Here is a 72,089-nt window from a genome sequence, read left to right as displayed (position 1 = left end):
CTTCATATGAGTGAAAAGGACAGTCAGGGGGTATGGTGTGAAGAATACTTATTATTTGTCCCATTTTCATACTATAAAAGATAGAGGTGGTGAAGTATTATGAGCCAATGCTTAGATACAGTTTAACTATGTGATCTGGAAAGCATTCAAAAATTTTAGCAACTATCAACACATAAGTAATAAGCTCCCAGTTCTAAATTAACATTGTACTAAATTCTTAACAACTAGAATTGTTAGAAAAAACTAAGTTGAACTGATGCAAACAATAAGCCAGTTATAAACACAAACTAATGAATACAGTGTTGCCACACAGAGGTATGCCTGGTAATTGTTACACTTTAGGGAAAAGTCTGTTAAGAGCTGAATCAATCAGAGTCAAATCTTGTTCCCTACGTACCTCTTCTTGGCTTCAATGACCAAGGCATTGTGTGTATGCTGCTTGAAAGTTCTTTTGCCTAAGCAGGTTAAAATTTCATGCCAATAGTCATATTTATGTTAATAATAAGTCATTTTTTCCCCTGAAGACAGTACAAACTTAAAACAGCTCATATCAAATGATAATGAATCATTAATTATATGTACAAGTTTATAATATTCTATTGATATTATAATAGTTGTAATTTTGTAATGAGATACCTAGAAATTTTACTGTTTTAAAACTAGGTCTAATAAAAATGTAAATGTATATCAGAGGCCTTTAGAGTCATGCACTTTAAGATTCTCTCTCTAAAGTGTACTGTGTTTATGTGGTCTGTTTAGCAGAGTTTACCAAATAGAGTAGCATTTTTGGCTTATCAGTATAGTCCCAGGTACTAATGTATACACAGTAAAATGATGCTCTCCCTTCATGGCAGTTTGAGGTTTTTCAAGCTGTTTGCTGACCCAGAATGGGGAGCTGTTTGAGTTCTTGTTTCTACTTGTTATTGTCAGATTCTAGGCTATATATACATTCCCACTTTTAATCATGTACTTGCCTATAGTATCTCCTCCAGGTAAAAAAAAAATTGTTAAAACTCTTACGTAAATTAAAAAAAAAAGTAGATAGATATTTTTATTTTTTTGGCCACATCCAGTGGCATGTGGCATCTTAGTTCCCCAACCAGGGATCGAACCCGTGCCCCCTGCAGTGGAAGCGCAGAGTCCTAACCACTGGACCACCAGGGAATTCCCAATAGATAGATCTTTTTAAGCAGTTTAATTGAGATGTAACTCACATACCATACAATTAATTCACCCATTTAAAGTATACAATTTAGTGGTTTTTAGTATATTTGCAGATATGTGCAACCATCACGTCAATTTTATTTTTGTTTATTTTAAACTTTTTTGGCCATGCCACGTGGCTTGCAGAATCTCAGTTCCCCCAACAGGGATTGAATCTGGGCCGAAGCAGTGAAAGCCTGGAATCCTAACCACTAGGCCACAAGGGAACTCCCACCACAGTCAATTTTAGAACATTTCATAATCTCAAAAAAACAAAAAATGAGTTGAAATAAGGTAGTTTTTTGGTTACAGTTTTATTGAGGTATGATTGACTCTCAATAAACTACATATATTTAAACTGTACGACTTGGTACATTTTGACCTATGTATGTACCATGAAACCATCACCACAATCAAAATAGTAGACATACTCATCACTCTTCAAACTGTCCTTGTAATCCCTCCAATTCTTCCTTAGTTGGCATTTTCTAGATTTTTATATGAATGGAATAATATAATACATACTATTTTTTTGGTCTGGATTCTTCAGTCATGTTGTTGTGGTATCAATATTTCATTCCTTTTTATTGCCAAATAATATTCCATTGTGTGGATATACCACAGTTTGTTTACCTATTCACTTTTTAATGGGCATTCCAGTTTTTGGCTATTACAAATAAAGCTGCTGTGAACATTTGTGTCTTTTTTTTTAGATAAATTTTAATTTAATTTTAATTAATTTTTTTATACAGCAGGTTCTTATTAGTCACCGATTTTATACACATCAGTGTATACATGTCAATCTTTGTATGGACATATACTTTCCTTTCTCTTGGGTAAACCCCTAGGAGTAGAATGGCTGAACTGCATGGTAGGTATATGTTTAACTTTTAAAGACACTGCCAAACTGTTTTCCAAAGTGGTTGTACCATTTTACATTCTTCCCAATCATATATAAGTTTTCCAGTTCCTCCACATTCTCATCAATATTATATCAGGCTTTTTAGTTTTGGCTATACTAGTAGGTGTGTAGCAGTATCTTATTGTGGTTTTGATTTGCATTTTCCTAATGACTGCTAATGATGTTGAGCATCTTTTAATGTGCTTATTTGCCACCCATATATCTTTTTTGTGAATTACTTGTTTAAATCTTTATTTTTTAATTGAATTGTATATTGTTGAATTGTAAGAGTACTATATTCAATATATTATGTATTCTCAGTAAAGGTGCTTTGTTGGATATATGTTCAGCAAAAAAAAAAAAAAAGTAAATGTATAACAAAATTATTTTAGTAATTTGGTGGCTTCTGTATGACAATATTGTTTCAACACCTTTTTAAAGTGATAATTCAGTTTCAAAAATTCACAAAAATGGTTTATACTTTTGCACATATCAATGTTGAAGCAAAATAAGAGACAACTACTATCTTGAACCCACCCTAGATATTACAAATTGAAATCTTACCTTGGCAAAACGTAGCACCAGTTGCTCAAAATCGAATGTCCCGCAATAACATCATTCTTGTTAGCTTCAAAATCCTTTACAATACTTTGAGAAATATCAAATTCTCTTAGCTTTTAATAGAAATAAGATTTTAATGCATAAGTCCTCAAAAGAATTTGGCAAACAAAAGGAAACATTAAACAACACAGATTTATTACACAGTCAGTTATGCATTATATAGTTTCAAAGGCTATTACACTGAATCATACATAACCACTTTACATAATATAATCAGTGTTACCGCTCACCCTGTTTCTCCTCTATACAGTATATCAAATATTTCATGCTTTCCCTCTTATCTTCCAAACCCAAACTCCTATTTTGTACTTATTTGAACTGGTTTTCAGTTTCTTTAATTATGTTAATTTATAAGAAGTTGAATCTCTGTCCAAAGGAAGGTATTTACATTTTGTCAGAATAGCATCTTAACTAAAGTAAAAAAAAATTTTTTTAACTGGAGGATGTGTTAGGGAGTTACACCTCTATCTGGTCTTTTGGAGGGGAGAGAACAGAGCCAATACTCTCACTCTCCTTTTGTATCCCTTTTTCATGTCTTGGAATGCTTTTTTCTCTGGTCCTCAGGTGCCCTGTCTGTAGGGTATTTAAGCCTGTAGGCAGCCAACAACTTGCCACTTACAGTTTTCTCACCCTAGGAAGTGTGGGGCATTTTCTTACAGTGAGACAGAGATTAGACAGACCTCAAGTGAGGTGGAAAATAAAATATTAATGGGTGAGAGGACACTGTATTAAGATTAGAGAGAACGGTTCACAATCATTTGCCCTTATCATCCATCTTTTGGGAAACAACATTCTAACTTTATTGCCTACTGCTTTTCAATGAACTCCAGCTAACCTGGTCAATTTCTTATTGCCTGGACAAGTCATAAGCATTTTAACAATGCACTGGCTTAAAGCATTGCCCCCACTCTGATTTATCTGAGTTCTACCAATACAAACCTTACAGGCCTAAATCTAGACCCTTCTCCTCCACATTCAGTGACTTATCCTTCTCTGAATTTCCATTGCATTTATTAGATTAATAGAAATGGGGAGCAGGGCAGAGCAAAAAACCATGGATGTAGGAAGAGGAAGATGATAAGCACTGGTCATGTTGAAAGGACACCAAGAATGAAAAGATACCTATTGTGCTGTACACTGGAAATAAATCTTGTGCTGTGATATTCTGTGCTTAAGAGATTAGTTGCCTGAGCTGTGTGTTAAGAAAAAAGATGGTCAGTGCAGGACTGGCTATGATTGTTAGAAAAGACTGGCTGCAGGTGGATGAATAAATTGTTTAAGGGAAAACAGAACCTGAAATCGAATTCAGAGAAGGTGGGTATCAGTTCCAAATGTTTGCAGTTTATGAGTTCTCACATACATCTACTTACACAGCTTGAGTTTATATCCTTCTGAGTATTTTCTACACTATTCAGGGACTCAAGGCAATTGCTGCAGGGATCTCCATGATACTAGCACTATGTTTATATTGGTCTTTCTCAACTTAAGAGTTTTCTGAAGTTATTTACTTAACAAATATTTGTGTCCTTATGTGAGCAAACCCACATAAGAAGGTACTCAATAAATATCACTTCCTCCTTATAATGCCAACCTAAAGAATTTGGACTTTATCTTCCCTAGGCAACACTGAGATACTAGAGATATTTAGGTTGGGGACCTCTGTTTTAGAAAGAGAACTCTGCTGACACTGTGAGGAAAAATTAGAGAACAAGAAGGAAAAATGCTGGAAACAGGAAGGCCAAAATGGAGACCATTTTAATAGTTCAAGCAAAGGAAAGGAGTCTAAATTAGAGCACTGGAAATGAAGACAGAGAGGAAGAGAGTTCAGAGACAAAGGTAGACTATTGAAGAGCGACTGGATATAGCAAGCAAGAACCAAAGATGACCCTGAAGCCTCTGGCTGGGGGACTTACTGGCTGTTGATGCCAGTGACCAAAAGAGTAAATTCAAAGGAGGAGCAGAGTTGGGGCTGGGGAGGGTGACAAGTAAATAATTCAGTTTTAGACACAACTGAGTCTGAGTACCATTAGTACATTCATGTGAAAGTATCAGAGAAAGGACAGACAAGCTGAAATTACACAAGGATGTCTGGGAGGTATCACTGTATAGGTTCACACCTGGAATGGGTGAGCCTGTGAAGGAGAAGAAAAGAGGGCTGAAAATGGAACCCAAAGGTTCCATTTACAGTGTGATAAGCAACATTTACACTGTGATAAGAGAAAGATGAGCCATGAATGAATGGAGGAGATTCTGGGGAAAAAATACCAAAACAGTTTCAGAGAAATCAAAAAAGGAGCTGATTCAAGAGAGGAAAATTTTGTCAAAGTTCCAAAGGTTTCAAATATGAATTCCCTCAGATATCTCCTTTTTCTCTGAATTCCTAAAGAAACATAGTTCCTATAACAATTATTTTGATACTCTATTGCCAAAAAAACTGCGATTCAGTTGTTGTGTTTTTTACTCAATACTTATTAGGTATGTACTTCTGTAAGGCTCTTTGGGACATAAAAATTTGAGCCAAGGAACCCAAGGCTAGGTGAAGGAAGTATGTAGTGTAGTAGAAAGAAGAGAGTGGAAGGACAAAATCTAAATCCTGAATCTATTCACCTTTATGACCTACAGCAAATTACTTAAACTCTGTGTCTCAATTTACTTATGAAGTAATAACAATAGCCATCCTTTATGAACCTCTACTATGTACACTTAATGTACTTTATCCCATTAACCTCCTAACATTGTATGAGGTAAACATCATTACCTTCAATTTACAAGAGATCCAGGGCAATTAAGTAACATGCCCAAAGAGGCACTGCTAATAAGTGCAGAACTGGGGACTTTAATGTAGTTCTAAGCCTACAGTGAATTTTTTCGGTGTGTGAATTTAACCGGTGCTGAGGAAATGTTCCTTTCTTCTGGTAAGTTGTGTGTGCATGCCTTTTCTTCTGACCAAGATAAAAACTTCTGGAAGGAAAAGATGTCTTCCATCAGCACCGTGCACATATACATAATGACAACCAATAAATAGTTGTCTATGGAATAAATACAAATTTGTTTCCAGGTGCCCACTTCTCAAATTTTCCATATAATTAAATGATCAAGGCAAATAGCTTAAGATTACATAATGCTATTCTGGAATCTATTCCTCATGTAACTGTGGATTCAATTATAATCGCAAAGCATCCACCAGTAAAACAGCAGTTTATGCATATAAATTTCTTTTTAAACACTTAACTGTCAGGAATGCATTATTTTAAAGTTTAAAATAGTCTAAAATTCAATAAATGAGTAAATTATTGTTTCAAATACTTCTTGAATCCGTTTAAACTCTAAAGATAAAGGCTAAAATCCCATTTCTCATAATGAATTATGATAAACTGTCTTAAAATTTGCCTAGATAGGATCAAAGATCAGAATTTAGAAAACTACAATTTGTAGCCCACAGGAGTTAAAGAGGATATAGAAACAAATGTCACTTAGTTCAACATATAAATTAGTCTTCCACTCCACTCAACCTTCCACTCATTCCACAAATATTTACTGGAGTGACAGGTACTATGGTAGGCTCTGATGATAGAAAAATCCATTAAGACACAGGCCCTTCCTTCTAAGACTTCTAAGTTTAATGAGATAGTTACATGGACAAGAATATGTGATACACGTGGCCAGGGGAGCACAGAGAGAGGTGAGTCTTGGGAGTTGTGTAAGTCTTCACAGAGGGGTGATATCTGAAATAAGCCTTGAAAGACGAGTGGGAAGATGAGCCAGAGAATGGACATGACAAGCTTGGAGAACAGTATGAGCAAACACGTATAAATATGAAAGACCATGTTATCTTTGAGAAACAATTAGTAGTTTGGCTACTTGGAGAGCAATGATGGGGGAGATGAATTTGGGTCAACTGGTATATTATACTAAAGAGTTGAGATTTTATCTTATTGATAATAGAAGCCATGGTAGATTTTTAATAAGGAGAGTGAAAGTGTAGAAGATGAACTAGAAAGGAGAGAGATGGTTAATATCCTCCTCCTCACCTTTATTCCCCCCTCCGGACCTATAACCAATACTAGATTTTGATAAAATGAAAATTCAATCCAATTATCTTTTAGTATACTGGGAACAAAGGTAAATAAGGCAGGACCCAGACTCTCAAAGAAATTACAACTTAGTAGGAACATAGACATGTATGAAACTAATTTTTATAGCAGTCTGGGGGTGAAAAATGACATATCAAAAGTATAAGCAAAGTAAGATTTAGAGGAACTGATGAGCAATTATAATTTAGGGAATCAATTTAAATAAACTGAACAAGCATCTGTTGAGTGTAAATGTTGAACAGAAGAGAGGAGCGTATCGCCCCCATTTCTGGTGTTTGCTTCCATGTCGAGAACGATCTAGTAACACATATTCATGATGTAACTCTCCTTCACTCACCCCTCCCAGGGCAGATGGGATGGCTTATCTGGTTGGTAAAATTGGGACAACTCCTACCTCGTCCTCTTGGGAGCTGGCCTGCTGGCAAAGAGTGGTGTTCTGTATTCTCTCAGTCATACTGGGAATGGTGCCTGATCTCCCAAGTGAATCTGTGGGTTTCTGTTACTGCCATAAGTTTGTGGGTCAATCTACCTAATTCTAGGGTTCAGACAGGTCACATTCTCCAGTAGCTGTTTTTCTTTCTGAGTAATAAACAGTGTGACCGTATATCTGTTAAAATAATTAAAATGAAGACCAAACTTGAAAATTCCTTAGGCAGACAATACCAGTTAAGCTACAAAGGCAAAACCTAATTTAGCTTATTCTGCAACACAAGCAAAATTTAACTTAGATTATTTCTTGTAAATGCCTCCAAAAATCATAAATGAACCACACTGTTTTCCAAAGTGGTATGCTACAATAACTTTTAACCAATCCCCTGTCATTTGGAAACCCCACTGCTATAACCAATCATTATAAAGATTAAACAGCTTCCACATTTTTGCTATATAAGCTGTCCTATAACAACACACCTCTAAGCTTCATTCCACTGTTGGTTTGAAGACTCCCAGTTCACAAACTATAGCTTTATGCACAATAAACTCTTAATAAATACAATTTTGATTGATCTGCTTTTAATTTTTAACATATCCCAGTTCATACACATTGGGCCCGTATCCCATTGGGTTAGCTAGTGTCCCTTTCACTCTCAAAAGTGTTCATTTTGGATGATAAATTATATTCTCATCCTAGTAATAAAGGTGGTGTTCTGATCTCTATACGTCATACTCTTCTTTGTCATTCTCTAATTGGTTCAAATCTCAGATATATAAAACAGAAGTATCATCTGTAGAAAATTCAAAGGGCAGTAAAACAAAATACTGGTCACTAAGAAGCTAATTATAAGGCAACTTGGAGATACAGAAATGAGTATAACTCTAAAAATACAAATAGGGGGACCTCCCTGGTGGTCCAGTGGCTAAGACTCCGTGCTCCCAATGCAGGGGGCCCGGGTTCAATCCCTGGTCAGGGAACAAGATCCTACATGCCGCAACTAAGAGTTTGCATGCCGCAACTAAACATCCCGCATGCCCCAACAAAGATCCTACGTGTCGCAACTAAGACCAGGTACAGCCAAATAAATAAATAATATTAAAGTAAATAAATAAACAAAAGTACAAATAAGTATGTGAGCATGGTGAAGAGTAGTGTGAAGGTTTAAAAGAGAGTGAGAGATCACAGTGGGTTTGGAGCCTTGGGAAGGTTCCTCATCAGTACCAGATATTCATGTTATGCCACCCATTCTGTAACAGAGAAGAACAAACCTGAAATATACACGATGGCCCATTCTCAAGGCTCTGCCTCCCAGGTTTGACCTTTAAAGGTGTAACACTTTTCCTTCATATAGAGATAGAAAGTTGTGGAACAGAGAATAACATTTGTCTTGTTGGAGGTTTACAGGAACATCGTGACCTGACCTACATGGACAGCCGCAAGAACAAAGGATTCGGCACGGAGAAGTTTACAACAACTAGCCACACCCCTCCCTTTTTAGTATAAAAGAAGCCTGTGGCTTACCCGGTGGCGCAGTGGTTGAGAGTCCGCCTGCCAATGCAGGGGACACGGGTTCGTGCCCTGGGCCGGGAAGATCCCACATGCCGCGGAGCGGCTGGGCCCGTGAGCCATGGCCGCTGAGCCTGCGCGTCCAGAGCCTGCGCTCCGCAACGGGGAGAGGCCACAACAGTGAGAGGCCCGCATACCGCAAAAAAAAAAAAAAAAAAAAAAAAAAAAAAGCCTGAACTCTAACTCGGGTAAGATGGGTCTCTGGGACACTAGCCCACCAGTCTCGGTCTGCTGGCAAGTGACTACTCCTTGTCCCAACACCTCATCTTTCAATTTACTGGACTGTCGTGCAGCGGGCAGTACGGGCTTTGACTCAGTAACAGTTCCAATTATTCATATTCAGGTCAGCTTTCCTACTGGCTTACATAACTCTTGAAGGCCAGAAAGTAGATCCTATTCATTTTTGACTTGTCTATTGCCTCAACATAACAGGTAATCAAAAAATTATAGAGAAATGAATAAAGTAGCATTTGAGCTGGCCCTTAAAGAATAAGCATAATGTACAGCCAATCAGAGGGGCACTCTAAGCAAAGGAAGAGTCATCTGTGCTATAAGTGGGGTATCTCAATCTGGACGCTACTTACAGTTTGGGCTGGAAAACTCTTTGTGGGGATGGGAATGGGGTTGCTGTCCTGTGTACTGTAGAATATTTAGCAGCATCCTGGCCTCTAACCACTAAATGCCAGTAGCAACACACCCCTCCCACTTTGTGACAGCCAAGTTTTCTCCAGACATTACAAATGTCTCATGGGGAACAAAATCACTAATTTTGCCCTCCACCCTTCTCTGTTGAGAACTACTGTCATAGAAAAAGGAAAATAACATTTACTGAGTTACCATTAATGTGTAAGATTCTATGCTGGGTGATATGAGAATCAGCAAAATAAAAGACATATCCTTCCACTAAGAAGGAAAAAACTGTTATGTGTAAAAAATAGATGAGAAAAAAAAGCTTTAATAATGCCAATGGGGGGTTATTACATTTAGTATGAGCTGAAATAGCATTTTTAACATTTGGAGATGAAAGAAGAGGCACGAAGTGGTTGCCGAGCCAGGGCAGGGTTGTGGAGTCTTGAATGCCACCTAAAAAGATTTTTGAGCAAGGGAGTAATATAATTAGATCTGTGTTATACTGACAGAATCGTGTTTTCTTTGGTAAACAGATTTAGGACAATATCAATATACCAAGCATTTAATAATATGGATTTTGATAATAAAAACTTTCTTATCACTCTTCTTGTTAAAAATTAAAACCTCCTAGCATATCAGTAATAATAATAAATATATTAATTATATAGTAAGTATAGTAAGGTTAATTATAGAAATAAAATATGTGGTACCTGAGGTGGTGGCAGTCTGATTGTGTACGCTTCTATGCTTAGACAAACTTGAGTTTCTGTTACATTGATGTCTAATACTGAAAATAAAATTATTAACTGTGAACTTTCCGGAATTATTACTCTATCCTATCAAATTAAGTATTTTAGTAACAAAAGAAATTAATTTAACTCAATTTATTCAAGTTGGAAACTCAGTTGAGAACGGATTTTTTTCACACATGGTAAAATTCAAATAATCACCATATAATATTTGATGGTCTATAGATACGACATCTAAAAGAAGACAAAAGCATATGTGGGTACGTAATTGTAGGGTAGGGTTACAATAAGAAAAATGAGACATCCCACAATTGAGAGGAAAACTCAACAAAATACTTTTTAGAAATCTGACATCTATTATATGTGAAAGATGAAGGCTCTTCTTAAATTAGAAGAGGAACCAGGCCATGCTTTTTTTTGACTTCACTAGTCTTACTAACAAATGTCCTCAAATATACTGGCAGATATATTCCAGATCTTTCAGAGCCCCAAGGCTTCTATCTTGCTTTCTTGTGATTAAAATTACTCATACAAGTCAGATAGTGGTACCTGGAATAAAGCACGAGGGGGCTTCGGGTGTACTGGTAGTGTTATACATCTACAATTTGTCAGTTTTGCCATAGAATATTACATTCAGTAAAACTAGAAGAAAAAATTCTAACACATGATTGAGGAATTTTGCTCTCCTAAACTGTTATCTTTAACCTCTGACAGCTGTAGTCTCCTGACAGTGTTTGGGGATGGAACTAAATTTAGGTAATGAACCCGTTCATCCAGACCTAATGCACAGTGACTGCCACTGTCCCACTTAAACATAAAACCAGAGCAAGGAGGGCAAATAGGCTTCAGCTTGAAAGTCAACTCAGAGCAAATACTCTGTGGATTATAGGTGCTAGTCTGAGATTTAAGGCTATGGCCAAATGGTAGTACAAGCTACCATGACTGACAATAATGTCTCCTTGGCTCAGCATTTCCCCCATCTGCTATCTCTGGACTACTATTTAGGAACATGTCTACCTGCAATACAACCATGCACATCAATGAAAGAATCAGATTAAACCATATTGTCAACTGTGTGTTTTAAATCATCTGTGTCTCTTTAGACAATCTTTTTTTTTAAGAAGAAAAAGAATCATGTACTCAAAAGAAATAAAGTTTTTACTTACAACACTACTAAAGAATTCTTATGATATGGCTATGGAAACTATACTTTATAAATGCCTGCAGAATTAAACTCCTTTTTGGTCACAGTGTTCTTTAAGTAGAGAAATTTAAAATATAGCTTTTATTCCAATTAAGAGAAGTGAATTTTTTTCTTATGTAAGTAGAATGTATATTTTGAACCAGAGGTGATTTCCTGAGTAAAACTGTGATTGTAACAATATATGATTAAATTCTGATATAATCTAATCAAGATTTTAACAACCTAACCATCTGTACCATTCTTTAAACAACTGTTATTATATTAATGTTTTAACTATTAACTTACGTATTTTTACTTACCAACAGCACTTTGCTTTCCCATCTGAGAAAGAAATTCTCTTCCTTAAAAAATTCATAGGATATGCCATATCATTAAAACTTATAAATCATGCTTAATATAACCTTTTTATGTAAAATTATCAAAGCTATGGAAAATGCTTTAAAATACAGTTTTAGGGACTTCCCTGGTGGTGCAGTGGTTAAGAATCCTCCTGCCAATGCAGGGGACACGGGTTCGATCCCTGGTCTGGGAAGATCCCACATGCTGCGGAGCAACTAAGTCCATGGGCCACAACTGCTGAGCCTGCTCTCTAGAGCCCAGGAGCCACAACTACTGAGCCTGCGTGCCACAACTACTGAAGCCCATGTGCCTAGAGCCCGTGCTCCACAACGAAGAGTAGCCCCCGCTCTCTGCAACTAGAGAAAGCCCGTGGAGCAATGAAGACCCAACACAGCCAAAATAAATAAATGAATAAATAAATTAAATGAAGTTTTATATGAATATCTAATGACAATTCAGAGAAAAAATATAATCAGTCAAAAAGTATCTCTTCAATTTAAAGGACAGAAATACCCAGTTCTTCCCTGAAATATTTATTCCTGGTATAAAATATTTAGAAAACAGTTAGATCTCAACAAAAAATTCGAACAGACTTTTGGTTCCAACAATACTGGTAATTTGTGTTCATTTTATTATAATGCTCCATAACTTATATTTATTCCTCTTTAAACGTCAAGTATTCTATAATAAAAACATTTTTTTCAAAGAAACACCAGGAGCCCTCTGGATATAATCCCAAAGTAAGGAGATGACACTTATGTTGAGGTGGGCTTGCTTGAGAATGCCTGGTTGGGGCTGTGCTTTAACAACCATTCCCTAAAAATAATATATCTTAAAATTAAAAACACATGTACACAGTAGCAGTAAGCTAGTTCAGAAAGCTCCAATGACTGAAAGAGATAAAGTCACCTTGCACCAAGAGGTGGCCAGCTTTATTCCAGGCTGGAGCAAGTCTAGCTGTGAGTGAATATGAAAGGCAGCTCTGAAGAATTACAGGAATTACTTGTTGTGGAGCCTCCACCTAAAATATTAAAGCACAAAATATGGGCAAGTTCACAGCAATTGTTATGTCCCTATAAACTCAGAGAAAAATGTCTGTGTGTTTAGATCACCACCTAACAAACTGGGCTATCCTGGATATAAGGTACAGTCATCACTACAGCTAATCCTATCTGGTTCTAAAGTTAAAGAAGTGTTAAAATATATTCACTTTGAAATTATGACTATAATGGGCAAATTCTACCTGCTTATCCTGGCTCAATCAGCCTAAATTTTTGGAGCTCCGGTGCTAGGACCTTAAACTTTACTTTGTATTTTGCTGTACACAAAGGAAACAAGTCCAGAACTATATTGTAGTATTTCTCATTATGGTTCACTCTAGTTCAATAACACAAAACAATTAAATATTTACATGGGCACACATGCAAGCAGCAGAGTATCTCTACTTGTACAGAACTTTTAATGATCAGATGGGAAACTCATGAGTACCCCTAGCATATTGATTAAAGAGGGTTTCCAGGCTGCAGTGCAGGGAGGAGGAATCCTGGAAGAGGCAGTGGGCTCCGTGGGTTGAGCAGACAGAACTCAGAGTCCAGGGAGGCCAAAGAAGCTAGAGTTTGGGGGTTAAGTACTGAGAGAAGAGAGCTGCATAGAGAGAAAGCTCTGAGATCAGCGGAGTCCCTCCTTGAGTATTCAGTTACATATGGAAGAGCACATGCATATGAGGAAACTTCTCAGGGCTGTTTGCTATACAAACGTCCTTACAAATGTAGCCCAAAAGAAAACATTGCCATTGCCTTTGCTAGCATGTAGAAAAGTGAGCGGGCCAAAGATAACTGTCACCCAATAGGTAAAAAGGAGGGAATTATTTCCTACTTTAAGATTCACGAAGGCAGGAAACCATGAAAGCTGGTTCACAGCTTTATCTCCAGAAACAAGTAAAGTGCTCGGTATATTATAGATGTGCAATAAATCTCTGCTGTGATTATTATCATGTAGAAAATATCTATATAAAGAAAAACTGAGCATAATCATGAAGGCTCCACAAGGGTGGGAAAGAATACTGCCTTCCCACAGATTGTAAATGATGGCTAAAACCAGCTTTCAGGTTATTCAAACATTTCTTAGGGAACTTCAAAGAATCTCCAGGTATTGTTGAGATCTTATCATCCTCCTAGAACTTAAAGAAAGCATCTCATCCTGGAGATGACCGAAAACCTCATTAACCCGAACCCCACTAGGTCTAGGAACAGAAGCCAGCAGCGATGCCTGGATGGGCTGCTAGAATAACCAAGGATACAGTGCCTCAGAGATCAATGCAGACACATGAAGGGAGCCCCAGCAAAGTCTCCACGGCCTGAGGAACTGAGACATGACAGGTGCTCAGCTCCATGCATTCATTTTTGTTTCTTGCTAAGATCCAGACACTCACCACCACGGGAAATACAATCTATACTGTTTCGTTCCTCTACTTATTAGCTATATGATTGTGGACAATACTTTCACCTCTCTGGGTTTCATTTTCTTCATCTGTAAAAATGGGGATATTCACTCCTTGGAAGATAAAGATGATAAGTGAAATTATGCCACATAAAATGCCTGCAAGAAAGTACCCAACAAAATTAAGACTCTTCCCCTCTTTCTCTATTAAATGGGCACAAAATAATTGTTCCGGGGAAAAAAATGTTGGTTCTTTCACATGCATAGCAATAACTTATGACAAAGATACTCCAATTTTTGTTTACTGACAAAAGAAGTTGAATACAAAATCAATATAAACAACATCTGGAATTATTATCCTTTTTAAAACTTACCTTAGCTCCATATTTTTCAATATAGGCATTGAGTTTTCCAGCTTTATAAAATGGTATCTATTAAAAAAATCCACATTGATAAGAAGGACTTAACATAAATATATTATGAAATAATGCACTACATAAAGAATTTAAACATTATACAGCACAGCAAAGCAGAGGGCCATCATCTTAACAGTTTCTATGCCCAGGAGAAAGAAGCAGGTAATAATCATTCCCGTCCTGAAATAGAATCTGTGGGTACATTCCAAAGTGAGGAAAGCCTTTCTGGGAGTGACCTGAATCCAGAAACCATATAAATGAAAAGGCCAATAAATTTCATATAATAAATATTTAATACCTTTCTTAATAAACAATAATTTCTTAAACATGAATAAGGGGGCCTCCCTGGTGGCGCAAGTGGTTGAGAGTCCGCCTGCCGATGCAGGGGATACGGGTTCGTGCCCCGGTCTGGGAGGATCCCATATGCCGCGGAGCGGCTGGGCCCGTGAGCCATGGCCGGCCGCTGAGCCTGCGCGTCCGGAGCCTGCGCGTCCGGAGCCTGTGCTCCGCAACGGGGGAGGCCACAACAGTGAGAGGCCCGCATACCGCAAAAAAAAAAAAAAAAAAAAAAAAAAAAACCATGAATAAGGAAAATGGACACAAGTGGAAGATCAAGAGAAAGTTCAACAGGCCAAGGTGTTCCAACTAACCAATGAAACAGAAATTAAAAGAAGATATTATTGATATTTTTAACCTAACAAATTGGCAGATACGCAAAGACTGCTAATATTTAGTGTTTGTGAGGATGTTGAAATATAGGTTCTCTTATACACTATTTATTAAATGTAATCTAGTACAAGCTTTTCAGAGCACAATTTAGCAGCATGTAGATTATAGTTTAAAATGTACTGCAATCCAACATCTAAGAATTTAACCCACAGAAACTACCAGATAAATAAAAATGATATAATTTCCACTTTCTGAAGCATTGTTTATAATAGCACAAGACTAGAAACTCAGATGAGCATTAGAAGGTAATAATTAAATTATTATACACCCATACAATGAAATATTTCACATCCTTAAAAATGAGTAAAATATATATACTGACACAGAACAGGCTGTTAAAGGGGAAATAAAAGGTAAGTTTCAAAATAGTATGTATAATAATCCCATTTTCTATTTTAAATATTTTTGCAAAAATTTTTACAGCGTGTAATATCTTTGTAAGAAAGTAAAACATATTTTTAGATGGCAATTTTCCTCTTACTATTCTTGCTAAGATTAGGGTACTAGAATTTACTAGAACTCTAAAACAATGTCCTCCTTGTTTCATAAATTTTTCAGGTAGAAAAGAACACAAATAAGAGACTTTACTGTCTACTTGTTCACCAACAGCTTGTCTTTCTTAATAGCTATATTAAGGATGAAAAGATAAAAGATGGACATACAACCATAAAACCTAGAAGAGAAATAAAAGGCCTGAAGAAGATTTTGAATGGCTTATCAGCATTGTTATTAAATATTGATTTCACTGGATTCTGGGGAATTAAAATCTCAGAATAAGAGGATTTTCAGAAAGATTTTTGACAAAAATCTCAGGATAATATAATTTTTATAAAGATTCTTGGTACTTCATTTATCATTCCCAGTTATATACAGCACTGGAAATATATTTCTTGTTCTAATTTTACTAAGAAAAAATTTTAATGAAATTTCCAAATTAAAAAAAAACTATTGAGCATGTGGTGGTATGATGAATTGGGAGATTGGGATTGACATATATACACTACTATGTATAAAATGGATAACTAATAAGAACCTGCTGTATAAAAAAATTAATAAAATAAAATTCAAAAATTCAAAAAAAAAAAAAAACCTATTGACCTAAGTTCTTTAAAAACAATTGGAGATTTGCTGGAACAAGAAACTTCTTCTTTTATATTAAATGTAATTCTAAAGAATAAAATATAAGAAAAGGATTAAGTCTGTGCTACCTTGAAAATTATGCTGTAACGTACTTTATTCATTGATAATCTTTATCTTAACATTAATGACAGGGAAAACTAAATATGAATTTAGAGCCACAAAAATGGATCTTAAACATCAGGTATATCAAAGTTAAAGTCTGTTAATGGTTTGATCAAGCTACAACACAAGATAATTTGTCTTCATAAACCATGTTCAATTTGAGCTTTAATTAATACATGAATTAATGTTTATCAATATTGCTCCCAATAATTAGTAATAATACTTTATAAAATGTTAAAATACTAACCGCCATCACCACCCAAATTTGAGTAAATATTTCAGGTACAGGTGATGTCAGGATATCTTGGTGCAAAAACAGCAATTGCCTGTGGAGATGAAATGTATTAGTTTTAAAGTGGACTGCCCACTCTCTGTTTTTCCTTTTCCAGAACATTTAAAAATTGCTTAGTTCGGGCTTCCCTGGTGGCACAGTGGTTGAGAGTCCGCCTGCCGATGCAGGGGACACGGGTTCGTGCTCTGGTCCGGGAAGATCCCACATGCCATGGAGCGGCTAGGCCCATGAGCCATGGCCGCTGAGCCTGCAAGTCCGGAGCCTGTGCTCCGCGACGGGAGAGGCCACAACAGTGAGAGGCCCGTGTACCACAAAAAAAAAAATTGCTTAGTTCCGATCAAAAGTTTAAGTTTCTTCTAGCCAAGGACTGTATATAGATTTCTGTATCTCTCCCCACACTTAGCATATTACCTTGAACACTGTAAGCAATCAGGCAAGATTTGAATTAAGAGAATTATAAAGTTTTAGATATATTAATATGAAAACTTGTCCATGCATCTGTTTCCTAACTCCTTTCATCTGTGAACCAAAATTTCTCTTTAATTTTATTTATTTATTTTGGCTGCGCCAGGTCGTAGTTGCAGCACGTGGGATCTTCGTTGCGGCATGCGGACTCTTAGTTGCAGCATGCAAACTCCTAGTTGTGTCATGCATGCAGGATCTAGTTCCCCAACCTGGGATCAAACCCAGGCCCCCTGCATTGGGAGTGCAGAGTTTTACCCACTGGACCACCAGGGAAGTCCTCAAAATTTCTCTTTTAAAACTCCAATTCTATCTTAAGTATAGACTTGAAAAAGTCTAACCACTGTGAAGAATACAGCTCTTTTAATTCCTGTTTCTTCCATTTCCCCCCCCCTTTTTTTTTTTAAAGTAGTGGTCAGAAGCACTGGAGGAAAGAGTCTAAGGATTCACCCATCAGTGAAGTTATCAACTACTTTAGTGTGAGAACTATTGACTAGATTCTTTTTCTTCAAAAAGGAATTTTTTTCCAAGCCAGAATGAAGTGGGTAGTGGTTTTAGTACAGTATTCAAAAGCCAAATGAACTTACAACAACAATCATTACAATTCAAATTACCATCAATAATTTTGTTGGAAAAAATGGGAAAAACGTAAAAGGGAATAGAGGTGGAAATGTAAAAATTTTCAAAACTATTAATCATCAAGGAAACAAATTTTAAAAACCAGGAGTGTGTGGGGGATTACATCAAAAAGTGAGATGGGTCAATCTGTTTCTGGTGGCCTCATCTTTTCTGGAACTGTGGTGCAGCAGGTAAGTGCTTTTGCAAGGCCTGCCTTTGTCTGACACAACCACATCTCTGCTCTCTCTGTTCCAGCCTCTTTGTCAGTGATTGGAACGATGAGTCAAAACACCCCTCTCTATGGGCATGACCCATGAGGGTGAACAGCAAAAAATCTCTCTTAAGGTTTTCTACTTATTTGTTTCCCAAAGGGGTCACAAGTGAATGCTCAATGGGTATTAAATTGTACCTTAGCAGGAAGGGTACAGACTCCTGGCTGCACTCGAGTGGGAAAATATACAGTGGGCAGGAGAAAAGTTTTATAAATAAGAGCAAAATGGAGGACACCCCAAGAGTGTCTTATTTCTGGCCCCTAGCAATCTTATACGTGTTTGTTCCTCTCCAAGAAATTCAGTTACAGATATAATATTGTTATGTATTCTAAGAGTTCTTTTGTGAATGTCTCAAACAATTTAAGGGACTAATACATGGTGGGTCCTCAGTAATCACAGTGACTTTAGGCTTCAACTAAGCTGTTTTTCAAAGACTATCTTGGGTCAGATATTTCAAGATAGTTCTTGGAGAAATACTCTTGAGAAATACTCTTATATCAACCTGAAAATTTTAAAATTATATTAATCTAAAATGCTTACAGTATCTCCTAAAGTGTTTCATAAACAGTAGGTACTTCATATATATTTATTAATTACTGTCTCTATGTTTTGGGAGCCTGACTTAATTCATCAATGTCTATAAAATATTTAAATTAAAATATCACACAAGAAGCCGCAAATATAAAATCTCAACAGTGAGATAGTCTATCTCAAGTATTTCAAGTCCTCCCCTAAATGTAATTCAATATACCTGATTAGAACAAAACTGGATTCCTTTATCTCAAAATTATATAAACAAATTGAGTAAATGAGTATTTTGCTTTAAAGGAGATACTACTAAAACAGCTCTTAAAGGTCTCAAAAAGTTATAAGATGTGTTTTTTTACCTGCATATCTTCAACTGTGTACTCCTCATCTCAGTATCTGCCACTCCATTACTCAATATTATCCTGACAGCACAGAGTTTGTGTAAATCTGGAAGTGTGATGAAGAACAGTGACTGCTTCCTAGAGTCATTCATACTTTCTTGTTGACTGAATGTCTCAGTAATCAGGCCTTTAAAAATAAACAACAATAAAAGGGTAGCAAACTATTTTACCAATAGGGTTTCAATACCAATCCATTACAGAATATTTGATATTGTGTTAGTATAAGATGATAAAAACAAGTTAGCAAACATCAGCAGTTAAATATCATTCACATTTTACCTTTGAGGTTTTCTAACGATAATCTAGAATTTGGGGGAGGGTACAAGTTTTATAAGGATGTAATGCATATAACATAAAATTCACCTATTTAAAGTGTACAATTAAATGGTTTTTATTATATGCACAGAGTTGCAACCACCACGATACATTTTAGAACACTTTTGTCACCCCAAAAATATAAGCTAGAATTTTAAACCTGCAGTTCTATACAACAAGTAGAATAATTTGAATACAAATAATATAAAAACCCCACAGCAATGTGTATTAAATGTCTACTCTGTTCTGGGTACTAGATATGTTTCTACTATATTGTTTTTATTTAACAAATTCCTTCTAAAGTTTCTGGCTATTCTTAAGTTTCATTTTGTTTTCAGGAAAATGAAATCTTTCCTATGACAAGAATAATTTAAAAAAATCAAAATGTATAGCAAAGTCTTCTGCTGTTTCACGTTATCTCTATAAAGCACTTCAAAGTTGAAGAATATATTTTCATTATCTTACACGAAAGAAAATGTTTACTGAGATCTCTAAATTTTTATCTAGTTTCCTTTCCCACTAATTATCTGGCTTTCAAACTTCTATGTGGGACACATTTTACAGTTGATAATTCAGAGGGTGTACGTTTGGAGTCGATCTTATGTACGACAGAAAAGAAAGCTGCAGTGTAAAAGTAAAGCATATAATTTAAGCTCAGTTTCTCTAGGGCACACAAATACATCCAGGGAAGGTAACTGGTATTCTAGTACTTCAAACCTTTAAACACCTACATAGTTTCTCTCTTTAAGAAGAAAAGTAGTAACATGTCAGTCCTGGAACCTGGAGTGTGACCAGTCTTAGGTCTGATGTCAGGAACCAAACGTCTCTGTGGTGCCATTCGAGGAGCAGTGGCAATGCCCTTCTGCTGCCCACACATCCTTCTCACTCAAGTACCACAGTGCTTGAAATTTTCATCATTAAAGATCACTTAGGTTCTTTTAAAAGTGGAAGTACTCTTGGAAATGATTAACACAAACGAAGTCACACAAGGTGTTAAATACCTAATCAAGATGATTTCTGATATTAAAAATGGAAACAGTCCTTCCTTCTCTCTGCTTTTCTACTCTCCTATGTAAATGCTTCCTGTTGTGATATTTTTTTAAAAAAATGAAGTACAGGGCTTCCCTGGTGGCACAGTGGTTAAGAATCCGCCTACCAATGCAGGGGACACGGGTTCGAGCCCTGGTCCGGGAAGATCCCACATGCCGCGGAGCAACTAAGCCCGTGCGCCACAACTACTGAGCCTGCGCTCTGAAGCCCACGAGCCACAACTACTGAGCCCACATGCCTAGAGCCCGTGCTCTGCAACAAGAGAAGCCACCGCAATGAGAAGCCCGCGCACCACAACGAAGAGTAGCCCCAGCTCGCCGCAACTAGAGAAAGCCCGCGCGCAGCAATGAAGACCCAGTGCAGCCAAAAATATAAATAAATACAATAAAATAAAAATGAAGTACAAAGTTCCAAGGCCACACAATCTACTTCACAATTCTGCTAAAATTCACTTCCTCTGAAGCGTTTCAGTAAAGGGCATCAATAATAAATAAAGTAAAATATAAAACAAAGAACTGATTATGGCTTGGGCCCAGAGGTACAACTGTGCATATTTTAATGGAAATAGGTCAAAGACATGGGCGAAAGTTAGAGATTTGTTACTTCCATTTCTAAAACACATTTCCCACTAAAAGTACTTTCTGCCTCACTTTTCCTTTAAATATCTTCCAGCAAAGTCACCAGGAAATTCCTGCGAGTGGTCCTCCCTTTCTCTTGTCAATCCTCCAAGAGTGCTCGGACAACTGTATGTAAACAACACTGACCTGTTCAGGAATAGGTGAGAATTTATTTAATTTTACTATTTAGAACTACATTAAAACAATTTTTTTTCAGTTCATAATTGGCAAAATTTACAAATTAAAAGTTTGTTTTCTCTTCCTAGATTGTATACGAACTGTAATGTTAAGGCTCGAAACCCGGATATACTATATATAACATATACGGATGAACTGTTAATTAACATACTGATCAGAGACTAGCATCTTTCACGTCCAAGCTGACAAATGGAAAACTTGCTGATTCCAAAATAAAATTGTGACCACATTTCTGCCCTGGTGGAACAGGTACCTGCAAGATTCTCCGTGTGGTGACTCAAAAACCCCAAGAGAACCAAACTCGCTGTGAACGCCCAGGCTGTGAGGTCTAAGCAACTTTCGGCCCCTCTGGAGCTGCAGTTTCTCCCTCTGTTGGGGCCCTCGGTGGGAAAAAGCCTGCCTGCAGGTCGGACTCCTGCTGGCCCACCGATGCCTTCCAAGGTCAACAGGCCAGTTTCCCCGCCACCCCCACCCCGCACCGCCGGGCCCCATCTTCTTAACGCACAGCATGGAACTGGTGGAAACATCTCCAAGGTCTTTACTTAGCTTAAGCACCTTATTTAAAAGGCAGTTCTATAAGTTACCGATTAAATAAGGTGCCCTACTATTGGAACCTGTGGGCCTTCGTGAAAGAACGACTCTTTGTTCCTTACCTTTTTCCTTTTCACAAGCTGGAACTAGCTCTTCAGCGCGCGCGTCCTGTCAAAGCAACGCCCTCAGAGCGTTCGCCCCCGGACGCGAACGCACGAGCTTCCCGGTGAGGCGGCCCGGCCTGCAGCGACCTCCCCGACTCACCCTCTCAGTCTCTGGCTCAGACAAGAAGTTGGTCTCCCGGGTCACGGCCTCCTCACCTCAGTCTCCCGGGCCGCGAGCCCACGATCCTCAGCGTCCTCCCGGCGACTCTGAAGTACCGCTCCCAGCATGCCCCGCGCGCCCCGCGACCCCAAGCGTAACCCCGCGCGCTCCCAGAATGCCCCGCGCGCCCCAGTTTTTCCCGCCAAAGCTTTCGACTGCCTGCGCTGTTCTGACGGCGCTCGTCGTTCCCCGAGAAAAAAGCCGGCGTTGGCTCTGGTGTGCCCCGTCTCGAGGCCTTTGCTGTCTTGCAGAGAGAGGTAAGATGCATCCGCGCAGTATGGTCGCTGGGGAGCCACAGGTGCCGAGCCCCGCGCTCGCCGCACTGACGGGCTGTCCGGCCTCACGCGCAGGGCGGCCCTTGGATCCGCTTAATGTCAGGCGGTGGAACTTCCTGAGTGGGGCGCCCTGCAGCGTGTGGTGGAGCGGAAGCCCGGCGCAAGGGCTAGTGCCTAGGTATTTATTAAGCGCCTGCTGTGTGCCCGGAGCTTTTCTAGGAGTCACTGATGGAGCATTGAACTAAGCGCATTCCCTGCCCTCCTGGAGCTTACATTTTTCTTGAGGGTTGGGGGATAGATTAATACGATAAGTGCGCAAAATGTCGGTCTGGAAGATGGTGATAGGTGCGCTGGGACAGGGAGACGGAGTGCCGGGAGAGGCCCTTTCGGAGGTCGCGAGGCCTCATGGAGAAGGTGACATGTAGGACAGAAAGGAGATGGGAGTGGGCAGCCACAGGCAGGTCGGGGGAGGACGTTGTAAGGGAGGGAATCGCGAGTACAAGCAGAACGCCTGAGGCAGGCGGGAAGGTGACCAGCTGGCTGCAGTGAGCTGGAAGGAGAGTAGGGACGCGAGGCCGGGAGGTTAAAGCGGGTCAGACAGTGTTAGGCTTGATAAGCCGTATGTATTGTAACGGGCGCACCCCGGCGCTGTACTGAGAATGGACTGAAGGGAACAGAGGGTCAGAAAGGAGAGCAGCTAGGAGGCAATGGCAGTGGTCCAGGAGAGGGAAGATGCGGCTGGGATCAGGGCAGAGGCAGTGGAGGTGATGAGATGGGATTGCACTGTGAAGATCCTTTGAAGTTAGATCTAATAGGCTGTGGATATGGATTGACGTGGAGTCTGAGAGTTAAGCATAGCTGCAGGGTCTCTGTACTGACTTGGAGGATGGGGTTGCCATTAACTTAAGGGGAAGACTGGGAGGAGAAAGTTTGTGGATGAAAATAAGAGGAGGTCAGTTTGGGGACACGTTAACTTTGAGAAGTGAAGAGGAGGAGTTCTGGGGAAAGATCTGTATGTAATAGATGGTATTTAAAATCATGAGACCAGAACCCATCGGGAAGAGAGTGAAAGGGTAGAAAGAAGGAGGTCTTCACACTGAATCCTGGGAGACTCCTGTATAAGTTCAGGGAGATGAGGAGGAGGAAGCTCACGGGTGGAATGTCAGGAGATTTTCATCAAGTAAGAGAAGATTTGCCACTTTTTTTTTTTTTTTTTTTTTTTTTTTTTTTGTGGTATGCGGGCCTCTCACTGCTGTGGCCTCTCCCGTTGCGGAGCATAGGCTCCGGACGCACAGGCTCAGCGGCCATGGCTCACGGGCCCAGCCGCTCCGCGGCATGTGGGATCTTCCCGGACCGGGGCACAAACCCGTGTCCCCTGCCTCTGCAGGCGGACTCTCAACCACTGCGCCACCAGGGAAGCCCAAGATTTGCCACTTTTTAACCTCACATCTTACCAGGTTCGAGAAGTTATACTGTGAAAGAATGAGGTTTTGTATTGTGCTTAATGTTTCATCTATTAGAGTAATTTACTTATTTTATTTGAAAAATGAGTTTTGGCAAAGAGGAATGCTTTTAGATATCCTAACTTGGTAACGAAGTGCTCCATACTTACATATTGCTTGGTTACTTATAACCACAACTGTGAGATTGTAGTAAAGGTTGGTGAGTAAAATCAGCCTCCTATGACAAACAGTTTACATCAAACATCCAAGTACTAAACAGTCCAGTTCTCGTCACATAAAAGGTGAAATGTATGGCTTTTATTTGGATCTTGATTTAAATAAACTATAAAAACTATTTATGAAACAGTCAGAAATTTGCATACTCTGTATATTTAATTGTACTAAGGAATTATTTTCTAGATGGCAAAATAACATCTACAGGTAATACTTATAAGATCCTTATTTCACAGACGTATAGAAGTATTTATGGATGAAATGACATATCTGGGATTTGCTTTAGAATGATCCCGTGGGAGATGAGGGTGGTGACAAAGAGGTAACAGAATTGGCCATGTTTTGATAATTGTTGAAAATGACTGAAGGTTCCTATTATTATCTGTGCTTTGATATATTTTACTATCTTCTCCACTTTTGTGGTGTTTGAACTTTTCTATAATAAAAAGCTTTTAAAAAACTTTCGTTTTTCAAAAGTAAAGTAAAGTGAAGAGACAGGCCACAAGTCGGGAGAAGATATTTTCATAAAAGTAACCCACAAGTGATTAGTTTCCAGATTATATAAAGAACTCTCACAAATCAATTAGAGTAAGACAGTCAGTCACAGAAAAAAAGCACTAAGGTCATGAACAGGTATTTTGCAGAAGGAAGAAAAAGGATGGCTTATAAGCCTATGAAAAGATACTCAACCTCATTAATTATTAAATCTAAATAAGACCACAATGAAATACCACAGTATTGGCAAAATTCTAAGGGTTAGTAAGGATGCAGAATAAGATCTCCATACACTGTTGGAATGTAGGAATGTAAATTTGAAAATAATGTGATGTAATCTTCTGAAGTTGAATATTAACATACCCTTAGACTTAGAAATTCCTTATATACACTTCCCCTAAAGAGACTCTTACATATGTGCACCAAGAAATATGTTTGTAGCAGCATTGTTTGTTGAATAAAATATGTAAATGCAAAAAACAAACAAAATCCCGAATGTTCAGGGACAGGGAAACAGATAAATTGAATTATATTTACATAATTGGATATTATACAGCAAAGAAAAAAAATAATGAACTACATTTATATGCAACAATATGGGTAACACTTTCAAACTTAAAATGTGAACATACCATAAGTACAGCAGGTCCTCTACATACGAACAAGTTCTGTTCCAAGAGCACGTTTGTAAGTCCAATTTGTTTGTAAGTCCAACAAAATTAGCCTAGGTACCCGACTAACACAGTCGGCTATATAGTACTGTACTGTAATAGGTTTATAATACTTTTCACACAAATAATACATAAAAAACAAACACAAAAAATATAGAAAACATTTAAAATCTTACAGTACAGTACCTTGAAAAGTACAGTAGTATAGTATGACAGCTGGCATACAGGGGCTGGCATCGAGTGAACAGGCAAGAAGTTACTGACTGGAGGAGGGAGAGGAGGTGGGAGATGGTAGAGCTGAAGGATCGTCAGCAGTAGGAGACGGAGGGTGAGCTGCCATGTCACTCACGCCTGACGTTGATGGCACAGGTTCTGGTTCCTTGCTGGATTCAATTCTGTCTACCCTCTTGAGAAAACGATCCAGTGATGTCTGGGTAGTAGCTCTTTTTTTCTCGTCATAGGTGACAGTAATACTGGATTGCATTCTGAATGGCTGTTGCAACCTTCATTTACCATTTTACGTTTGGGTCCTGTGCCTCAAAAACTAACATTGCCTCCTCAAATGAAGAAAATCCCCTTGCCTTTTCCTGCGTCGTGAATCTCTTCGGTTCTTCAGTTACTTCTTCTTCCTCTTGTCTCTCTTCGTCCTTTCTCTGAGCCTCCAATTCCATCGGGTCTTCATTAGTAAGCTCCTTGTGTTGCACAGCAGCAGTACTGTACAGTAAAGCACACAAAAGCACAACCACTTGTAGAGGATGCACACCCGTGACAATGTACGCCAGACACGTGAACTAACTTACGTGACTGGACACATGAATGCACGTTCATATCTTTGAAAGTTCGCAACTTGAAGGTTTGTATGTAGGGGACTTACTGTAGACACTTAGACGGTTTTTCGAATTTTTTTCAAAAATGACCACGCTTATGTACCTACCACCCAGATCTAAAGATAGAACATTACCCGTATCCAGGAAGTACTCGCATGCCCTCTCCCAGCCACTTACCCACTTCCTCTAAGGTAACTACTGTCCCAACTGCTAACACCATACATTAATTTTGCCTGCTTTGAAAGTTAATGGAATCATACAACACAAACTCTCTTGTGTATAGCTTCTTTTGTAAATATTATATTCGTAAGATTCATCCATATTGTTGAGGGCAGCAGTATTTTATTCATTTTCATTGCTGGATAGGGTTCCATTGTGTGTATATATTTATCCTTCCTGAGGCTGAAGGACAATTTGAGGGCTTCCAGTTTAGAATTATTATGAAGGATGCTGCTAAGACCATTCTTGTTCTTTTGTTTTGTATTTCCTTCTATTCAATATGGATGAATTTTTAAAACATAATTTTGAATGGAGAAGGAAGTTCCAGAAGACTACATACAGTATAATCCTATTTTTATAAAGCTCAATAGTTCTCCAGGAAAGCTGAATAAATTGTTTGTTGATATATCCATATGTGCACAACTAATTTTTTTAATAGGCAAGGACATCATGAACACAATTCAGGATAATAATGATTTGGGGGAGGCAGAAGAATGGGATATGGGAGGAGCCCACTGTCCCCAAGTCGAGTGAAGGGTTCATTGGTGTTCATTTATAGTACTATGCTTCAAAATATATATGCACATCCATTTATATGTATAAAACATTACATCATAATTTTTAATTAACAAAAAACCACAGAATGTTATAGGGCCAGCAAGAATTTTCATCCAGGGAAAAACTTTCCTCACAGGATACATTTTGATGACAAGCTTGTGGGCAAGCTTATTCAATTTTCCAAGTATATGAGTTACTTAAGTTTCCCTTTATCTCACTCACAGGCATTCAAGATGGGAAGGAATGCTGTTAAGGATTCCACCCACTAGTTACCTGTATGTATCTTTTATAAAGATTAAGGTTCTTGCATTGTGTTAAATCATGTTTAAACCGTTAGGACATGCAAAGATGAGGCCATACTTTGTGGGTAGCCAAGTACCACATGAAAATGAAGGTCATTTCTCAGAAGAACTACCTGGGGAATAGTCAGATCTTTAGACAGGAAACTGGAACTAAGATGACAAGACCTAGATGGGCGTTACGGCTGGTTCAGCATGCACCTTGGCCTGGAATTCGAAGAACTGGGATGTCTGAGATTGTATTTATGGGTAGAGTATAATCATCTGCCCTCAAACATACAGAGGGAGACTGGGACTTAGAAGGAAGGGTCCCTAAAAAGGGTCCTCACTGGGTGTGTGCCTCACAGTCATCTGAGGTTTGACAATCAGACAGACTTTTTTTGCGGTACGCGGGCCTCTCACTGTTGAGGCCTCTCCCGTTGCGGAGCACAGGCTCCAGACACGCAGGCTCAGCGGCCAAGGCTCACGGGCCCAGCCGCTCCACGGCATGTGGGATCCTCCTGGACCAGGGCACAAACCTGTGTCCCCTGCATCGGCAGGCGGACTGTCAACCACTGCGCCACCAGGGAAGCCCCAGACAGACTTTCTGAATTGGCATCACTGCTTCATTTATTAAAGGTGAATGAACTATGTCAGGCTCTCATAGTGGAAAATTCTTTTAGGTTATCCTTTAGCAAAGTTCATTTGAATATTCTGGCTCTGCTGTAAGGAGGCAAAGAAAGGGCTCTTTATCCACACTTATGCCTGAGTGTCAAGGAGAGTAGCATAGTGGTAGGTGGTGGGGAGTGGTATCAGTAATCAGTGAGAGAATCAGGGAAGGAAGGACATGGAGGGATGCAGTTGCATACCTAGAAAGAAGAAACTTTGACTTCCTTCTAGCGTCAGCCTTAGAGGCCCTAGATGGTATTCGTATTTAGGTAGGTAGCTGTGTTTCTGATATGGGGCTCCCAGCGTTCGAGAACTCCACGGCCCTCTCCATCATTCATGTTACTGGTACACTTATGTGGCTGCATTGAGCACCTTGGACTGGTGTTAGGTCCACACACTCATTCATTTTAAACTATTTTCATGCTGCTGCTGCTGCATTTGGCTTCTTTTCCCCAGTTTCCTAGACTGGGAAAGAAATAAAACAATTTTACTTTTTGTAGTGTTACCGAGCCAGGTTTGTTTGTCTGACATGCAAGCCAAACGCTGAGACCCTGAGGTTTGCAGCAGAGAAAGGGTTTATTCTCGGGGCCACCAAGTGAGGAGATGGGAGAACAAATCTCAAATCCACTTCCCCAAAGGCAAGGGACTTGGGATATTTATGGAATAAAGCTGGGGTGTCAGGAGCACGGGGAGTGTGAGGAAAGGTAATTAGAGACACGAAAAAGGTAAGGTAATCATCGTTGTGCACCTAAGCTACAGGCTTCTTCTTGGGACACGTGCTCAGAAAATGGTGGCATTAGCATGTTCTGAGGGTGGAGTTTTTGGCCTTCTGACATGAGACATTTTCGCCATCTTAACCAGTCTTAACTGTCTGGAGCTTGAACTGGACACAGCTGACTCCAAGTTCCCAATAAACAACCTGGGCAAACATCTCTTATTATTTGGGCTGTGTGACACTTGGAGGACATGCAAGTTTTTGTAAAAACAATTAAAGCAAGCTTGATCAGTGAGGGCAAGTTACAGGTGTAATGGATCTAACTGATGATTACTCCCCCCCATTTCAGTAGGTGTCCTGGGAAAAGTTAAAAACTTGGCTAATACTCTTGCTAGTGTCAGATAAATGAATCCACATTTCTCAGTATGATTATAGTGTAATTATGATTTTTCCAAGTACTCACATGCCATCTCCTATATCACATTTATACCCTTATTCATTCAAAAACATTTATGGAGCACGTGCTGAGTGCCAGGCACTGTGCTAGGCTCTGAAGATGCAGATGTGACTAACCATTCCTGTCCTTTAGGAACTCTTGGTCCAGTGAGAAAGACATGTTGACTGATGATGTAGTGAGTGCATGATAGCCATGACTGGGGAATAAAGGAGCAGAGAGGGCACTACTTGGAGGGGAAGGGTGTGGTCAGCACATGCTTCCTCCACAGTTGACTCCTAAGCTGAGTCAAAAAGGATCCTGAGGGCTTCCCTGGTGGTGCAGTGGTTGGGAGTCCGCCTGCCGATGCAGGGGACACGGGTTCGTGCCCCCGTCCGGGAAGATCCCACATGCCGTGGAGCGGCTGGGCCCGTGAGCCATGGCCGCTGAGCCTGCACGTCCGGAGCCTGTGCTCCGCAACGGGAGAGTCCACAACAGTGAGGGGCCCGCGTACCACAAAAAAAAAAAAAAAGGATCCTGAGTCCTTGGCCAGGATAAAGGAAGTAGGAGAAAGGAGGTAAGGAGAGTAAGAGGAAATAAACTTAAGGTAAGAGGCAAAGGACAGGGCTTGAGCAAGGGTATGGAAGTGAGGAAAGAATGCAGTGTGTTGGAGATCTAAAAATAGTTCACTGTTGCTAGGCTATAAGGCTTGAGGGGGAAATGACAAAGGATGAAGCTAGAGAGACAGATTTTGAATGATCTTGGATGTTCTGGTAAGGAATTTGAACTTTAGTTATTGGGAAACATTGGAATGTCTTAGGCAAATAATGATATGATCAGATTTTAATTTTGGATCCATTACTCATGGAAGATGGGTCTGAGGAGTTCAAGACTAGAGGCAAAAAGCCTGTTAGGAAGTTATTGTAAGCAGATAGGCAGGTAATCGTGAAAGGTAAATCTGGGGCAGTGGTAGGAGGGATAAAGAGGAGAGACTGACCTGCATGATTCCCAAGCTTCTGACTTGGGTGACCTGATGATGATAACACTATCAGCTGTATTTCGTAGAACTGTCTAGAACCCTGAAGCCTTTACAGAGTTAAATAGGATATCTGGAACTTTCCTTATCTATACCATTTTACTCTTGTTCTGTTTACTTGTGCTGGAGACAAAAAGATTTTTAAAAAGAAGTTTAATATTGCAACCATGTACAATCAAACATCTAATCTTTTTATTTACCTGCTCCTACTTAAAGATGGACATACAAGGAAAATGTGCCTAAGAACGTATTTACAATAAGATGTCCTACATATAATTAACTTGTCGTTGTCTGAAGTTACTGAGGAAAGTTGCCCTACCTCAGCAATGAACTTAAGACCTTTGTATTGGCTTTGTGATCAGGTATCTATTATTTTCTGCTCATTTCCGCCTTTGCTATTCAACTGATGAGAGATTATCAACAGACATTCTGGTGTGTTATAAATATACATGGATTAAAAAAACTTCAAGACATAAATGCTTTATTTAAAATGAATGAAAATTTTGGATATTATTGCTAATAGATGGGGAATTGTTTGGAAATCAACTAAATAGGGTATACATACTAGAGATAGATATTTTTAGAAGGGAAAAGTTAACCTATGCTAACATATTTAAAAGACATGGATTTAATACAAATTATCCATGTAGATAACTTGGAGTCCATCTTTTTAGAGTGCCCACTTGTTAAGAGGGAACCTGCTCTCTATGGTTATGGCAAATGTAATGATTTGTCAATGGGAAGGAAAGAGCTGATGACGTGTTTCTTGTGCATTAGTGGCAGAATTAGAAAAGCAATTAAAAATGTAATAACGTTTGCTTATGGTAGAAGACTGAGTGCTTTCTACAGTGTATTTTACCTGAGGAACTTCAGGAGTAGAGTTGGCTTTCTAAATGTTTATTAAAATTTATTTGCTGGAGGGGAGGTCAGGAAGAGTTTATAAATTCTTATGTTCCTTTAATTTCTAAGGTTTGTTTGTTTCTAAATTTGCCTAAATGTACTTCATCTTGGAGCACCTTCCACGTAGGATGTTTCCTTATACCTGTGTTTTAGAATAAGGAAGTCTTGATGGATAACAGCACTTGCTAAAATCTATTGATTGCTTTCTATGTGCCAGACCCTGTGCTAAGCATTTTATAAGCAGTGGCTTAGATGAGTTAACTGATTAGGTCATAGTCATGCATTTGATAAGTTACTAACCCAGGGGTAGGACGAGGTCACTGGCACCAAAGTTTTGTTTTAACCACTTATGGAATTATTTGGAACTGGGACTGAAATCTGAATCAGTCTTGACATTGGATTATAGAGGTAGCTATGCACTCAAGAGACTCATTGCTCTACCAGAGTCACGGGGAGGTTCAGCAGACCTGGGAATTGTTAGGAAAATAGTATATACATAATCTGGTTAACTTTTTTTTTTTAATATTTATTTATTTGGCTGTGTTGGCCCTTAGTTGCGGCACACGGGATCTTTATTGAGGCATGCAGGATCTTTTGTTGTGGCACTAGGGCTTCTCTCTAGTTGTGGCATGTGGGTTTTTCTCTCTCTAGTTGTGGCACAAGGGCTTAGTTGCCCCGTGGCATGTGGGATCTTAGTTTCCCGACCAGGGATTGAACCTGCATCCCTTGCATTGGAAGGCGGATTCTTTACCACTGGACCACCAGGGAAGTCCCTGGTTTACTATTTTTAAAGCATTTAAGAAAGTTGTAACACTAAATGCATGCATTTGGAAAGAGGAAAAGTCTCAATTCAATAATCTAAACTCTCACCCCAAGAGACTAGGGAAAAAAAAAAAAAAGAAACCCAAAGCAAGCAGAAAGAAGGACTCAATAAAGAGCAGAAATCAGTGACATTTAAAAAAATAAAAATAGAGAAAATCAGAGACAGAAAGCTAGCTCTTTGAAAAAATCAATAAAACTGACAAACCTCTAGCAAGGCCGACAACAATAACAACAAGAAGAGTGGTCAAATTACTACTACCAGGAATTAAACAGAGGATATCACTGCAGACGTTGCAGACATCAAAAGATAATAAGGGACAACTATGAACAACTCTATACATAGATTTGACAATTCAGATGAAGTACACCAATTCCTCGAAAAGTACAGACTACCACAACTCACCCAGTATGAAACAGATCTGAATAGTCTTATAACTGTTATGGAAATTAAACTCATAGTTTAAAACTTCCTGAAAAATACATCTGCCAGCCCATATGATTTCACTGGAGAATTCTATCAAGCTTTCAAAGAAGAGTAACACCAATTCTACACATTCGTTACCAGAAAAATAGAGGAAAAGGGAATACTTCACAACTTATTCTATGAAGCCAGTATTACTCTGATAGCCAAGCCAGACAAATACAATGCATAAAATGAAAACTACACACCAATATCTCTCATAAATATGTATTAAAAAGCAAACAACCCAATCAAAAAATGGGCAGAAGACCTAAATAGATATTTCTGCAACATAGAGATGGATAATAAGCACATGAAAAGATGCTTAACATTTCTAATTATTAGAGAAATGCAAATCAAAACTACAATGAGCTATCACCTCACACAGGTCAGAAACAATACAAGTAAGTCTACAAATAATAAATGCTGGAGAGGGTGTGGAGAAAATGGAACCCTCCTACACCGTGGGAATGTAAATTGATGCAGCCACTATGGAGAACAGTATAAAACTCTAGTTTTCTTAAAAAAAACTAGAGTTACCATATGATCTTGCAGTCCTGCTGGGCATATATCCAGAGAAAACTCTAATTCAAAAAGAGACATACACCCCAATCAGTATTCATAGCAGCACTATTTACAATAGCTAAGACATAGAAGCAACCTAAATGTCCATTGACAGATGAATAAATAAAGATGATGTGGTATATGTGTGTATATATATATACGCACACATATGTACAATGGAATACTACTCAGCTGTAAAATGGAATGAAATTATGACACAGCAATATGGATGGACCTAGAGATTAACATACTAAATGAAGTAAGTCAGAGAAAGACAAATATCATATGATATCATCTATAATATGGACTCTAAAATATGATACAAATGAATATATTTACAAAACAGAAGCAGACTCACAGACATAGAAAACAAATTTATGGTTACCAAAGGGGAAAGGGGGTGGGATAAATTAGGAGTTTGGGATTAGCAGATACAAGCTATTATATATAAAATAGATAAACAACAAGGTCCTACTGTATAACACAGGGAACTATATTCAATATCTTGTAATACACTATAACGGAAAAGAGTATGAAAAAACATATATGTATGTATAACTGAATCACTTTGCTGTACATCAGAAACTAACACATTGTATATTAACTATACTTCAATTTTTTTAAAAAAGCAAATAAAGAATTATACATCGTAAGCAAGTGGGGTTTATTTCAGAGATGCAAAGTTAGTGCAGTATTTGAAAATCAATGTATTCCATCATATGAAAAGGCTAAAGACTATTTGGAATGTTTGGAAAAATGTCTTTTCCGTGGCCTTGCATTCCTATGGAAGAGGTAAGCAGGGGGACAGGAAGCTAACATTCATCAGCAACTAGCGTGGAAGAACTGTGCTTAGTTTCTGGGAGGATGACCTACATGTGTAACCTACTGTGTAGTTCTTTTTGGAATTAAATACCACTGCCGAAAAAGACCTTAATAAGTATCAGACGACTTTTTAATATGCTGGAATTCTCTCCCCCGCCTTTTAAAAACAGAACATTTGTAAATCTTCCTATGGGTGCCCAGCTGGGGAGGTACTGTTCCAGACTCTATTCCAAGAGCAATCAGTTATTTAGGATTTACCTTAAACAATATACTGTTGAGAATAGACAGGAGACACTAATACAAGTACTCGCCTAGTCAGGGTCAACAGCGAATAACTTGAGAGCGACATACGTCCTACGCACATTAAGACGTTTTTGCTTTTATAGAACAATTTCCCTGGGTTTGTTTATCCTGTGAGAAGGGGGCAGTTCTGCGGATGGGTCGGGGGCAATTACAGAGCACTGTTCTGGGCAGCACACTTGTTTTGTCGAGGCTAAATGAGGTAACTGCGTCTTTTACCGTCCACGAGGCTCGTTTACATCTCCCCTCACACTAACAGTCCACCCCGACACTCGCAGCGGAACGACTTTGTTACGAATTAACGCCCAGCTCTGCCTGATCTGACCTGATTGGGAAATCGCGGCGATTTTGATGTGCGGTCGCTGCCCTGCACAAGATGGACTCTGCGCCCGCCCCGTCGGACCCTCCCTCGCCAGCCACCTCGCCTTGTCTGCCAGCAACACCCACACCCGAAGGCTTCGGCCCTGGCGCCGGATCTCCGCGCCACCGCTTTCTGCGCAGACACAAAGGGAGCCCCGCCCTCCGCGTGCTCCTGCAGCTGTGATTGTGAAGGGCACCTTCTGCAGCCAATCAACACTCGCGAACTGGGCGCGGCCCGTTGGAGTTGGTGGAGTGTTGGCCGAGGGCGGGACCCTTGAGTGACACGAATTTTGGCCAATCAACGGAGGCCTTGCTTCGGCCTCCCCGCCCCCCCGCCCACATCACCCCAGTGCCTGCCTCCCTGCCCAGGCGCTGAGCAGGGTATTGGGAATGTCCCGGGGTAAGTTCGAGGAGACGCCCGCTGAACTCCGCCGGACTCCGCTGCTCGTTTTAGGGCCTGAGGCTCGTCGCGTTCCGAAATGGCAGAGGAGTCCGACAAAGCCGTGAAGTACTATACCCTGGAAGAGATCCAGAAGCACAACCACAGCAAGAGCACCTGGTTGATCCTGCATTACAAGGTGTACGATGTGACCAAATTTTTGGAGGAGGTGAGTTGGTGGAGGCAGGATGCCGACCGGAGTTTGGGGGTTCCCTGTCGAGACTTGTCGTTCGCAGCGTGGTGGGATTGACCTGCCCGGCTCTATGTGCGCTCCTGAGTGTGTTAACCAGTGCGTGCGCACCCGGCTTTGCACACCTGGGAGCTGCTCCCCGCGTCTGCATACTTGTGTGTGCACCCCCTGAGTCTGTACACCTGGGAGCGGACCCCGAGTTTGTACACCTGAGGCTGCGCGCCCGCGTTTTCATACCTGGAGGTGCATAAGTCACTGCCGCGACCAGGTGAATCAGTTTAGCAGCCCTTGTAGGGCAGAAACTGTCTCCCGAGACCCTGCGCGGGCATGTAGGAGAGCACCACTTCGCACTTCGTGGGAAACAAAATCTCATCTGGAGCTGTCTTCCTAAGAGAGAGCGCAACTACGGAAGGATTTTTGAAGATCCTTTTTATCCTTGAGTGTGCATAGACCAGGTCTTCATCTAGGACAGGGGTCGTCCCACTTATTATTCCTGGAGTGGATTCCTAATTGGAGCCGGTTGGAGACCACCCACCTTGAGAGCTGTGGGATCCCACAAGAGGGGACCTTGAGTTCGGAGGTCCAGGTGTGGTCTGCTCCGGCTCTCCCGCTGGCATCCACAAGCCCACCCCACCATCCACGCCCACCCACCCGCTGTTCACCTAGAAGGCGCCCAGTGGTATTTAAGGTATCCAGTGACGACTTCGGTGAGGTACAGTAGTGGATTCCTGCGAGTGAGCATGGGGGTATGTGTATGGCTTTGATGAGGAGCAGGGGAGAGGGACCGAGAAGTGAGAAATGCCGGTGTGACGTCATCCTTAAGCAGCTTTGGGAATTGTAAAGTAACTTTGCTTAACTTTGAGGAGAACATTCCTTTGATAAGATTCTTTTCGCTGATTATAATTTTTGCAATAAATTCTAAGGAGTTTTTCTTTGCTGCCTCTGGCTGTGTTATATCACTGTGGGGGAGTTTCAGTCATAAATCTTAATGTGACACTTACTTTCCTTCATTTCCCCAGACAATAGACAGGAATGCTTAGTGATGGGAATTTTCTACATAGTTTGTGAGGAAAATGAAGATAGAGGCCTGGTCTGAGCTGGATCACAATTTATATCAAAGGACATTGGTTTTGTAGAGAATGTTTAAAAAAATTTTTTTTAAGGTTGAAGTTGATGGTTATTAGTAAGACATATTACTGTTAAATTGTCCTCAGGTGATGTGCCAGAAGATAAAATAGTGTCCTGATCTGGTTAAGAGTGGGTTATAGTAGAGGGTCAGGTCTGATCTGTCCTGTTCCTTCTGCTGAGCTACAGAGCTTATTTGCTATTAGAGATTCTTGAACTAATAATCCTGCATCATAACATCAGGTCTAATTGATACCAGATGTCTGCTTAAAACTGTTCCTTCCCCCTTCCCGTGGTGTATGTAATTGTAGAATTTTAAGATCCATTGTGTGCTTTCTTTATTTGTGTCTATAAAAAAGAATAGCATTTATAAAATAATAGGATATTTTATGTTATGAAGCGTTGCCTTTTTTTCCTTTCTGTTTTGTGGGGTCTGCCCTATTCATTGTGTCGTACAGGGGACCTCCATGGTCTCCCCACACCAGATGCCAGTATCACCCCCTCCCCCCGTTGTGACAACCAAAAATGTCTCCAACTATTGCCAAATGTCCCCTTGGGGACAACAAAGTCACTGCTAGTCAAGAATCACTGCCCTAAGATATATTTTGCATAACTTTTATGGGTACATTTCTCAGGAGATAAGGAAGAGAAGATTATTAAGCTTTACTATAAACCATTTACATTTCATTCTTATGAGGCAGAAAAGGAATTGCACAAGGTTTTCTAAGCGAAACGGGAAGAGATGCAAACCAGCTGTTCAGTGGGTGAATTAGCTGACAGCAAATTCCTCTGTTTTTCACTCAGTTTTCAATACTCTTTCTTTAAAAGTAGCTTGGGGAGAACATCTCTCAAGAAAAACGCGATGAGTCGAGTTTATCGCTAATATTTGATAACTAATACTTACAGCAAGATAACTCAAAACTACTGTTTATAGTGAGATACATAAAAACAAGTTTACAGCGGTTCCTATAAACTAAACTTTTCTTAATTGCTTCTTGGTAGAAACTCCCCAGAATAGCCTATCTGTGACACCACTGCTCTCTGGTACTCACTCACGCCCTTCCTTTTGATCAGTGATCCTGCATCTGCTGAGTTCTTCTAGTGGAGACTGTGGAACTCGAGAGGAAGAGATACCAGTTCTATTCTCAGAAGTTTCCGTTTGAGGAAGCAGGAATAACACAGAAAACAATGCATGGGCAGGGATTATTACACACAAAGCTGTGCTGTATCAGCCAGAGTCTAGTTCAGCGGTGGGGAGTGGACCTGGAGTGGCCGTGTGAGGCGTCAGGCATCGACTCTGGTGAGTAGGGCCTAACATCAGCGGTGACAGACCGGCTCCCAGAGCTGGTCTGGATTAAGGTAGAACAGGACACTGGCTGACATTGTGAAATGGGACCGATCAGAAGGATGAAGGTATGCAGCGAGGAGGAGGCTCACGCAACCTGTTGTAGCTGGTCATCGGCGGTGCCAGCCTTCCCAGAACATCTGATTCTACTTTTAGGGGACATATGTTCTATTGACTGTTTTCACTATCTGTTTTCACTTTTTGTGACCTCTGATTAATGCAGTGTCCTAGGCTTTGGCTTCCTGCCCCAGCTTAGCCATCCTAGGATTCCCTGCCAGTGGCTTCCTGCATCTTCAACACACATCTCCTTCAGAGACCTGCAGGGCGCTCTACCAGAATTTTCACTTCTTCCTAGATTCCTCCTGTTCCATTATTAGGGCAGTGCTATTTATCTCATCCCTTCTTTTGAAACAGAGAAAGGAGCCCAGAAGATCTGTTTCTCCCCCCCTGCCCTTCCCCCTTTCTTCCATCATTTAAAAGCTCCAGAAATTCATGAAGCCTTTGCGTGGTAACTAAAGAAGATTGTACTTTCCCTAACTTACCCAAATATGAAAGAAGTTCTTTGTTTGTTTTTTGTTTTTTGCCTTCCTACCTCTAAATAGTGAACTTTCATTATGGGCTAGATCTCCGTATATATCATAGATCTATATGCGTGTCTGTATTCATGTTGAGACAGTATGTACTGTGATGGCTGGAAGGGGGTCCTAGTCTGTGCCTGCGCTCTCTATGCCTCCTCTGCCTTATTTAACATAAAATGGGGGGGTGACAGTAGTGCCAACTTTGAGGGGTTACAATGAGAAACAAAATAATGCTGGTTAAACATATAACACAATGGCAGGTGTATGGTATTCACAGTAAATGCAAACTCCTGTACCTGTACAGGTCAGCGTGGGGTGTGGCTTTCTTTCTGTAGCATCAAATGCAGCTGAGTGCTCACATGAGATTTTAGGTGAAGGTGAAAATCTGGCAGGTGATGTTGAAACAGGAGAGCATTATAAAAATTATACCCTCTGGCCAAGAACACAAGTGAAGTTTCTGAGTTGTGCAGTGAGCTCCACCTCCTGAAATAATAGCCTTATAAAGCTGTTTTGTTTTCCAGAGAAGGGTAGACACCTGAGAGGGAAGATGGGCTCCTTGTTGCAGCAGGTGTTCAGTTACTATCTGATACTGATCTATGAGATGATGAGCCTTGTTGCCTACGTATTTTTTGAAAATTTATTTATTTAATTTATTTATTTGTGGCTGCGTTGGGTCTTTGTTGCTGTGCACGGGCTTTCTCTAGTTGCGGCGAGGGGGGCTACTCTTCATTGCGGTGCGCAGGCTTCTCATTGCGGTGGCTTCTCTTGCTGCAGAGCACGGGCTCTAGGCACGTGGGCTTCAGTAGTTGTGGCATGTGGGCTCAGTAGTTGTGGCATGTGGGCTCAGTAGTTGTGGCTCATGGACTCTAGAGTGCAGGCTCACTAATTGTGGTGCATGGGCTTAGTTGCCCTGCGGCATGTGGGATCTTCCTGGACCAGGGATCGAACCTGTTTCCCCTGCATTGGAAGGCAGATTCTTAACCACTGTGCCACCAGGGAAGTCCCTGCCTACGTATTTTGAAGTGGGTGGGTTTTGTTCTTCAATTCTGAGTTATAGTTTTTGAACTTATATTTGTGAATTTGAGTCTTGTCATTTCTGATTATATCATTAGCAAGGTTAACGATTGTAGAACTTTGAATGAAAATGCAGGCATTTGGGGCCAGGGAGAAAAATGGTTTGCTTTTCCCTTTCTGTGATTTGGGCAGTAGCATTTATTCAGGTTTTATGAGTGCTGTGGAATATGAGAAGAAAATATCACATAATTGATGGCAGTAATATTAACTTGCTTTCAAGTCTTTACATGTTTAATTTGTGAAATAGACACCTTCCTGAAAAATATTATAAAGCATAATATTTTGTGTCAAGTTGTCCTCCTCCTTTACATGATCAAAATGGAAACTTGTTTCTGTAGAACTTTTTCTGGTGATCTTGGGATTCTGATGCTCTGTATCTGCATCTTAGATATTCTTTAACAGCATTCTGCCTTACAAAGCTGTTGGCTTCTGACTCACTTATGCCTTTTGAGTCTTAGGCAGTATTCTCTATAGCAGGTTTTGTTTTAGGGACTTAACTTTTTGTTGTTTTCCTTGAACATGGCTGCCTGCTTTGCAGAGACGAGTGGTTCCAAGCCTGGGGGACCTCAGTGCCCTGGGGAGCCAACAAGAGAGTGTGGGTGCTTGAAACTCAGTGTCCTTAATTTTGAAAAACACAGAGGACCCTACATCTTTACTGTTGGTAGGACTGTCATATTTAGTGCTAAAATCCCAAATGCCTTTGCTTTTTTCAAGGAAGTTTGATAATATCCTGAATCTTATACTACTAAAAAGCTGCAGTTACAAATATGTCTTTGATGAGTGTGAAATGGAAAAATTATTATTATTTAACATACATAGTCTGGTAAATAAAACTCAGAAAATATGAAATCCATAGGAGGAAAATATAAAGGGATCCTTGGTGGTAAAGGTGGTTCAGGCATCTTGGGTAAATAGGCATCAGAGCCTCATCTCACAATGGTGAATGTGAGAATTTATATGTTGAAGAAATCCAGGAGCTGTGAGCACATTTAAAGTTGTGACACTGGATGAGATGGCCGAGGGAAAATGGAAAACACTGACTCTGTGACTAGGGCAGGGGACCTAGGATAACTAGTACAGCTTTAAAGGAAAACAGACACCCAGTTGGTACACAGCTGCTGTTATTTGCTTTGAGATTCCCCCCGACGCCCATATCCAGGGTTCTCCATAGGAACCAGAGAGAAAGCAAAGGGAAGTTGCGAAAGAATAAAAAGAAAACCTTTGGAAGGTCAAAGGGCTAAAATGAGCTTTTCTTTCCATCTGCTGTCGTTTTACTGTGTTGCCTTCTAGAAGGTGGAGAAAACAGCCATTCCAGTGCCCATGGGGAGTTTTTAAGTAGAGAAAGTTCTGAAGGAGTCTTCAAGGATGCCCTTTGTTCCTAACACAGATGACATCTGGATGATTTTAAGAATCTGTATTATTTCATTCAAGAAAGAGATTGTTGGGCATGTGTGCAGAGGTTAAATGTTGTTTTCTAAAGGCCTCTTAAATAACTGGCCTGGAAGGGCTTGTTCTGAATGGAAATCTGATGAGGTTACTGCTCTGATAAAATCCTTCTGTGGATTTAGCTAATCCCCTGCCCTCTCCTTCCCACCCCCTCGCTGATTTCCATCCTGCCCTCTGAGTTGTGGGTGGTACCGTGTTTCCTTGTCTGCCAATGTCCCCGTCTCACTTACACGTGGTTCCTGGGGGCCTCTGGAAGGGTCTCTCCCTCCTTCCTTCACACTGTCATCCGTCTTCACCTTCCTTTCTTGTGGCTCTAGCTGTTAGACTATCTTCCTCTTCAGAGCTCATGTCCTGACATAGTCTTCAGGATTTCAGTGGTTCCATCACATTGGTTGTTGATTTATGAGTTTTCAGTTCAGGTAATGTATGTTGTTATTATGTTAAAGAATGTAATTTCTAGAAGAACATAAAATTCATTTTGTAGAAACAGACTGTCATTTCTCTGCTTAGTCCCTTTCCATGGCTTTCCAGTGCATTTAGAATAAAATGCCATCCCTCTCCTGGTGTAATAAACTGTGTGATCTGGCCCCTTCCTTCCTCTCCTACCTCAGCTGGTAACACTGTCGCCTTGCCTTCCACACCTTTCTGGGTCCCTAACAAGTCGGGCTTGTTTCTGCCTTAAGACCTTTGTGCAGTTTTCCTTCTGCCTGGTGTGCCCTCCTTTCACCACCCTCTTCAGGTCGCCGCCCAATGTCTTTTACCAGAAAGGGGGATGTTCTGTCTCATCCTGCAGTGTCGGCGGCCCCGGGGCCCAGTGTTTTCCACTTTCCCTCGGCCGTCTCATCCAGGGTCACGACTTTAAATGTGCTGACAGCTCCTGGATTTCTATCTCCAGGTCACAAAGATGTCTCTCCTACACTCAGGATTCTTGTATCCGCAACTCACTTCATATCTCCACTCAGATCTCTAACATGCCTCTCAGACCCAACGTGTTAAAGACTGAACTGACCTTCCCTCACACATCTTGCTGCCACCTTCCCTATCTCAATGATGACGCTTCCATCCATTTGCTCAGATCGAAAACCCTGGGGTCATGTCTGATCCTTCTCTCTCTCTCACACCCACACTGAATCCCCCAGAACATTCTGTGGGCTCAACTTTTCTAAAGGAGTCAGAATCCGACTAATCTTTCCCCCTCTCCGCCGTCTCCCTGCTCCGAGCACCATCACCTCCTGCCTGGTGGCCCTCACCCCTGACTGTGTACTTTTGGTAGTAGAGTGCTATTTTAAGATGTCAGATCCTATCACTTTCCTGTTTAAACCCTTCAGTGGCTAATGACACCACCCAATTTAAGACTTTGGATATAGCTGCGGTAAACAAAGCGTGGTCCTGGCAAAGAGACGTATAGGTGGATCAATGGAACAGAGTAGAGAAACCAGAAATAGACCCATGCAAATACTTCTGACTTTTGACAGAGATGCAAAAGCAATTTGATGGAGGAAGGACAGCCTTTTCAACAAATGGTTCTGGAACAATTGGACAACAGTAGTCAAAAATATAAATCTTGACCCAAAACTCACACTTTATATAAAAATTAACCCCAAGTAGATCATAGATCCAAATATAAAATTTTAAAATTTTGAAGAGACTTAGGATTAGGCAAAGTTCTTAGACACAACAGCAAAAGCATGATCCATATAAGAAAAAGTGGATAAATTGGACTTCATAAAAATTAAGAACTCTGTTCTTTAAAAGATCCTGTTAATAGAATGAAATGACGGGGCCATTGACTAGGAGAAAACTTTTTCTATTCTCATATCTGACAAAGGACTTATATCCAGAATATATAAAGAATTTTCTAATCTCAACAATAAGGAAACAAATAATCCAAATAGAAAATGGGAAAAAGACTTGAATAGACATTTCCTCCAAGAAGATATATGAATGGCAAATGAATACATGAAAAGATGTCCAACATCATTAGCTGCTAAGGAAGTGCAAATTAAAACCACAGTGAGATACTATAACATACTTGTTAGAATAAAATATACTGGTAAGCCAAAATTTGGTGAAGATGTAGAAATGCTGAATTGGTCATGCATTGCTGGTGAGAATGCAGAATGGTACAGACACTCTGGAAATCAATCTACCTGTTTTAAAAAGCTAAACATAGACTTACTGTATGACCCAACAGTAGCATTCCTTGACATTTGTCCTAGAGAAATGAAAATTTATGTCCACATAAAAGCCTGTACGCAAATCCCAGCAACTAGAACAGTGCTGGCACAGAGAGAGGACTCAATATTGATTGATTGAATGAATAAAAGTTTATAAGTGGGCTTCCCTGGTGGCGCAGTGGTTGAGAGTCCGCCTGCTGATGTAGGGGACGCGGGTTCGTGACCCGGTCTGGGAGGATCCCACGTGCTGCAGAGCGGCTGGGCCCGTGAGCCATGGCCGCTGGGCCTGCACGTCTGGAGCCTGTGCTCCGCAGCTGGAGAGGCCACAACAGTGAGAGGCCCGCGTACCGGGAAAAAAAAAAAAAAAAAGTTTATAAGTGTAAACAATATCAGACAATTGATACAGAGTGGCTGTTGGGCTGGCAGCTTTATTTGTAAAGCCCCGAACTGGAAACAACTCAAATGTTCCTCAGTGGGTCCCTGGTGAGACTGGTACATGTGTAGAGGGAAGACAACTCAGCAGTAAAAAGGGAATAAAGCAACCTGACTGGGTGTCAAGGGTATTACGCTAAGTGAAAAAAGACAGTCTCAAAAGATTGCACACAGTGTGCTTCCATTTCTGTGACATTCTTAGAATGACAGGGTCACAGAAGTGAAGAACAGATGATAGGCGGTGGGGGAGGGGGACTGCACAGGGGCAGCAGGGGGAGCGCCTTTGTGGTGGCAGAAGGGTCCTGTGTTCTGTGAATCTACAAGTGGGAAAGTGCCACAGACCAGGCCACAGAGATACACCAGACAGACACACAAGTGCACACAACAACTCTGAGTCAGGCTAGTGACTCCTATTTCAGATATTTGCTGGTTTTGACGATGCATTACAGTTATGGAAAATGTTGCCCATTGAAGGGATCTGAGTGATGGGCACATGGCACCTCTCTGCAGCTATTTTCAATATAAAGAGTTAAAACAAAAAACACGTTCATCAGCTCCCTCTCCTTCGTGGTTAAAGCCAAGCCTGTAAGGCAGCTACAAGGTCCCACCGCCTTCTGGACGTCCTGCGTCATGCATGCTGATGCCCTTGCTCTTCTAAGAGCGTGCCAGGAACCCTTCCACCATAACCCTTTGCGCTGGAAGGTTATCCCCCAGATAGAAGCATGCTCACTCCTTCACTTTCTCAATGAGGCCTCTCCTGAACCCCATTTACAACTGGACATCCCCCCAGCCCCCTGCATTCTGGACCCCACCACCCTGCGCTGGTTTTTCTTTTTCCTATAGCACATTGTCACCTTCTAACATACCGTGTAACCTATTTCTCATGTTTACTGCTTATCTGTCTCCCTCCACTGGAATGTAGACTCCGTGAATGCAGGAATTTCTTTCTGCTTTATTCCCCAGTATACCCCAGCAACTGGAACAATGCTGGCACATAGAAAAGACTCAATAAATAGTTATTTATTGAATGAATAAGTGAAAGTTTACAAGTGTAAAATATTAGAAAATCGATGCAGAATGGCTATTGGGCCAGCGTGGATAATTTCCTGACAGCTTGTTTTATTTCTCTCTTGCCTCCAGTTGCCTGTTTTAGCCAAATATTTTTATTCTTAACACTAGATATAAAAGGAAAAATAGGCCTAATGATTTGTATTGAGGAGGACTGGTTCCACCCTCAGTCCTCCTTTTCAGTCTCAATTATAGCCTGTCCTGTCCTCTCATCTTTTGGCCATTCCAACTCAAGATGGATCCTAGTGTGGATAGAGTAATAGCCCCTCTTAGATCATAACCCATCTTCCACTGGGCCCTCAATTTTGGTGGCTTTGCTTGTTCTTATGAGGAGCGTTGGGTTGAGCTGGGGCACAAGGCAAGCGGTGTGTCTTCTAACTCTCCTGGCCTCGGTGTCCCCTTCTCTTGTCCCTCGTTGGCAGACCTGTCTCTGCCCCTACCTCTACCCCAGGGTCATTACTTCTCAGTCTGGGACTTACTCTTCCCTTCAGAGATCCCAGGAGTTGTTACATCTCCAGTGAACTCACTTATTTTACCTAATGAGATAAGTTTAGTGATGGTAGAATTAAAAATATTGGTCAGGGCCCACTGACTAAATGCAAAATTATCTTTGATTCATGGTAAATTTGGGGCCAAACATTTACTGTCTCAACTCTAAAAGTAACCATGGGGCTTCCCTGGGGGTGCAGTGGTTGAGAATCTGCCTGCCAATGCAGGGGACATGGGTTCGAGCCCTGGTCCGGGAAGATCCCACATGCCGCAGAGCAACTGGGCCCGTGAGCCATGGCCGCTCAGCCTGCACGTCCGGAGCCTGTGCTCCGCAACGGGAGAGGCCGCGACAGTGAGAGGCCCGCGCACCGCGATGAAGAGTGGCCCCCGCTCGCCGCAACTAGAGAAAGCCCTCACACAGAAATGAAGACCCAACACAGCCAAAAAAATAAATAAATTTATTTAAAAAATAAAATTAAAAAATTAAAATAAAAGTAACCATGAATGATTTTGCTTCTCTTTCTTTTCAAGGAGAGAACACTGTAACAGCACTCTGCAGGATAGTTACCAGCTCACAGCTGCATTGCTTATCTGTTCTCATCCTAATGACCTTTAAGAATTATTTCATGAAGCGAATGTTCTTTGTCCTTATGGTATGTTGTTTCTATTAACTCTTGTCATTGGGTCTGTGGCTTAGCAGGATCAAGCCAGTTGATTTAATCCACAGAAATCTCTTGAAGATGACGGGCAGGGTGGAAAGAAGGGGTCCCTTGGGGTTTGGAGTTTGGTGCTGGACTTGTGGCCTCAGCAGTTTACAGGGACCAGGCGCTGTGCGAGGTTCTGTGCAAGGTTCTTTCTGGCAGTATTGAATGGGCAGTACTGAATAAGAAAGGGAATGAAATTGATATTGATGGAACACCTATTACATGCCAGGTATTGTACTAGTTCTGTGACTTAATCTCTGTAGTTTAAATGGGAGAGGCATCTAATGATGGAGAAATGGAAGCTCAGGAAGAGCTGCCACCTTCCTGGGTCGCTCTGCTAAGACGTGGCAGAGCCGGATCTTGAATTCAGCTTCCTTTGCTTCCAAGCCTGGACTTCTTCCATAACACAGTACTGCCTGGACGTGGAGGCCAAGACAGCTGGAGACCAAACCGCAACAAAGGTGCAGGGGCTATGGCCGAATACGTGACTACTGAGGGGTCTGCTTTAACGTTTTGTCGAGTGACATGGGGAAGGGTTATTGATAGTAATTGGGAGGTGACATGTGCTTGATTCTCTTTTCTCATTGCCTCCCCCAAACAAAAACAAATAAAAAAATGATCAGCGGTGCATTTTTATCCATGAGAAATCCGGCTATTTACAGTGCCTGCAGTTCCTCCAGGGTGCCATTGTGTCTCTGCCTCCGGGCCTTTGTGTTCTCCATTTTCCTTGCATAGAACACCCCCTTCCCCACCCCTTTTCTCCTGGCGAACCACCAGTGTACCTTTCACACCCCCTCCTTAGCGACCCCTCCCTGGCCCCTTCTCACCTCCAGCTCTGGGAGAGCTCATCCTTCCCTCCGTTGTGCCATGGCTCTGCACCTGGGGCTTACTATGTTTAGCTCTTACTTGTCTACATGTCACTGGAGTGTAACTCCCTGAGGGCAGGGACCATGACTTACCCATCTTGGAAACAACAGAGCTTGGCATGGCACTTGGCAGATGTTTGAGTGAGCGGGTGGGTCTCATAAGCCGGCATCGGGAATGCAAAGATGGGCCTTGTTTCATGTTTCATCTCATCATTTTCAGAGTGAAATGAGGAGAAGTAATCCAGATGATGCCTGTGAGCCTCTGGTCCCTAAGCTTTGAGGGTTCAGTGAGAAGGTGCGCAGAAAGCCCCGAGGCGGTGCAGACGCAGGTGCCAGCCACTTCACCCAGTCCACAGGAGGGCAGAGCAGAACAGAAGTCTGGGGAACCCAACCAGCTTCAAGGACATCACCCTTTGCCTTATCAGAAACAGTGTCTAGAAATGATGGGAAACATTCGGCTATCTTGTTATTTTTTTCTAAATTTTATATAAATTGATTGCGCTCCAAATAGTTGTTTTCATTTTTGGCTTAACTATTGAAGATAATCTCGTTAGATAAACTTGTTTTGCCTAGTCATTGTTTATGCACAGTCTTGTTTGTGCCACCGTTTTTTTGGCAGTGTTAAGTGTTTGGATTGAAAGATCCTATTTAAAACTCCAGAACTGGTGGACTTTGGGTCCATATAACATTACATTTACGTGGAAAGGGTTTCTCTGTTATTATCATTTGCTCTTGCTGAGTTACGCAAGCCCTTGACGTGAACGGCTTTGACCTGATGCGTACTGCGAGGCTGCAGTGTGGTGCTGCATACCCTTCTGGGTTTTTATTGGGACAACGTCGTAGCCAGACAGAGCCCTGAGACAGAAGCATGTCCATCCTTTGAATCGTCCTTAGTTATTAAGGCCCAGGAAGGCAGGGCAAATGACAACATTTCTTGGGGTCTAGAAGTGAGAGAGATTCCCCAACAAAGTCCCCAAAGAGAAATGTACAAAGAAACTTTATTTTTAAGGCATCTAAAGTCACTTTGTTCAGAAACATGAAAAGGGCCATTTACTTTGCCCATTCAAAAAAGGGAGGGGAGGTTGCACTATAAGTCAGACCCCAGCATTCTGGTCCTGCTGCTCCACGAACTGTCAGTGTGACGTTGGGCTTAATTTCTCTGGATCCCCGGTTATCCATCCGTGAATTTAAGGATGTTGGGTCTCTGAAGGTTTTTTTAAACTCTGAACTTCTGGGGTTTTAACATTTATCCTAGCCTTTTGAGTTAAGATCTCCAGTTGAGTTTTATGCTTTTGATGCTGTGTTCACAGATGAGGTGGAGGACAGCCGACTTTTGGGAACCCAAGAGTGGTTTATCATGAAGGCTGGTGCCTGTGGGCCGGTAGAGGGCAAGAGGGGGGTTCGTGCCGCTCGTGCTGGTCAGGTTGCTGCGTGTCTGCAGTGGGGCTCTCCCTGTCTGGATTTTGAGCCTCTGTTCTAACCATGACAGGTCCATCCGGCACTTTGTCATGGTCGCTCTGCTCTTCAGGAGCCCACAGTGGTCCTCAGTGTCTTCCACTTCACACTGGCTCTCAAGGCCCTAATGGTTTGGTCCTTCTAACCATCCAGCCTGTGTTAGGACTCTCCAGAGAAACAGAACCAATAGGAGATACTCATACATACTTCATATATATATTTATGTATGAAGATTTATTATAAGGAATTGGCTTCCGTGATTATGGAGGGTGACAAGTCCCCCAATCTGCCATCTGCCAGCTGGAGACCCAGGAGAGCTGGTGGAGTGATTGTCTGAGTCTGAAGGCCTGAGAACCAGAGGAGTCAATGGGAGGCTGAGGGCGGGGGAAGGAGAGATGAGATATCCCAACTCAAATAATGATACAGGAAAACAGGTGAATTCTTCCTTGCTCCACCTTTTGTTCTATTCAAGCTCTGAATGGATTGGATAGTGCCCACCCACATTGGGCAGGGCCATCTCCTCCGCTGAGTCCACTGATCCAAATGCTAATCTCATCTAGAAACAGCTTCCAGAAATCAAGTCTCACCTCAAGTTGACATGTAAAGTAAGCCATCACACAGCCTCACATATTTTACTTTATTCACACTTATCTCTTCACTTGCCCCAAGTATGCCATGTATATTTCAGCCAGTAAGCCTTCATATTCATGTTCCTATTCCTCTTGAGCTTATTCATCTTTATCTACTCTATTTATCCAAATACTCACTCTCCTAAAGCAGCCTAGATTATTTTTTAAAAGCATCTACCTTTCTAGACTTCTACTCTGTTCAGTCAACCATTAAGATGATCCCTTAATATTTCTCTAATTTTTTATCATACATGAAGATCATTGTCCTAATTTGGTTTTAAGTTTCTTGACACACAGTATGTTTATCTATGTCTTTTATGTGTTCAGGACTTAGTACAGTGCCTGCCACATGGTATTTTTTTGACAAAGTGATTGATGTAGTAATAAGAATTAAGCTCAGAAGAACCCCCTTGTGCTTGAACAAGGTAGATGTTTATTCATCTGTCATAAAGAAATGAGCTTTGCAGTCCAGGTCTGGTGTGCTAGCTGTGTTCCATCAAGTCCCCTGGGGCTCTCCTTCTCACTTATCTCCAGAGTCAGGCCCTCATCGTTATTTTCAAAGGCTGCATTCCCATTCCATACAGCAAGATGAAAGAAGGGATGAAGAGAAAGGGCAAAGGGTGCACATCACTCTGAAGGTTCTCCTGACACTTCTGCTCACATTAGGCAGAATTTAATCACATGGCCTACCCAGCTGCAGGGGAGGCTGGGAAAATCTTCTATTCTAAGTAGCCATTTCCCAGCTAAAAGTTTAAGTGGAGTGGGAGAGGGTCAAAACAATATTTGAGGTTGAATATTCTAGCAGCAATATATAAGATGGTTAAGAATGTGCTGCGGGATTGGAGAGGGGAAGACTAGTTTGGTGGCTGGAGCCATGAATTTGATGAGAAGCACTTCCCTGGTTTATTTACAAGAATGTCGGGCTTTGCTGTCATACTAACAAGACCTTCTAACCTTTGACTTTGAAATTTTATAACTTGTTTTTCTAAAGCCACTAAAATGTAGGAATTCTAGGAGTTAAGTTCAAAGAATAAGTAAAACATTTTTCTGTATCAAGCCTAAAAGTATCTCATTTATGAAATTATTTGTATTAAAGAGGAATATAACTAGCAGAGGCAATTTCAAAAAGATAATATAGACCCATTTTTATTTTCTGGGTAGAGAATCTAAGGAACTGTAAATGGCCATAGAAGCAAACAGTAGGAATGCAGCAGAATGGACCTGGAAGGTATTTTCACTCAATAATCAGTTTCCCAATTAATAGTAGTTACAGACTGCATGTTCGAATCTAGAGTGATTCAACACTTTGATTTTACCCACAACATTTTCTTTCTGATTAAGATTATTGCCTTCATATTAAGAATTTATTTATTGAAAGCATCTGTATCAGGAGTGGCATGTAAGTTTATCTTTTTTATCTTCCCAGCTTTTCTAGATCCATTTTTAATGTATTATTACTATTTACTGTACTATTAAATATGAAGTAGAATTTACCTATAATGTAAAATAATCCTTGATCTTGTGAAATCTCTAATAATGCATTTATTGCTTTATTTAGCATTTCTCTTTGGCTTCATTCTAAAAAGGACGTGAGGCATAACTCTCATGATGTTGACTTCAGAATTCTTGGCCTCGTAACATACAAAAGTTATCCAAGACCTTGCCTTCATCGATTGTAACACTTATTCTGTACCTGACCCCTTATATATTTGTACTTTTGTGGTCTGGTAAAGCACCTTCTGCTCTTTTACGCTTGATACTCTCTTTTTTTTTCTTTCTCCCCTGTATGTGGGAAACTGGACTCTTACTTTTATTTGAAAAAAAGTTACATGTTTTATGTGGTCTCTCTCTCAGTGCTAGTTATCCCTGAAGTGGAGAATATCCAGGGGTTAGAGGATGAGGTGCAATCCTCCTAAGGACTGGACTTCGCCTCTTGAACAGTGTGGTGTAGCATTGCTGGTCCATGAGGGCATTGCATATCAGGTTTGGGTCACATACTGTTTTGTAACGTCCTAGGGGATACACCATGGAGCTTTGTAGTTTTCAATGGGCCACGTGAGGTTCTTGGAACTTTTGTTATGAATGAAGCGTATCATGTGGTCCCTGACGGGAGGTGCTGCAAATGTGGGGTTAACCCTGATAAGCTTGGTATCTCTCCTGAAGGAAGCAATCCCAGGAACACTTGAACTCCACCTGCACTGTGTGTTTTTTCAGATTAAAGCTGATGCCACCACTTCTTTAATCATCATCACATTACGCAAAGGAACACCCTTCTCAATATACTGAGCTCACCTTTATTCACACACACACACACACACACACACACACACACAATAAATAAATGTTCATGTCTTTCACTGCAAATGAAATGCCTTTTCAGTTTTCACCTAGGTTGGCTCTATCTCTTGAAAAATGTTTGCATTGTCTATAGCTACACTTTTCAATATGGTAGCTAATAGACAAAAATCACTAGTTAAATTTTTTTTTTTTTTTGCGGTACGCGGGCCTCTCACTGTTGTGGCCTCTCCCGTTGTGGAGCACAGGCTCCGGACATGCAGGCTCAGCGGCCATGGCTCACGGACCCATACTCTCCGTGGCATGTGGGATCTTCCCAGACCGGGGCACGAACCCGTGTCCCCTGCATCGGCAGGCGGACTCTCAACCACTGCACCACCAGGGAAGCCCCACTAGTTAAATTTAAATAAATAAAATTTACATTATTTTTCAGCTCCATTTCAAGTGTTTAGTAGCCACTTGTGGCCACCATATTGGACAGTTTAGATATAGAGCATTTCTATCATTGCAAAAAGTTCTAAGCACAAATCTGGAGCTCTCACTAAAGCAGCTTTTGTGAAGGAACCACGTTTTTGGTTGGTTGTTTCCATACAGATAGGGTATTTGGTGCAATCGTTTACATCACTATTCCAAGCCATTTCTGAATTCACATCTTATTGGAAACCAAATTTCTAATGTCTGGCACTCCTTCTTGTGAGAGCACCAGAACTAACTGCTGAACAATCACTGACAGGAAAACACTGGGACTCCCCAAAAATGATACCCCACATCTAAAGACAAAGGAGAAGCCACAATGAGACGGTAAAAGGGGCACAATCACGATAAAATCAAATCCCATAACCGCTGGGTGGGCGACTCACAAACTGGAAAACAATACCACAGAAGTCCACCCACTGGAGTAAAGGTTCTGAGCCCCACGTCAGGCTTCCCAACCTGGGGGTCTGGCAATGGGAGGAGGAATCCCCAGAGAATCGGACTTTGAAGGCCAGTGGGATTTGATTGCAGGACTTCAACAGGACTGGGGGAAACAGAGACTGCACTCTTGGAGGGCACACACAAAGTCTTGTGTGCACCAGGACCCAGGGGTAAGGAGCAGTGAGCCCACAGGAGACTGAACCAGACCTACCTGCTGGTGTTGGAGGGTCTCCTGCAGAGGCGGGGGGTGGCTGTGGCTCACTGCGGGGACAAGGACACTGGCAGCAGAAGTTCTGGGAAGTACTCATTGGCATGAGCCCTCCAGGAGTCCACCATTAGTCCCACCAAAGAGCCTGTAGCCTCCAGTGATGGGTTGCCTCAGGCCAAACAACCAACAGGGAGGGAACCCAGCCCCACCCATCAACAGTCAAGTGGATTAAAGTTTTACTGAGCTCTGCCCACCAGTCCCTCCCATCAGGAAGCTTGCACAAGCCTCTTAGATAGCCTCATCCACCAGAGGGCAGACACAATCACAGAGAGACAGACAAAATGAAAAGGCAGAGGATTATGTCCCAGATGAAGGAACAGGGTAAAACCCCAGAAAAACAACTACATGAAGTGGAGATAGGCAACCTTCCAGAAAAAGAATGCAGAGTAATGATAGTGAAGATGATCCAGGACCTCGGAAAAAGAATGGAGGCAAAAATCGAGAAGATGCAAAAAATGTTTAACAAAGACCTAGAAGAATTAACAGACAAACAGAGATGGACAATACAATAAGTGAAATGAAAAGTACACTAGAAGGAATCAGTAGCAGAATAACTGAGGCAGAAGAATGGATAAGTGACCTGGAAGATAGAATGGTGGCAATCACTGCCGTGGGTCACACATGAATAGTCAAAACTCTGAGGCTATATCTGTGTTTTTCTTCTTTAACCTCAAATTAATTGTTTGCTTTTTCAGGGTCAAATCATGTCTATTTTTCATGTACTTTTGCGTGTCCCATGCAATGCTTTGCACATAGTATTCATAAATATTTTGATTAAATGAATTAAACAAAATTGAATATGAAATTATATGGTTTCTGAATGGTAAGAACTATTATAGTTCAGGAGAAGGAAAGGGGTGTGAACTAGAATAGTTGGAATGGGAAAGTTGTTGTCAGTCACTTAACCAGTTGTATATACTAGTTCTAAGACCAATGTGTAATCAGCTGTGCTCATCTCCTTTATGTATCCAAACTTGCTTACAAATATTTCTTTGTATCTGCCATGTGCCCAGCATTGAACTAGGTATTGGGCAGCAGGGATGAGTAAGACAGACAAAGGCCTCTGTCCTCATGAATCTTACAAATGATTGACAAAACAGAGCTTCAGGAGTGCTAGGTGCTGTGCAGGAAAGAGCAGGGAGGGGATAGAGACCGTGGTGTGAGGACGGGGTAGGCCCTTCTGGACGGGCAACTCAGCGAAGGGCTCTGGAAAGCTGACATGTGAGCAGGGATGAACGAGGGGCAGATGAAATCTCATCAGGGTTTGGGAGAGGAGCATTCCACACAGAGGCAGATGTAGGGGTTCTGAGATGGGGAACTAGTTTGGCAAGTCTGAGGGCCTGTCAGAAGACCTGTCACTGAAGTGTGTCTGTTTTGCTCTTCGATTTTACCTGTTACCTCTCTCGCTTCCACTATGACCAGCTACCCTGGACTAAGCTAACATCTGAAAATCCTCGGATGTTAGCTTAGTCCAGGGTAGCTGGTCATAGTGGAAGCGAGAGAGGTAACAGGTAAACAGGTAACAGGCATGATGGAGTAAGCACAGTCGATGGTGGGAAGGATCGAGAAGAAGCAGGAGACCCGTTAGGGGTCAGTTGTGGTTGTCCATTCAGGAGATGCTGGTTTGGTCTAAGGTGGTAGCGTTGGAAGTGGGGAGAGGTGGATAGCTTCTGAATATGTTGTGAAGATAGCCAGCTGGATTTGCTGATGGATGGCAGTGAGAAGGAAAGAGGAATGAAGTTTGATTTCTAGTTTTTGGCTGCAGCAACTGTTTGCATGGTGGCAACATTCACTGAGAATAGAAAGACTGGGAAGGAGTGTATCTGGGGGCAAAGTAAAACGTTCGGTTTTGGTTATGTTATGTTCAGGATGCTCATTAGACATTGAGTGAACAGGTAAGTAGGCTGTTGCATTTGGGAGAAGTCTGGAGCTCAAAGGAGGCCTAATGAACTGCACTCACTGGAGAACAGGTGATACTCTGGATCGGAGACCAGGTAAGATCACCAGGAGAGCTAGTACAGGTGGAATGGGAGAGCGCCAAGGACTGAGCGTTGGGGTTGAGACTCGGAGATCAGGAGGGGAAATAAAGTTGAAGGGAAACTAGGAGAGCCTGTTGTACTGGAAGCCACGTGAAGAAAACATTTCAAGGAGAAGAGATCCACTGTGCCAGCATCGCTGAAAGCATTTATGCTGTGAGCAGTAGAAAGCCAGTTGTAATTTCAGGACCTGGTAGCCACCATTCTCTTTATATCACAAGAATTTACCACGTCTTTCTGAAAGTGTTCTTAGGAATGGGTAGAGATTGTGACAGTTGATGTCTTCTGAATTATGGATTATGCCAGTGTTTCATCTTTTAAAATCTATTTCCTGTTTATTTGCTTGCAAATAACCCTTATATACAAAAAGATGTAAAAAATGAAAGCTATTTCCAGTTATTTTATTGGTATTCCCTAGTTTGTATCTGGAGATTCTCATATATGTTATCAGCGCAAGGTGGTACTTGGGGACCTTATAATAAGTAGAGATTTCACAGAAGCAGACAGGGAATTATGCACATGGAAAATGGAATCTTCCTCTGGAAAAATGGGAGATTTTTTGTTAGAAGGACAATTCCAGTGGGAATGGCTTGTTTTGCCACGGCTGCCGCTGATTCTGTCCTTCCTGGGTCCTCCTACCGTCACCCGCTGACGTTCCCTCCTGTCTTTCTCTCTCTCTGGGCTCTACAGCAGCTGACTGCACACGGTGGGATGAGTGGAGGTTCTAGCGAGTGACCCTTTATCAGGTCAGATTTCTGATACAGACTTCACCAAAATTTGTCTCAGACTCTTTTTTGTTACCTCTAATCTTGCCTGCCTGTAGCTAGGCATTTTGGTCTTTTCCTTAATCTTTTAGAAAATCCTCAGATAATTTTGCTTTGCATGCCTGTTCTTACATCACTTTCCTTTTTCAAAGCCTTGCCTTTTCTTTGGGCTACCCCAAATTCTATAACCTGCCCCAAAGATAGTAGTATGTTCTCTTGAGAGTTTCTGGAAAGAAATGGGAGACATAGACCATCTCTGGGAATAACCAAGATGGCGCCAACACCAGCGTTCCCAGTTTTCTTTCTTTGTCACTTTCGGGCGCCAGCAGGTAAGGAAGAGCATTTCTTTTAGTCTTCAAATGTGATGGTTGCTTATTAAAACGGCAGCGTGAACTTAGTCACAAGAGTGAGGACAGTGACAAGATGAATTGCGGAGTTCCACACCATCATGATTTAGACTTGATTTCCTTGGCAACGTGTCTCTCTCTGTCTCTCCCTGCAACATAACAAGCCAGTCCCATATTTATTGTCTTACCAAGACTTGAATTATTTTTTTCCAAAAATCAATGTTCAGGCTTTGTTTCCTTACTACTTGTTTAAAAAAAACAAAAAAATCTAAAAAAGTAGAGCAAATGTATTTTAGCATCAATTCATTTATTCTATATTTTTTCCTAAACAGCGGTCATTCAAACCAATATAACCCAAGATGTTTCTCTCATTCTCTATTTTTTCCTTAGAAAACTGCCTTATAAATGGTTTAGGCAGGGTCTGAATCATAAATGGTTACATATGTGCATGCATACACATATGCATAATGCATACACACTTGCACATGCAATGCATGTGTGCATACATACATGTAGACACATATTTTTTTGTATCCTGTGCTTGATGAGAAATTAAGTTGAGAAGTTGTCCTTTTGTTTTAGGTGAAGCCTATTGTGTTACTGTCTATGAAGTAGAATGTTTACTTTCTTTATTTTAGCACTTTAAAGATAAAATTCTATATATATATATATTTTAAATAAATTTATTTTATTTATTTATTTTTGGCTGTGTTGGGTCTTCATTGCTGCGTGCGTGCTTTCTCTAGTTGCGGCGAGCAAGGGCTACTCTTCATTGTGGTGTGCGGGGCTTCTCACTGCGGTGGCTTCTCTTGTTGCAGAGCACGGGCTCTAGGCGCGCAGGCTTCAGTAGTTGTGGTGCCTGGGCTCAGTAGTTGTGGCTCGTAGGCTCTAGAGTGCAGGCTCAGTAGTTTTGGCGCACGGGCTTAGATGCTCCGTGGCATGTGGGATCTTCCTGGAACAGGGCTCGAACCCATGTCCCCTGCATTGGCAGGCAGATTCTTAACTACTGTGCCACCAAGGAAGTCCCCAAATTCTATATTTTTAAAATTTGTATAATTTTCTGATTGTTTACAAAAGGCCAATCTATGTTTTTAACCTCATTTGAAATTTTCCTTTGAAGATGGGCTGTAACTGGAAAATAATGATTTAATTTGGGAGACTGGTCTATGGTCACATATCTTTAACAGGACCCAAAAGTTAAGGAAGTGATGAATGAAGCCACCCGCACAGAAGAAACAACAATCTGTGAATTTGCATAATTTGTGGGTGCTGCATAAGTTAGTCATTTGGTGTCTCCCACGTTGTTGCTTCTGTGCCTGTCAGGCTGTGCCTAAGAATAAACAGACTGTTCGAGAATTAACAAACCACATTTGTCATTGCCACGGCCTTGGAGATGCATCAGGAAGCTTCAAGCTGGCTTTCAGAGTGAGCCAGTCAACAGCCTGGACCTCCAGGGCGGCTTCCCATGTTTAAGTGGACTCATATTCTGTGCCCAGTGGAAGGCTTTTAAATAAGAGATGTAGATTGGGTAAAGACTGAGAAAATCTTTTTGAGATTTTGAGAGCTTTATGGAAAAGCAAAGAGGACATTCCCAAAGGATGAAAAATGTGTGCCTAATGGTTTTGTTGTCATGTGAATAACCAGGAAATAAATGTCTTACTATTGGAGAAAGTTTGTCTGCACTTTCAAGTAGGAAACTGAATACAAAGGAATCATTTTCATCCAGGTTATGAATGATTTATATTGCCACATTGTCATCTGTGACTTCTGGAGTAGCCTGTTTGGTTAAGTAAACTGGCCACTTCCTTTTAACTCATTTGCCTGGAAAACATACTCATTTTTCTGTCTGTCCTTCAAACAGCACCCTGGTGGGGAAGAAGTCTTAAGGGAACAAGCTGGAGGTGATGCTACTGAAAACTTTGAGGATGTCGGACACTCTACGGATGCTCGAGAATTGTCCAAGACGTTTATCATTGGAGAGCTGCATCCAGTAAGCACCTTTTGGGGGCCTTGTTTCTCTTTAAGGCTGTGGGTTGACCTTACTCAAGCCTGTAGGCTTACATATTACAAAATTTAAAAAGGAAAAAAGCAAAAAACAGTTCCTCCTGACTTTAGAAATAAATTGACCAGAAATTTCTATGTATTTCCCTGGTTGCACTTTTCACCAGCACTTAGAATCCTCTCACTCCAGGGTCACATCCTGGGGATGGTGCGTCTCAGACTCTGAAGTTTCCCTGAGCAGCAGATTTTAGAAGGTGGGGTATTGACCCAGAGTAGGGTTATTTTGTCTTTCTTTCTTCTCTGACCAAAATATTTTTCTTAAGAAACTCCTTTCTACTTTCATTAGTTTGAGGATATTTAAATTCTAAAAAATGATTTAGAAATTAAAGAAAAATCAGCTCTGTTAAATGAATAAACGCTGCCTTTTGTAAAACCCACACATGGTCCTCCTCCTTCTCACTCTACCTGAGACCTTTGAGAGCATCACCTTTGGTGGCAACCCATGGACTGATTGTTCAAAAACGTAGGCTTGTTTTGGCTTTTATGTAAATCCAGGGCTGTAATAGGAATTTAGGCCCTTCTGCAGCATTTTAAAATGTACATTTATAACTTCACTCATCTGTCACCCAAAGTTATCAGGAATATAGCTGCAAACTTGGAGATGTGCAAACTTGGAGTCTGGAGCAGACAGGTAGATTCCTCTCACCTCTACAGAGAGCCTGGACCTCTCCTCCGAGCCAGTGCCTTCCTTCCTCCTCCCCCAGCTCTGGGCACGTTACCAGTGGCCAACCTGAAGGGGTGGAGGTGCTCCTAGAAGCGGCCTCCAGCAAGAAAAATGCATAGCAAGTAGCCTCCATCCCAGTGAGCACACCTAGAAACCATATGAAAAACACCCATACAAAAAGTTTTGTTGCGTCTGATTGATGCTTCTTGTAGTGACTGTGAATAAAGGGAAGGTTGAAGTAGGCTCTTTGGGGAAGCCTGAAGGTAAGAAATCTGTTTTAGAGTAGTTTCCGTTGAGTGGGATGTGGTTTTTTTGGTGGTGGGAGATGGTACTTTGAGAAACGAAGCTTCATTTATTAGGAAGGTTTATTCATCCACATATTTTCATCTTTATCTTCATATGTCACCAAAGCGAAATAGTGGTATGGTAATTGGAAAGGCCTTCCCTTAAAATGTTCCATCCTCTCCTTATTCTTTCCATTCCAAAGTTTGTGAGGGTAGAGCAGGTGGGATTTCAGGCTGTGACTGCAGCGTTTCTGCCTCACCTGTGATCACCCTTTAGAGAGTAGATTATAACCCTATAATTGGGAGACTGCAGGAATTCACTGAGGATACCACACAAATTACACACACACACACACACCCTACCCCACCCCCCACCTCAAAGTGAATTTCAGAGGATAGAAGGGAAGAATCTAATTAGGTCTCAGCTGCTCCCTGAATTACAGATCAGAATCCGGGTCTCATAAATATATATACAGATCAGCATATAAATATGACTATCATGGATGCTATTTTAAATATGACTATCATGGATGCTATTTTAAACTTCAGAATGTTAGATCGAAGTAAATCTAGGCACTTAATCTGCTATTAATTTTTGCAGTCAGATGGATCAAAGTGTGTATTTGATAACCTAGATGGAACCTAAAACGCTAATTACTGAATAATAATTTTTTTTAAAAATCTCAGTAAAAGCGAGTACTTTGGAAATGGTAGTTTTACAGATGTTTTTCTTTTCATAATGGACCTTACTTGTTTTTTTCTTAATTGCAGGACGACAGGTCAAAGATAACCAAGCCTTCGGTAAGTGTGACCATCTCCAGTATCTCGGCTATAGTTATCTGCGCTGTATTTCATACCTGTCAAACTGGAGGGCATTTATTTACCTGAGGCCAGCATAGGTCTTTCTAGGTTAGATGAATATGTACCCTGTTGTCTCAGCAAAATTTTTTGTTTGTTTAGGCCGCTCAGTATATTTCATTAGGATAGCATGTGTATTCTCGTCACAAGACTCTCAATACTTAAAATAACTTTTTCACCATAATGATCAACAGATACCTTTTGAAGAGGTACTTTTTATAAGTAGCATTGTGCTTCTGATCTGAAAGATTTGACGTAAGCCTTCTTTTCAGAGAAGTTAAAATCTGAGCAGAGGTCTTAATACTTAAACCTTTAAGGACACTACCTGTGTCTTCATCTTCATAATAGGTGTTCAGTAAATATTTGTTGGTTGAATTTAATGCTAATTAAAGAACTTTTTGATGTATTTTTCCTTAAGGAAGGAAAATAATTCTAGTAGTGCTACTTTTATGCCCTGGTTCACTAGCCCTTCTCTCTGAACTGATCACCTCACTTAGATGACTTAGTACCTTTTTTGAGGCTCCTTTTTGGACTGTTGAAATTCTGTGATACATGAAGTTTTTTGCTTTTTCTCTAAAGTCTGTCAGGGAAAAAGTGTAATTTTTCCCATTAGGTGTTCGGTATGTTAGTAAGCTTGGTGCATATCATTCAGCTGTAGTAAAACAAGGATTTGCTAAGGCTTGTTACCTGAACTTGGAACTAATGTAGGTCCAACCATGTCCTGAACCACGATTCCTACCAGCAGAAGCAAGCACCAATTAGAGCTAAGATCTCCTACATAACTTTTACTTCTGAGAGACAGACTCTTCCTTTAGAACATATGTAACTTTGCTGACTTCAGAGCAGAACTGGAGGAATATGGGACAGGAACTTGCTATTTTTCTTAGAGGCCATAAGCAAACACAGTGAAAGAAAATACATGACCACTTTCCTAGATTTATCTTTTCTGTGCTTCTAGTTTATCAGAAGAGAGTGTTCCTTGTTGGGTGTGTCTTTTTTTTTTTTTTTTTTTTTTTTTTTTTTTTTGCGGTATGTGGACCTCTCACTGTTGTGGCCTCTCCCGTTGCGGAGCCTGATGCACAGGCTCAGCGGCCATAGCTCATGGGCCCAGCCGCTCCATGGCATGTGGGATCTTCCCGGACCGTGGCACGAACCCGTGTCCTCTGCATCGGCAGGCGGACTCTCAACCACTGAGCCACCAGGGAAGCCCTGGGTGTGTCTTATAACCATTCCGTCTATCTCCAGTCTGATAAATGTACACTGTGGTCTGAATTTTTGAAATTTTGCCTGCTGAATATATTCGAATTGTGAAATAAGCTGCACCAAAGATTATTAGCTTGAACCTGCCCAAAGGGAAACAGGTGAAGTTGCCAAGTTAAGATATTTGTAGACACAGAGATGCTTCTTTTTTTTTTTTTTTTTTTTTTTTTTGCGGTACGCGGGCCTCTCACTGTTGTGGCCTCTCCCACTGCGGAGCATAGGCTCCGGACGCGCAGGCTTAGCGGCCATGGCTCACGGGCCTAGCCACTCCGTGGCCTGTAGGATCTTCCTGGACCGGGGCACGAACCCGTGTCCCCTGCATCAGCAGGCGGAATCTCAACCACTGCGCCACCAGGGAAGCCCGAGACGCATTTTTAAGTAAGCAAATCCATATCTATCAATTTGGCATGGACGATATCATTAGTGGCAATACCTACTGATAGGTTTTTGTGGTTGCAGTTTTCAGAACATTGCTATGTTAGTGAATTGATTTGGTTCTCATGATATCATGGGGGAATCCCTGGACCTTCTAGGGAAGGTGAAGGCAATGAAACTCAACCTTGTTCCAAGCTTTGACCTTGTTCAAGGTCACACACTGCAGAACCACTGCTAGCGTCCACTTAAGGCTTGGCAGTTGCAAGTCTCTCATGCCTCCGTAGGCTCTAGCCTTCGCATAAAAGGCATCACTCCATCAGCAGTATTTTTAGGAAAGCCTTCCAGTGAAGAAATAGGCTAAGTGAGATGAAGTTATAAAGGAGGTGACTTTGAGTTGCAAAAGCTCGATGGGCTTTGCATGCTTTTATTGAGAGCTTATCATGTACTGACTTCATTGTTAACCTTTTCCTACTTGAAATTGAACCCCTCAAGGTCACGGAGTGAACAGGAGGCACAGCCTGTAATAAAGACCAGAGTCTTTTTAACCTGTTCTGACAAATTTGTTAGTTACATACCAAAACCCAACTGTGGCCCAAGTGCTAAGTGGTAATTCAAACTTGCCTTCACTCTTAAGCATCCCTGGGTTAAGAGTCTAACAGATAATAAGCAATCAAAAATGCATATTATCTTTTACAGTTCAGCTCTTTAGAGGATCATTGTTGTTGCTGGCGGTGACGATGCACTAGTAGTGAAAGGCAAGCCAGCCAAGTTTCCATGCCGAGTTGTCAGCACGTTTGGTGAAATGCATGTGCTCGGTATAACAAAATAACAGATCCGTGTTTGCCTTCTGTTTACTACTTCAGGATTAGCTTTCTAGTGTGACAATAACATTTTACCTTAAATGAACTGTTGTATTTGTTTCAGAACTGATTATGTCTTTCTTTATATGTCTCTAATAGCTAAATAATATTTTCTCATTGTCCAGTTACTTCTACTTATTAATTTTATTCATCTATACAAAATTTGAAACCTAATCTTGCAGTAGTTATGAATACTTTTTGTAGTCCCTAAGATTTAATATTGCTTAAAAAGATAATAACTGTGAAGTTTTCTTTTAAATGACTATTTTTTTCCCTCCTCCTGTGTCAGGAATCTTAAAGGCCATGTTACCAGGTTGGTGGGTCTCATAACTGCTTTGCTTGCTCTTCCTGGAAGGTTTCTGCCTTTTCATGGGAATGTCTTTAACTCGCCTTGCTGTGTGTAGCTTTGCCTCACTGCAAATCGCTGATTGTTTTGCTAATGGTTTTTCATCTTGTGTTTTGGGAAACTACAGAGATAGAACTCTCTGTGAAGCTGCCTTATTTTTGGCTACCTTTCTTTGAGGCACTAATACTTGTGCTGGTGTGGCGCTTCAAAAGAATGCTTCTTAACAAGTTTTTAAGCCCGAAAAAGCTTACATTTCACTAGGCCTTAGTTACCCCACTGTTTGGGGAAGTATGCGTCTTCCTAGAGCCATCCATAGTTCATTTTCATGGTACTGACAGGAAGGACCCCTCTCAGAAAGTGCTGGAAAGTAATACAAGCTGTAACTGTGAAAGACCGTGGCATTTGAAGGTTTCTTGGTGGGTGACAGTGTGAAGTCAGCCTGTGACGCCTCCAGTGTCTTTTTAGAGCCTTCCTGACAGAGTTAAAGAAGGCCAGGAAAGGTGGTCCAGACTGTTATAATTTAAATGATACTTCTTATTTTTTCTTTTTGGTTGACATGTCTTTTTATATAATCTGGATACACTTTTACTTCATATGAGATTTGATGAAATAACTGATGTTTTTATTGAACATTTCATTCATGCTTTTGAAGAATGAAACTTAAAGGTAATGAAACCTTAAAGATAATGATAGGTTCTCTGTATGTATAAATGATACCTGTGTTCGGTTTCTATGTTGAAGTATTTAGATGTGCAGAATATTTTAGGTAGCCTATTAATTTTTAACATTTTCTTTCAAATTATCTGTTTTTTTTTCTTCTGAAAAAATGGTGAAATTAGGTATTCAGGTGAGAAATTTATGGTATAATTTTCTCTTTCAACTTTTTTTGAAGAATGCACTGAATAAGAAGAATGAATTGAATACACTATTGTGATCTTGTTGGGGTTTTTTTTTGCGGTACACGGGCCTCTCACTGTTGTGGCCTCTACTGTTGCGGAGCACAGGCTCTGGACGCGCAGGCTCAGCGGCCATGGCTCACGGGCCCAGCCGCTCCGCGGCATGTGGGATCTTCCTGGACCGGGGCACGAACTCGCGTCCCCTGCATCGGCAGGAGGACTCTCAACCACTGTGCCACCAGGGAAGCCCTGTGATCTTGTTTTAAAACAGGTTTTAGTCAATTGAATAAATGTTTAGATGTTCCCTTTAACTTACTTTACTTTTTCTCTTGCGTTTCAGGAAACTCTTATTACTACTATTGATTCTAATTCCAGGTATGTGGTAGTTTTCTTTAAAAGCATTATTGTGATCAGAAGGCTCCTAAAATCGGAGTTGGACTGGGGGCCTCTCCCCTCATCCGAGGCACCTCTGTTGCTCCAGCTCCCACCGTGTGCCTCTCAGTGGACAGGCCAGGGGTCATGTCCACTTAGCACCGGACTACCCAGGCCCTTCCTTCCTCAACTGTCTGACAGCTCCGACCGTGGACACTTTAGAGCGACCCCGCTGCATCTACCTTAAGGAACAGAACAAATGTAGTCTCCTGTTCCCCTGTGGCAGTCCTGTGACCCGGGCAATCTTTTAATCTCCAGGCGGACATTCCTCATTTCCTTCCTCATTTGATATGTGGTCAGTTTCTGAAATTGTCATGATTATACCTCCCTAAGCATGGCTCAGTTTTCCCTTGTCCCTTTTTTAGGTTGGTCTTAAAATCGAACGCAGTAATCCAGTGTAGCATGAATCACTTGTTCTAGGGACTAGATTCGTTTATTATAGTTTAAGATCATAATGACAGTTTTGGCAGCTCTACCATCCTGACTTGTTTAGTTGCCATTATATACATTTTTTTGGACCCAAGCTCAAAGCTACACAGTCCTGCTTATTAATTTTCCCCTGTCAAATTTTGCTGCCCCCAGGCTGTCAGTGTTCTGGTACATTCCCTGCAGTATTTCCTTATTTCCTCTTGCTTTCCCCTGAAATGTCAGTCTCCTTCTAAATGGAAAGTGAAAACCTACCAAGTTACACTTTTAATCCTTTTGCAATTTAAATCTTTATTTTGAACTTGATCTTTGAATGGGTTGTTATGTGACAAATATTAAAGGGTAGAAAGTTTATGACAAAATATATGTATACATAGCTGTTACCAGCTCTTTATTCAGATTCTAAAACCTATACATTAATTTCTGTTTTCTAAGAAATTATAGCTTCAAATCTGTATTGAAGATCTTCCTAACCCTGCCCCTGATATCATTTGTCATTTACAGTAGATCAAAAATTCTGTGCATCAGGACTGAACAATGTGTAAATTAGGGATTTTTGTGAATTTACACCTATGGACCACAGATTAAGTAATTTGGGCATGTTGTTTATTACACGTTAAACCTACTACACACATGTAAAGAGCAGATTTTCAAAACAGAATCACAGAATGTTGAGCTGTGGTGCTAGTAGCAACCGTAGTAATCCCATGCTTCAAACTCCTTAACTTTATTCTCAGGGGATGTGATTCGCCCTTGGCTATAGAGCTTGCTGATGGCTTTCTTGAAATGAGAACGTTGGTCTTCTGGTTCTCAGTTCAGTGCCATTTTCAGTTCTTCACTTACGGATGTAACTAGAATAAAACCTGCTAGGAATATTCACTTTCGTGAACTTGTGATGTGTAACCCAGAGTTGATGTCTTTTCGATAAGTCACTAATTCTAGGTGGCATCTGTTGGGGGAGTGATTCATAGCTGTTTGTATAAGTACACAGAAACAGACCTAAATGGAACTGGGAGGACATTAGTTTTCTTATAAGGCTGGAAGGACAGACCAGTTGCCCGTATACCAGGACATGTGTTGTACTCACTGCACTTTCAGCAATTCAGAGTTACCTTTTCATCCAAAAAAGTTAGGTAATAAAAACATGCCATGGTGACTTTCATGGTAAAGAGAAGGAGCACAGTTTTGAGTCCCCTCCTTCGAACACCATGCAAGCATCACTGCTGTTTCTTTCCAGCTGGTGGACCAATTGGGTGATCCCAGCCATCTCAGCACTGGTTGTAGCCCTGATGTATCACTTCTACACATCGGAACACTAAACACGTTCTCAGAAGCCAATGGAAGAAAAGACTGCTTTGGTCTGGGGAGAAAGAAGCCACCGTTAACTGCTTCAACTGACAGAACTCTTCACCTGAAAATGCTTTGAATACACCTGTTTTCCTTTCCTCCTACATTAGACACAGAACAAACCACGAAGAATTGTTCTTTCTACTCCTGAACTTTTAGAGTGTGTCTTTTTATTCATCAGCTTTGTTTTGATACTCCATCACTATGTCATTTGCTTATTGTGGGCACAATCTTTTAAAACATACCACCATGTTTGGCTGTCTGTTTGATATGTAATTGTCTTTAATGTTTGGAATCTGACTATTTGGCGGTCATTTAATGTGCTAATCTTTCAGATCCAGGTTGTCTGTCTGATGTGATCAGGGGTGTCCTTGGATCTTTTCTTGTGCTGCTTCATCTAATTGAATAATCAGGTATTGCATGTTTCCAATGTAGTTTTTTTTTTTTTAAGGAAATTAAGGAAGGCCCAGAAATAATAGCTTAAAGATTTCTAATAATTGTTCTACTTGAACAATCATATAGATGATAAAAAGAGAAAGTGGCCTGCAAGACCTAGAAAAGATACTCCATCTTTTCTTTGATTAAAAACACCAGCAACATCACAAAAGCCTGTGAACCACGAGAGAACATTACCACTGTCGATTCTCTCAGCTTAAACATGTCATTCCGAAGAGATTCTCAGTTATACAGGTTCTCAGGTTTTACAGACTCCTCCTTCAGAGGTGAAAACTGTTTACGTGCTCCTGTAAAGAAATGTTGATTCCCTAATTTGTAAAAACACACATTTGAAAGAGATTGTGGGACATTTGGAATCTGATTTTTGAAGAAATTTAGCTCTGGTGATGGGCCATGAAGAACTCTGGTGTGGACTGATTCAGTGGACTGATTCAGTCATCCCGTCTTTGTTTATTATTCTCTTCCCAGTTCTTTTTTCTTTAAATGTCGCAACTTGAGAGTTGAATTTATAGACTCGAAGTACTTTGTAGTTAGCGATGATTGTCCATTGGCCTTCTAGCCGACTGGCGAGCCATGGAGGTCTTCAGAAATAACTAAACACATTGGAAAGGAATTTGTTTAAATTACAGAGCATAGATTTTTATAATCAAAGACATGTATTACCCTCTGCCTTTTTTGTCACTGGAAGTTAGAGCGAACGTAGGAGGGCAGTGGGGCAGCTGTCTCTATCACATGGGAAAATACCTTGCAGAGGAATCCTTTGTTTAGATTTTAATAAACATAAGCCTGGAACAAAATCATGCCTCTTGTAATGGACTTGAAGTGCCCGACACATCCCTCTGCATTTTGATACATCGACAGACGAGTCAGCAGGCTCTGCTGTAACGTGCCGTCATGACTGTGTAATCATGGATAGGTCAGTAGCTAAATAAGAATGACTGTGGGACCTTCACTCTGCTTTCTGATGCTACCATATCAAGGATATCCATGTCGAGTTCTACAGTTCTTCCTCTAAGATAGGAGAGCAGTCGGTTCACTGCTCTGGGCGTGGTTTTCAGCATCATTATGAAGCGTGTGTCTGGAAATAAACAGTATAACCAAAGGGATTAAGGCAAGAAATTAGTGCCCTGGCGAGCGTTTCTGCATCTGCCCTCTTCCACTCCCCCACCCCACCTCACCATAGATAGGGGCTCTGCAGGTTCCTGTGAAGCTTGGAATGAAATGACCACCAAGCTTGCGCTCCTCTGCCAGGCCCACACATGCAGTGAATGTTTGCATGTCCCCCATCTGGATCTCTTAGAGAAGAGCTTGCTTTAAATTTGGATGAGATACTTGGTGTGTGAAATTTGAACAAAGCAAATCGTACAATAATTGCGATACTTACAGATACTTACTGTCCTGTCCATGTGCAGAAATCTCTGTGAGGCTGGTGACGTCAACCCAACCTCCAGACTCCTTTCTGCTCTTTCTGACTGCATGTGTGTTCACTGTCGCCTTATCTGGAGGCCCAGTTTGGTTTGGCTCCATATCAGGGTGGGGAGCTCTGGTACTTGGGATAGCCCAACATTGCTCTTAGGGGTCAGAGTCCACTCCTGTGCCATCGGCATTAGCAAAGACAAGCTTTCATATTGTCCCTGCTCTCAGCAGGCCTTACCAAGTTCCTGGGAGGAGCAGGCATGGAAGAGAAGACATAATGGTGGGGATCGGGCTGGACTTCTATGTCTGCCGTGTCCAGCTGCTCAAAGGCTGGGCAGGCTGGGGGAGGGGCAACAGGAGAGGAAGATGTTTATGCAGGAAGCTTGGCGTTAGTCTCAGAAACCGTAGAAAAAGATAACAAGGGATTCCCGTAGTGAGTGGGGGAGGGGCAGAGGGTTCATCTGGAGGCACATTTTGTAAAAGATCAACAGATGTTTGAGAATTTCATTGATCATGAAATCATTATGTAAGTTTTAAAACTAAATCACAGTCTTATATGTTTTTTGAGTGTCAAATGTGAACATTTCCATCAAGATAGAAAATGAAGCCCAAGTTGTAGGTGGGAATGATGCCCCTGTCAGGGAAAGTCCTAAAAAATGGAGAAATAGGTAACCCTTGTATTCCTGCTTCTCTCTACTGTTGCCTCATGCCCAGGTATCTCTACCTAGTCACTCCTTTTTCCTACTAAGGCAGATGACGCAAAGAATCCCGTAAGTCATGAAATTCACTATGAACCAAACAAAGCCCATGTGACGTTTGGAAGCAGAATTTCTTAAATAAAAGCTGGTTGTTCTAAGGAGGGTGGGTGGGCAGCAGGTCTTTCTGGTCCCACGGGTGGTCTCTCCACATCTGGTGGCATTTGGCTTCTCGAGCACCAAGCTGAAGTTGACTCAAGGCTTCAGGTTGGCCTTGAAACAGTTATACTTCCAGGGGTGGGGCCGTGGGTTAACTATACTTCAATGAAAAAAAAGTTAAACATAGAGTTACCTATGACCCCAAAATTCGATATGCTCAAGAAAATTGAAAACAGGTACTGATACAAAAACCTGTGCATGAATGTTCACAGCAGCAGCATTCATAATAGCCAAAAAGTGGAAACAATCCAAGTATTTGTTCATCAACAGATGAATGGATAAAAGATGTGTTACATTCATGCAGTGTTGAATTATTTGAGAACAAAAAGTACTATGCGTGATAAAACATGGATGAACCTTGGAAACGTATGCAAAGTGAAAGTGTTACCGAACCCAGGTCCGGTTGCTCAAGGCTCGGAAGCCAATTCTTCAGAGACAAGTGTTGGTAGGAAAGGAAAGTTGGCTTTATTTCGGAGGCCGGCAGCCCAGGGAGAGGGTGGACTCCTTTCGGAGAACCAACTCCGGATGACTACTCAGGGAACAGGGCTTTTAAAAGGGAGTTTCAGGGGGAGAGAGGGAGCAGAACAGCACAATCTGTTCTGACAGTCATCTTGAAACCAGTAATGTGATGGTCTGATCAGCGTTACCTTGGTTGTTTTAAGTACAGTTAATCTTTAGTTCCAGGGTTTGTTCCTATTTCTTTGAGGCCAGTTCTCGGAATTGTGGCAGCTTATGTCATGGCTTCAGTTTGGTCATCGTGTAGTCATCCTCCTCCCCCTGGTGGGGGGCTTCAATATCTGCAAAACAGCTCACAGGAGATGGCTCAGAATATTATCCACAGCCCTTAAGGAGGAACTAAAGGTCCTTGACTGTGCTTAATGATTAGACTATTCTTGTCAGGTCTCCTTGGACTTTGTTTCTGCATTTTCTCACCTCTCTGATTAAACTTACTCTTTGGCTAAAGTTTTTCCACAGACAAAAGGCAGGCTGAGGACATGGTCGGGGGACAAGGACCATAGGGTGCTGCTCTGTTTCGAAAGTAGTCCCCAAAGGCCACATATCGTATGATTCCATTTATGTGAAATGCTCAGAATAGGCAGTGGTTGCCCGGGGTTGGGGAGAAATGGGGAGTGACTGCTAATGTGTATGGGGTTTCTTTTGGTGGTGATGAAAATGTTCTAAAATTGATTATGTTGATGGCTGCCCATATCCGTGAATGTACTAAAAAACATGAATTGTATAATTTAAAATGGGCGACCTGTATGGTGTGGGATTATAATATAGGTCAATAAAGCAGTTATTTAAAAAATTCAGCACAAAGTAAACATCCCCTACCCCCAAGAAATTGGTCTTCTCCCATGTTCCTTGTCTTAGAAGCATCTGCCCAGTTCATGCCAGCAGTGGGAGTTGCTCACATCCCGCTCACCCACAGCATCACTTCCTGAAATCAGCACTTTTAAAAGTGGCCTCCTGTGAGATGTGGGATGTGAAGCTAGAGAAGAGACTCTTGTTTTTTCACTTTATATTTTGTCCTCATATATTATTTGAATGAAAATGTATGACTTTTGCAATTAAAAATAAGAAATAGCTCTAATGGTCTGTCTACTCTCTACCCAAATCCATTTCCCTTCTCCACCTGCAGTGTCACTGCCTTAGTTCAGGCCTTCAGCTCTTCTAAATTTTTGCTACAAATCCTCCCTGGCTTTTCCCATCTGGATCTGTCCATGCTGTTATTTCTGTTCCATGGTGTATCTTTTAAAGCTTGTCCAATTCCTGGGACATAGGAGCTGTCTCTTTGTTAACTGAATAACTAAACTAATAAATGACTGAAGTCCCTTAGCTGGTCTCCCACCTCACATCTCTCTTTCTAATCTCTTATTCCCATTGTCGGATTATTTTTACTGAGACACCACTTTGATATCACTCTTGCTCAAAAGCCTTGGCAATAGCACCAAGTCCAAGGCGGTGCTGAAGGCACTTGGCAAACTGCTCCTCAGCCTGAAAGGATATTGAGCTTTAAGAACATCAGCCAGAAGGCTGGCTCCCGGTTTTGTATATTGGAGTACAGGTGCGTTTAGACTCTAGTAGTTTCTCAGAAGTGGCAAGAGGCGGAGAAAGACGTTATCTGACAAGCCCCTGATATTCTTAGCATGTCGGATCCTGTTAGCTGGTGAGGCTAGGTTAGTACCTAGACCTTGGAGCCTGTCCAAAAATGGAGGGCGAGGGAGGGTGGGAGGTTATCAGTTGCAAACAGGAAGGAGGGCAAGGCTGGTTACACACCCAGAGGTCAGGAGAGTTCTATGCTCTAGGAGCTGAGTCTGATTAACTTCTGCTAGTTACTCTTTATCTCTGCCGAGCTGCAGTATCTCATGACTTCAGCAAACCTGCCCCAGACCTGAGCCTGTAGACTCTTCCAAGCTGGTAAAGTTTACTTGGCAGTAAGCCCAGTCCCTAGAAGCCTTCATTTTAACTAAAACCTATAGGCTTTAGGGGCCCTCCTGGGAACATAGTGATTATTTCAACATTCAAGACTTACCACTGAGGCCAACAGTAACTAGAGAAAGCATATTTCTCTTTCCTCTTGGTGTGAGCTTGGTCACTGATTTGCCCCGAGACACTGAAACACTAACTCATAGGCAAATTCCCAGCAGATACAGCTAGGAGCATCTCTCAGTGTTTTTTGGCTAAAGTTTTCATATATTAGAACAGAATCCTTTTAGGGAAATCGTGGGGTTGATCATTGCCTTTATCTCCAATGCTCTTCACTGCTTGTTATTTTTCAGAATCATCTCTCCTGGGCATTATGCCCTTTCTTGGTTGGTTCTCTCTTTTTCAAGTTCAGATGGGATTCCATAACCCTTTCATTTCTCTTCTCATGAACCTGTTCCCTCCAGAGCCAATGTGTGGCCCTTTTCACCTGTGCCCCTCTTCTGTTTAAAGCTCTCCCCGGCTGAGGGATTACAGAAGACCTATTCTTCCTCAGTTTGCTGAGTCATGCCAGGGGAAAAACAAAACAGCTCTGATGCATTACATCTTTATAAAAATTAATTCCATAATGCTCATAGGATGTCCTTTCTTTCCTTTATGATTTTGGGTTGCCTGTCTCCTCTTCCTATTTTTAGAATGTAGTCGAAGCCCCTTTTACTGTATGGTTAGATGGCTGATTACTCAAAGTCGGGTAAAGTGGAACATCATCATCATTTTTTTTTTAAGTTCATTCAAATGTTCATGCTTTTGTCCAGTGCTTTTGTTTGAGAACAGGTCCATTACATACAATTAAATATTGTAATTGCAATTATAGATACAGCTACGATAAGCAGACTGGGAACTAACGCAACTGATAAACCTACATTTAACTAGTTAGAGTTGGGATGTGCAGGCCCTCAGGAAGGCAGACTCAGTTGAGCGTATCAGTGTGTCATGGGCGTTGGTTAAGTATTTCAAAGGATGAGGAAAGAGACAATCTGGTGACTAGATTCAGTAGAGATAGGTTGATAGAGCTCCTACTATAATTTATACTGCTAAATCTAGCCTATTGATTCTCACCCATCTCAAGCTCAAATTGTAAATTTTCATTTATAATGTGTGTTGGTGTTATGTGCATTCTCATAATCAACTGCCATCCTGTGACAGCCGTAGTTATCTGTCAGTGGGAGAAACCCAAAGGAAAGAGCTTTCTAGTGACTTCTGGCCCAGCTGAATAGCAATTAGGCTTAAATGAGTGGCACTTGAAGTTTGGGGCAGCTGATTGCAACTTTAAAAAGCAGCTCCAGCGGTTGTTAAACTCCCAGAAATTACATGAAATGTCCTGTTCATGTGCATGTTTTTCTGAGAAGTGTATTAGTAAGTTTTCTTAAATTCTTAAGGGGTCTGTTATTCCCCAAAGATCAAGAGCCACTCATTACATAAGTGTAAGAATGAAGGAAAAAGTGTTCCTGTTCACTTCACAACTGTTGCCTAAAACCTATCCCCCAACTATGCACTGAGCTCTTGCTATGAGCCAGAACCATCTGGGCCTGGGGACCGAGCCCTGACCAGGACGCCACAGTCCCCGCCCTCTGGAAGCTGCATTCTGTTGGGAGGTGTGCAAATAACAGGTAAATAAAGAGACGTGTGGAACATCAGTGAAAAGTATTATGAAAAGAGTAAAGCAGGCCCTCTAAAGGGAAGAGGAGTGTGATTTTAATTAGGTGATTAGGAAATCCTCTGTGCATTGGAGACATCTGGGTGGAGACCTGAACGAAGTGAGGGAATGAGCCATGCACATTTCTCACGAAAAGCATCCCCAAGATCAGGGATAGCACGTGCAAAGGCCCTGAGGCAGCAGGGTGCCTGACATTTGAAGGAGGAGGAGGAGGCCAGCCTGGCTTCAACACACATGATCTGATTCACGTGTAGAGGGATCCATCTGGAGATCATATGGGTGACCAAGAGCAGGTGCCTAAGCCTAGGAATAAATACATGTACTTATGAATACATTTTATGTATTTAAATTTTTCAAAATGGGAATTTTAAAATTATAGTATTTTATATATATTAATAGAAAATGAAACAACATATAAATCAGAAATCTATAAAAAGAAAATTTTAATTGATGG

At 41.1% G+C, this 72,089-nt stretch overlaps 2 protein-coding genes across 4 annotated transcripts in view; one reads left to right on the top strand and one right to left on the bottom strand.

The window, feature by feature from the left end:
• C15H18orf63 (chromosome 15 C18orf63 homolog) overlaps positions 1-19,231 on the bottom strand; it is a 29,720-nt gene extending 10,489 nt beyond the window's left edge. Inside the window, exons 1-8 of the mRNA XM_060118381.1 lie at positions 19,098-19,231; positions 16,814-16,892; positions 14,554-14,610; positions 12,650-12,761; positions 11,701-11,742; positions 10,159-10,235; positions 2,669-2,778; positions 1-71 (exon numbers count right to left, since the gene is read on the bottom strand). The exon at positions 1-71 is cut by the window's left edge and continues 26 nt beyond it. Coding sequence (XP_059974364.1) covers positions 1-71; positions 2,669-2,778; positions 10,159-10,235; positions 11,701-11,742; positions 12,650-12,761; positions 14,554-14,610; positions 16,814-16,892; positions 19,098-19,231 — 682 coding nt within the window. The remainder of the gene's footprint in view (positions 72-2,668; positions 2,779-10,158; positions 10,236-11,700; positions 11,743-12,649; positions 12,762-14,553; positions 14,611-16,813; positions 16,893-19,097) is intronic.
• A 15,388-nt stretch (positions 19,232-34,619) lies between these two features.
• On the top strand, positions 34,620-65,958 carry LOC132502600 (cytochrome b5). Of its 3 annotated transcripts, XM_060118566.1 has the most exons (5): positions 34,620-34,862; positions 56,758-56,886; positions 58,677-58,706; positions 62,841-62,875; positions 64,596-65,958. In XM_060118566.1, exons 1-5 carry the CDS (start codon positions 34,734-34,736, stop codon positions 64,675-64,677), a joined length of 405 nt encoding a protein of 134 aa, XP_059974549.1. In that variant the 5' UTR covers positions 34,620-34,733; the 3' UTR covers positions 64,678-65,958. The 3 variants fall into 3 exon arrangements, with proteins under 3 accessions (XP_059974549.1, XP_059974551.1, XP_059974550.1); XM_060118568.1 differs by lacking the exon at positions 62,841-62,875; XM_060118567.1 differs by lacking the exons at positions 62,841-62,875; positions 64,596-65,958 and adding an exon at positions 61,548-61,571.
• Positions 65,959-72,089: the final 6,131 nt, after the last annotated feature.

Source organism: Mesoplodon densirostris, chromosome 15 (genome assembly GCF_025265405.1).
Source record: "Mesoplodon densirostris isolate mMesDen1 chromosome 15, mMesDen1 primary haplotype, whole genome shotgun sequence".
Taxonomy (NCBI): Eukaryota; Metazoa; Chordata; class Mammalia; order Artiodactyla; family Ziphiidae; genus Mesoplodon; species Mesoplodon densirostris.
The sequence above is the reverse complement of the archived record's forward strand: the minus strand, read 5'-3'. Positions and strand labels throughout refer to the sequence as shown.

Bases quoted from the DNA above. Each gene is read 5' to 3' on its own strand.
- LOC132502600 (XM_060118568.1), top strand. From the start codon at position 34,734: ATGGCAGAGGAGTCCGACAAAGCCGTGAAGTACTATACCCTGGAAGAG. The intron at 34,863-56,757 runs GTGAGTTGGTGG...TCCTTCAAACAG, and splicing joins TGACCAAATTTTTGGAGGAG to CACCCTGGTGGGGAAGAAGT. The intron at 58,707-64,595 runs GTAAGTGTGACC...GTTTCTTTCCAG, and splicing joins CAAAGATAACCAAGCCTTCG to CTGGTGGACCAATTGGGTGA.